At 35.9% G+C, this 71,580-nt stretch overlaps 6 protein-coding genes and 1 long non-coding RNA gene across 8 annotated transcripts; 4 read left to right on the forward strand and 3 right to left on the reverse strand.

Moving 5' to 3' along the window:
* Positions 1-23,953: 23,953 nt before the first annotated feature.
* Positions 23,954-28,925, reverse strand: LOC116159779 (uncharacterized protein C1orf112 homolog). 2 transcript variants are annotated; one of them, XM_031472859.1, is made up of 13 exons: positions 28,671-28,925; positions 28,408-28,555; positions 28,281-28,361; positions 28,093-28,235; positions 27,902-28,044; positions 27,668-27,861; positions 27,491-27,621; positions 27,319-27,445; positions 27,119-27,275; positions 26,862-27,069; positions 24,820-25,150; positions 24,571-24,774; positions 23,954-24,527 (listed from the first exon to the last, which is right to left on the reverse strand). In XM_031472859.1, the coding sequence occupies exons 1-13, from the start codon at positions 28,709-28,711 to the stop codon at positions 23,997-23,999; spliced, it is 2,439 nt and encodes an 812-aa protein (XP_031328719.1). In that variant the 5' UTR covers positions 28,712-28,925; the 3' UTR covers positions 23,954-23,996. The 2 variants fall into 2 exon arrangements, with proteins under 2 accessions (XP_031328719.1, XP_031328718.1); XM_031472858.1 differs by having other exon boundaries at positions 28,408-28,557; positions 28,617-28,924.
* Positions 28,926-35,799: 6,874 nt separating this feature from the next.
* Positions 35,800-37,633, forward strand: LOC116160240. The gene is made up of 4 exons (XM_031473392.1): positions 35,800-36,003; positions 36,054-36,488; positions 36,533-37,408; positions 37,461-37,633. The coding sequence occupies exons 1-4, from the start codon at positions 35,823-35,825 to the stop codon at positions 37,556-37,558; spliced, it is 1,590 nt and encodes a 529-aa protein (XP_031329252.1). The 5' UTR covers positions 35,800-35,822; the 3' UTR covers positions 37,559-37,633.
* An 8,653-nt stretch (positions 37,634-46,286) lies between these two features.
* On the forward strand, positions 46,287-50,175 carry LOC116160239 (leukotriene A-4 hydrolase). The gene is made up of 8 exons (XM_031473391.1): positions 46,287-46,838; positions 46,888-47,003; positions 47,050-47,189; positions 47,239-47,419; positions 48,286-48,648; positions 48,695-48,901; positions 49,323-49,467; positions 49,519-50,175. The coding sequence occupies exons 1-8, from the start codon at positions 46,793-46,795 to the stop codon at positions 50,130-50,132; spliced, it is 1,812 nt and encodes a 603-aa protein (XP_031329251.1). The 5' UTR covers positions 46,287-46,792; the 3' UTR covers positions 50,133-50,175.
* Positions 50,044-50,914, reverse strand: LOC116160245 (39S ribosomal protein L13, mitochondrial). Its single transcript, XM_031473397.1, has 4 exons — positions 50,815-50,914; positions 50,646-50,769; positions 50,443-50,597; positions 50,044-50,398 (listed from the first exon to the last, which is right to left on the reverse strand). Exons 1-4 carry the CDS (start codon positions 50,836-50,838, stop codon positions 50,165-50,167), a joined length of 537 nt encoding a protein of 178 aa, XP_031329257.1. The 5' UTR covers positions 50,839-50,914; the 3' UTR covers positions 50,044-50,164.
* A 2,340-nt stretch (positions 50,915-53,254) lies between these two features.
* Positions 53,255-54,304, forward strand: LOC116160242 (3-hydroxyisobutyrate dehydrogenase, mitochondrial-like). Its single transcript, XM_031473394.1, has 2 exons — positions 53,255-53,344; positions 53,390-54,304. The coding sequence occupies exons 1-2, from the start codon at positions 53,290-53,292 to the stop codon at positions 54,280-54,282; spliced, it is 948 nt and encodes a 315-aa protein (XP_031329254.1). The 5' UTR covers positions 53,255-53,289; the 3' UTR covers positions 54,283-54,304.
* Positions 54,305-59,184: 4,880 nt separating this feature from the next.
* LOC116160241 (probable 3-hydroxyisobutyrate dehydrogenase, mitochondrial) lies at positions 59,185-60,422 on the reverse strand. The gene is made up of 2 exons (XM_031473393.1): positions 60,282-60,422; positions 59,185-60,228 (listed from the first exon to the last, which is right to left on the reverse strand). The coding sequence occupies exons 1-2, from the start codon at positions 60,334-60,336 to the stop codon at positions 59,321-59,323; spliced, it is 963 nt and encodes a 320-aa protein (XP_031329253.1). The 5' UTR covers positions 60,337-60,422; the 3' UTR covers positions 59,185-59,320.
* LOC116160246 lies at positions 60,224-60,648 on the forward strand. Its single transcript, XR_004143168.1, has 2 exons — positions 60,224-60,415; positions 60,467-60,648. It is a non-coding gene; the product is annotated as an uncharacterized LOC116160246 (long non-coding RNA).
* Positions 60,649-71,580: the final 10,932 nt, after the last annotated feature.

Below are 71,580 nucleotides of genomic sequence, written 5' to 3' on the forward strand. Positions count from 1 at the left end.
ATGGGATACCCTCCACAAAAGAAAGCATCAATGTTCTATTTCTTAGAACTGTCATAATATTTTGTAGGGCATGGATTAAGTAATTTCCACGACGGAATTTCCACAACTTCAACCCTTATATTTTTAAAGATAGGATTTTTTGCAAAAAATTTCAAATTCCAAATTTTTACATCTTTAAATTTAATATTTAAACAGCGAAAAAATCAATACGCCAGACCATTTTGTGGGGCCCTACACTTTGCCAGGCGCCTTCAAAGTTTGCAAAAATGTATACTGGCCGCCATAAACACATACTTTGTAGTTGTAGTTACAGTATACCTACAATATTTGTAGACAAATATTTTTGTTTAAAATTTAAAAAATAATAAAAATAAATTTTCATATTTTTTAATGTATGCTTATTCATATAAATTTACGACATTTTTTTTATAGTTAATAAAATCAATGAGCGTAGAGACACCTACGTGTTTCCTTGTCTTTCGCAAATTGGAAAAGTGCATGGACTAGCTTGACGGTTTTCTAAGATTTTTCTAAGATTATCAACAATATTGCAAAAATCTGTACTTGGGTTGGTATGTTAAACAATAGCGAAATGTTATAAAAGTCAACTAACGATCAGGGGTTTGTGTTCATGCATTTCATTCACACTTTCGTACCACTGTTGAATGATATGGAGGTCCACTCAACAGTGAATGCTATTTGCTTTACAAATAGACTGTTAATCAATTTCAAGTACCTAAGTCATTACCTTACTTACGGCCCCCCTAACTACATACAAGGTATTACATTGCTACAAAGTAGGTACCATAATTTTTTTAACCTGAGGAGATAAAAAGCAAATGAATGTGAAACTTGATCACATAAAAATATACATTACTTCAAGAATGCATAAATATTGAATGTTTATCTGAGACGTGCGTGTTTAATTAGTGAGAGGATATTATATTAATACATATTCGCTGACGCATCAGTCACAGGTTTATTTGTACTGTTAATGAAACATCAGAATGACGTCCGCAAATTTGGATAAGTACCTACAATAATAAGTGATTTTAATTATATGCTAATTAATTTAATTTAATAATTAATATTGTGTTTATTTTACGATTCCAAAACAAATAGGTAAAAGCTTAGTGTAATTCTATTCTTACACTATGTTAAAAGTATGTCTCTATTTAAGAAACAATATTTGCTTCGGTTTTCCAACCCCCCCCCCCCCCTAAATTAATTATGCACTCCCTGCCTATACAGATTTTATTTGTTTAAGTACCTTCTAACATAGTATTATTCTTACACACTGATAAGAGGGAACGGCGTTGGTAGTTGGCAGATAACAATCCCTTTGGTTGAGACCTTTAATTAGACTACCATGAAAGATAAACCCAATCCCCCCCACATTACCCTCTGATCACGAAAAGAATCGCGGAAGACAGTTATTGTTTGTAGAAACCCCTTCCTTCCCATGAGATCCTTCATTAGAATACCATGAAGGGTAGAATGTATGCTCCCCCACCCCTCATTTTCAGAAGTTTTAGTATAGAGGCATCCGGATGCAAAATCTGAGACAAATTGGTTGCCCATGTACGTAAGTTTTACTTTCAGAAACAACAGCATCTCGGAAAATTATTTTTATTCGGAGCCCCCCCCCCCCCCCCAAAAGTAGTTCAAAATCGCAGAAGTTTTTTTTAAATTCTTAAAACATAGGCTAAAAACACGAACCACGATCGTCCAGCAATATTAAAGAATATGGCGTTGTTACCATACAACCTGTACAGCGTTAGGGAGTTAGAGGAATGTTTGGTCCAAGGCCAAATGCTTTTGAAACCTATCGCCTTATGCTAATATGCCAATGACATTTGTAACATATATACGTCATACGGACGTTTTTATTGGAATGACCACCTATAATAAATATGGGTCACCCTGTATGATGCGAATTTCAATTTTTCTAGGTTAAATGTGGTCGCTAATTTAGATTGAACACAATGCCCGATCATATTATTTGTATTTGAAGTCAATGTTGTTGTTTGTACAATCGCCTTGTTCATTTTGATTTGTAATTGTAAAGTTGAATTAGGTGCTAAAAAATTAGGGACATCTGAATATAATTAAATTGTGCTATTATAAACGTTTATCTCCGGTCAGTGCGATAAGGAGTCCGTTATCGCTGCGTAAAGCTAATTAGTTTGTAGATAAGTAAGTAAACAGGTGCTAGTGTATGTATAAATGTGTCCCTGTGCGACCTTAAGAGTTTGACTTAAAAATCAGCCGTCTGAGTCTTTTTTTGCAACACTTTATTCAAATCCTTTGATGCCTCCCCATGCGATTAAAGTATAGACGTGATTACAAAATTCAAGAGAATATTGTAAGATTCCAATACGCTTCTGAAGTCTGAGAAAACTCCACAAGATGCTTGGGAAATTCTAAGATTGTGGTGGTTGTGAAGGTTCTACTGATTCTAAAAATGTAAAAAAAAGGGGTTCTGGTAAGTTAGTACTAAGAGGATTGTACGACTACAGTTCAAAGAAGATTTCGCTAAGATATTGAGAAAACTGTAAGAACATTCTGTAGGAAAGAACTTCCGTGTCTGAAGTAGTTTACTACTCAAAGAATTTTAATTTAATTAGGTTAGTATGCGTTTTTCCTGCACAATGACGAACATCAAAGGCAAAGAAACCGATTGTCAGCGCGGAAAGATCGATGATACTACGGGGCGTCTAGGGAGCTTTAAATGTTAAGGTTGAAAATTTTTAAGGTCATTAATTCATTGTCGTCGTGGAAAACATGATTATTTTAAGCAGTTGCTTTTAATGGAGTTCAAGGTTGTTTGACGAAATGAAACTGATAAACACGCACCCACTTAATATGAAATATTGATTTGTTCATCTTACCACCTTTCTGTTTTCACGCTGTTGTGGCTACTTGGGCGAGCGAGGTCTGAGGTTGGTACCGAGCCATTCCCAAGTTTTCAAAGCCCAGGTTCTGCAGATAAAATTAGTTTCGCGAAGAAAATGAAAATTAACCCTTTCAGAAACTAATATTTAAGTAGGTATAGACTTTTTGCTCAAAAAATTAATTGATTTTCCACAACCTCCGAAATAATACTGTTGGCTACTATAGCAAAGAGAGAGTGTTGAATCCATAGCCACTGACCCAACAAATGTCACCTATGAGACCTTCTAATATAAAATTTATGAACCTTTGGAAAGTTGCTGGTGCATTACAAAGACCAAAAGGCATTGCATTGAATTTTTTATTTTGCCTTTATTTCTGAGTGGGTGGAGTTTCAGCCAAAGCAAATTATAAAATTTAATTGTACCGTGTGTCCTATTTTGGTTTTTTTTCTGATATACAGGGTGGAAACGAACGAAGTTTGACTTTTTGGAATGTTATCATACCTTACTACCCATGTAAGGTAGAGAAAAGATAAAAACTGGCTATTTTAAATATTGTTATGCAGAATTCAGCGGCGTAGTAAAAAAAACTTTTGGATCGCCGTTCCTGAGATTTGATCCAAAGTTGTTATTTTTTATACGCCCTGTATATCTTAACGTAAATTGATTTTCATACCTTTTCCTGATTACATTGATGTACCACAATCTATATTTTTTTAAACTTATCGATGAAAATTAATAAAAACCTTACTTTTTACTTTTTGAAATAGTAGGCCATGGATTCATGGAGATTTTGTTCTGTGTATTGTATCCATGGTCAGGGACGGACTGGGTACTTAAGGGCCAGGTGGAATTGCATAGGTTACGGGCCATTAAAGTATTAGTGTAGTAATGTGGAGGGATCATGGAAAGTATGGTACGGTGGGTAGGTAATTGCATAGGTTGGAAGTATTAGTGTAGTAATGAAGGTGGAGGGGGGGGGGGTGAGTGCACCACAAAAACAGTACTCCTTTCTCGAAAATCAATTACCATACAGTTTTTTTCTAAATTGCAGCTGATAATTAAAAGTAACAAAATACACAATCCACACGAGGTGTGTTGCGTATCATTGTTTTTCAGCACTTTCATGCTACGACAAAAAATGATAAATTCATTGTAAAACACTTCAATTAAAACAGAATTTTTTAACAACCTAATATCAACCCCAATTAGAGAAACGTGTTAATAATTTATTAATAGTGCAAGAAACTAAATGCAGCACATACTGATAAATTTCCAACGGGCCATTATGATCTACAGGCCAGGTGGCAATCGCCACCCAATCAGGCCAGGTGGCAATCCCCCCCCCCCCCCCCGGGCCAGTCCGCCCCTGTCCATGGTAACTAAGGCAGCCGATGTCAATCAATAAAAATGGCGGGCGAAAAATATGATATTTAATTTAAAAAAATATAGGATGATTCATCAATCTAGTAACGAAAAAGAAATTCAAAAAATTGACGTTGTAATACTTGGTGTTGCATTAAAAAAATATCAAGTTTGGGTCCAATCTCAGAAAAGGTGATTCAATTTTTTTTTACCTACGCTACTGGATTTTTCGTAAAAATATCTAAAATAGGCAGTTTTTACGTTTTTTTCTATCGTACATCGGTAGAAAGGTATGATTGATAACATCCCAAAAAGTCAACCTTTTCGTTTTTACCTTGTCTAATAAGAAACAACCGCACTTGGATTGATTCTGTTTGTGATATTAAGTTTAATAAAAAAATGGCACAGCGTCATAAATCCTTTGTCTTTCTTCATAGGATTCTATTTTATCTTCACCTGAACTTACCTAATTCTCCATATTTTTCAATAATTATTTTCGTATCTACCTTTTGCAAGTTTCTTTAACTTTATTATACTTGTTTATGCCCTTAATATTTTGTTTATATTTGTAATTATTATCCTTATTATTGTCTCCGTCTTTATTTATTTCTTGGTTTAATATCGCGTATCTCAAAATTCCGTTTAGCTTTGCGTTTATCGTCTTTATCTTTAAAATATTTTAATTGTTCCCTTAAATTTTCTAAGTTAATTATTTTCGGTTTATTAATAAACTCCGATTTTATTCGCTCGTATTATTTCCGGTTCCTCTTTGTTATTATAATCGCCTACTTTCATCAAGTTTGTCTCAAGGGGATGAAGAAATTTATCAATCCCACAAAAAATGTATAAGGGTTGGTTACTTATGTAAACTATTTCATTCTTTAAATCTAAAATTAATTGACAATGTCGTTTGAACAAATTAAAAATGAAAATTTAGAAAGACCTCCTTCTACTATTATACTTAAAAATAAAGGGGTCCAAAGCTATGTGAGCTATGATTTTCTTTACTAAAAGCATCTATAGCTAAAATGTCAAAGAAATGTCTCCATAAATAAGGAAGTTTGCGTATGCGCACATCTAAGTTTATATAATATGCGATATGTTTGCCTTTACTATAAGCATCTGTGGTAAACATTTCCGCAAAAGACATTAATAACAAAATTGATATTTTTATTTTATTAATAATATCGGAGTGATATTTGTAATACACTATTAGAGAGAGAGACTACAAATTAGGTCCCGAATGTAAATGACCGTTGGACTAATAATCAGTATCGAAGTTTTTAAATAAAACGTTGGTTGTTTAGGAGAAACCTACATTTCTAACGCTCTTTCAGATACAGCAGCTGCTGTTAGGTGCCCAATCAGAATTAACCCTTTACGAACATCTGCTATCACTTCTTCGAAAATCACTGCGTGGTAGTTTCATTGTAAACTCTAATGCAAATGTATAAGGAACTATAGAAAAATAGCGGAAGTCGTGATTCCCTATGGGATGCATTTCAGTACATTATAACTGTAAGATTTACTCAACAAATTTATCTGCACGATTCTCCATTTTACGTTATAATTAAAGCTGTGAATATGCAAAATGAATATCGTTTAATTTTGGTTGTACTCGTATGAAATGTTATGCATTTATTTTTTTTTGCATATCTTGCATATTTTGATAATCTTTGCATATTTTAAAATATATTCAAATTGTTAGGTAATTTTACAATTTTTTGTTAGTTTTTAAAACATTTTTTTTACGGATTCTCATAATGGACGCGATCATGAAATATATACAGGGTGTTTTTTTGGGAGCTTTAGTTAAACGTTTCTGGGAAAGTAAAATACGTAGGTTTTTGAAAATTTGTACTTAGGAGTTACTCTGAAGGCCGAATCTATGTAAAATATTTTCAAAATGTCCGCACTTCCGGAAACACCGGAAGTAGATAGTAACTTCGTTATTTTAAATTGCAACCCCTATTTTTTTATTGCATTTTTGGATTCTACGTGAAATTTCAGTTCTTTTGATACCCATATGTCATATCGGCCATTTATGGTTTTTAAGTTATTTTGACTTTAAGAAAAAAAATGGCGGATGCAGATGGTACCTTGATAATTGATTACTTGAAAACGGTTGCAGTCATGGCAACCCATTTTTATCAGTGCATAGAGAATGAATACTATGAATAGGGCTTTCTTTTAGTGTAGTTAAAAAAAGTTAAGTTGCGTACAACCGCACCTATGGAGATCCAAATTTAAGAAACTTCAAAGTCTATAAACTCAGTTTTTTTAAATGGAATGACCATGTTCTTACTATTGCATGAGATAGAGATTCGAAATTGGCATATTTTGATATTACATGTTCCTATAGCTATCTTTAATAGTTTCTGATTTAGTCCCATTTCATTGAATTGATCTCGGAATGGATGCCATTTTTTTCGCATTTTCTTTTTAGTAGTTGGCCATGATTTTATAACAATCGAATTTTAAACAAATCAAGGAATTGATTCTTTAATATCATTGATTCTAGTCTAAATAATTCATTAATAAATAACTCATTTATTAAGGATATAGGACGGAAAATTTTTGAAAAATCTAAACAGAGTCGTTCAACTGAATTTCTTAAACAACGTATAAGTCTGGAAATTAAGAGAGGTAATGCGATATCTGTTCTAGCAACAATTCCATACCAAAAATGTTCAACGAAGTTTTTTATATTTTGCATTGAATTTATTTTGTTAATCAGGTATTTGCAATTCAATTCATTTTCTTAAATATTCTCTTGTAGAGCTTTGTATCACTTGTGCTTCAACGGTTTGTAGTGCATTAGGGGTACAAAATTTCCAAAATTCATACAATTTCGTTCTAGTTTTCGAATGAATGTACGGAAAGCACGCGCCGCGATTCTGCCCATTTCACCATAAATAACAATTAAATTCCAAAAAAGGTGAAACCACTACGAGTCATTTTTCGATTTTTGAAAAACTATGTTAACCTATAACAGTAGATGACGGATTAGTGTCACTAGATTTGTTTAAAATTCAATTGTTATACAATCATGGCCGACTACTAAAAAGAAAATCCGAAAAAAATAGTGTCAATTCAATAAAATGGGAATAAGTCAGAAACTGTTAAAGATAGCTATAGGAACATGTATTGTCAAAATATGCCCATTTCGATTCTCTATCTCATGGAATAGTAAGAACATGGTCATTCCATTTAAAAAAAACTGAGTTTTTAGTCTTTGAAGTTTCATAAATTTGGATATCCATAGGAGCGGTCGTACGCAACTTAACTTTTTTTTAAGTGCACTAAAAGAAAGCCCTATTCATTCTCTATGCACTGATAAAAATAGGTTGCCATGACTACAACCGTTTTCAAGTAATCAATTATCAAGGTACCATCTGCATCCGCCATTTTTTTTCTTAAGGTCAAAATAACTTAAAAACCATAAATGGCAGATATGACATATGGGTATCAAAAGAACTGAAATTTCACGTAGAATCCAAAAATGCAATAAAAAATGGGGGTTGCCATTTAAAATAACGAAGTTACTATCTACTTCCGGTGTTTCCGAAAGTGCAACCATTTTGAAAATATTTTAAATCCATTCGGCCTTCAGAGTAACTCCTAAGTACAAATTTTCAAAAACCTACCTATTTTACTTTCCCAGAAACTTTTAACTAAAGCTCCCAAAAAAACACGCTGTATATTGCAATAGGCGAAAGGAAGATTTGTACTTACACTTGGTATCTATACCCTTTAACTTTACAAAAGGATCAGATACAGTGCAAGAGAACAGGATATGAGTCATCCATAGAATCTTAATGTCGATCATCAACAATTTCTCCATATATTAAAATATAAAATTAGGGTTTTCCTGTAAGCTATTGATGAATGGATTTATTAATACAAATAAAATTGGTCATTCATTAGTATAATTGTTAGTCTGTTCATAATTCATTGATTCAACCAGGTAGTTAGTTAATTGTATATTAAGGTATTTGTTTTAATTAAATTGATATTTTGTTCTTTTTTCTTGCAAATTATGCAGGATATAATTTTGCATATGTTTGCATATACATCAAAACTGTTTCTGCACATATGCACATATTTTAACAATTTTTTCGTGCATATAATTCGAGTTATTTAATTAAATTATAAATTAATTGTAATGTAAAGTTCCGGAGATCCCCTATGAAGTTCTATAGTTCTTGATCGATCTTTTCGGGTTCTGATAATGAACTCATAAAAATCAACTTTGAAAATATGGAAGGCCAACACATTGGATAGAAAGTGAGTTCTGAAAAGACAGTTCTAAATAATTTTGATGCAATAGACCTTGTCAAATGAAATATGGATTTCCAATATTCACCACAGTTTACTAAAAATACATTTAACAGCAAAATCTTATAATGAATACTTGCAAAGCAACAATATTCAAATTAATTAATATATGACAGTGACAGCCAGATCTTCATTTGTTTTAAAAAGTTATTTTGGATGCATAGCATTAGGCGCCCTTCAGAAGCGGTTTTGTCTTTTAAAAGCAGACATAGGAAAATACAATACACATAAATCCCTATGTCTACTTCTTAATAAATATTATTATATATTACAAAGCTTCGGCAGTCCCACACAAAATCAACTCTCGAAATCCCACACCTCGGTTGACGAGAGCCTAACCTAGGCCAACATCCCCCGATTGTCGAAATAACTCGGGGCGATTGCTTGACTGTAACTATATACCTGAATGTTTATCAAAAAATGGCCACATGTGCCTACCTATGCCCAATGGGTGCTTTTCAATGACCATGTCATGTCAAATTGCTATTTGTACATCAATTGGTCTCTTTGGACTTAAAATAGGAAAAGTTTTCTGCATTTTGCTAATTGTTCTGCTCTGAGGCGCATTTCTATTCAATTGCAAAATAATACCAACCCAATTCATAGACACCCATAAACTAAGAAAGGTTTCCATATGCTTGAAATGATAAAAAATTTCTAATGAGGGTACAAGCATCGTTAAATATCTATTTGGGACACAGCTCGTATGTGGCATTTTCGTCGATACAATCGTTATTACTCACATTAACAATTAGAATATGGATACTGATCGAATTTGAGATAGGTGCCCAAACACGAAAATGTATTCCAATCGATAAATACATTTGGTAATGTAAACCCTCTAATAATTAAGGCTAATTTGGGAAGATATGTCGCCAAAACTAACAAATGAGGCGCATACTTTCAGAAAGTGATAATTATACATTAGAGTACCTATAAACATTGAATAAAAACACTAATTTAATGCTCTGTGTCAAAGGCTACCAATTTGCAACGAAGTAAATGCAACTGCGACATGCCTTTTACTTTGGAAGAAAATAAGCTTCTTTTGCAGTCCTATTTCCGTAATGGAAGTAAAGACAGAAACGGAGTTTGGACGTACTCGACTCGCCTGTGCATGGAGAAATTTCGAGAGGCATACGAGAACTGACGCCGCCACATTCTTTGTGTAGTTAAGCGATTTGACAGTACAGGAAGTGTTCCTTGAGGAAAATCCCCTGCTCGCCCAACAGTTGCTAACGTGGCGGTAGTAGAAGATTTTTTGCGAATGGTTTAATGAAACTCTACGAGACGACAACTTATTGGACAAATGTTATTTCTCAGATGAGGCTTGATTTCACCATAGTCGATACGTTCTTTCTCAAAATTAGAGAACGTGGAGTGCTGAACCCGCATATTTATCAGGAAGCTGAACACTGCGTTTTCGCTTTTTGTGGTAAGGGGGACCATTCATACACCCACAAGATCGATTTTTGTTTCGTTGGGGAATTCAAGTGATATACTCAGGAGTGATAATTTTGATACCTGTGTTTATCAAAGCCAGATTTTTGTAGAAACCATTCTACCTAAGTACCTACTCAACCCACTGTAGATGTCTCTAAATCCAACGCCAAAATGAGGCTGCATTACATTTAGCGTTTTGCCCATGGGTAATACCAAAATATCCAACTAATAAATAAACAAAACGTTCAGTGTAATTGATCTTGACAAATCCAAAATGATTATTTATGCACCAAAGTTGTTGAAAAAAACCAAACTCAATTGAACAAGAGCTATGTAATTATTGTAAATTTAATTGGTCGATTTTTTCGAGCAGATCATTTGAGTTTAGGTATCGAGTATCGACCTTTTAGTTAATTTACAGTGTCGGAGCGATGAATTTATAATACGCTTCGTAGCAAGGAGAGATGATATCGACTTGCATTCAGCATGATAATAAATAATTAGTAAAGCGAGGTCAGGGTGCATTGATTTTCATTTTGTTCTATTAGAGCGACATATTTTAATAAGCGGACGAGAAAGAAGGTTTTATGCGGCTTTATTGAACAACACGCAAACGTAGAAATAATTTATAATTACTCAGTTTTGAACGTATCTCAAATAAATGTCAGCTTGTCTTAATTAATACCATCTTCACTTTGAAATGTCTAAGTACTTCCTTTCTCTAAAGTGCTTGGAATACGTTGTATCGATCCTCATTGGGCAGAATTATGTAGAACATAGAGGGATCATGAAATACTGACCGTTGCATTCTGGGACTATTTTCATCTGTTCAATTTCGAAAATACTACTACTAATAGGTACCATTTTGCCCTTTTTTAGAGTACGCGACAGTTTAGAGAATTTAAAACAGCCAGAAATCAACTTTTAGTTTAATCAAAGTTTCTCAATGGAATTTCATTGAAGAAATAATGAATCTAAAGTCGCCACAAATTGAGGAAGATGTTAAAGTGTAAGTGGAACAGAATCAAGGATATATATAAGTTGGATATAAGGAATAAGGTCAAAAAAGCTTTAGATAAATCAGGAAGATCGAAGAGAGAAGAAGGTACAAAAACATCAATTGTGTAGGAGGAGGAAGACAATATCGGAGGCTAAAGACGGGGTTAAGAAAAGAAACTGACGAAGTTAGGAGAATGTAGTAGGAAAAAATTTCAAAATGGCGGTTTTCGAGATACTGACATCAACTTCCTTATTCTAAATGTTGGATTTTTACGTTACTCGCTTGAGAAAAAAATTACAAAACCAATGATAACTAAACACTTGGTATGTCATTTGGGAATCAACCTTACATTTTTGCCTCGAAGTTTACAATGTATTTCTTATGGCAATAATTCCATGGCCTTGTCGATGGTGAATTTGGTGTCAATCACAATCAGTCATGGAGTTATTGCCATAAGAAATACATTGTAAACTTCCAGGCAAAAATCCAAGGTTGATTCCCACATGAAATACCAAGTGTTTAGTATCACTGGTTTTATGGCGTCCTTCTCTGGGTGCGAATACGGTCTCCTCGTTATCGGGTAAGGGGAAGAAATCGGCATACGAAACATGGCGTGGACAAATTGAAGAGGCCTTACCATCGATTGAAAAGTATGTGGTAGCCATACGATAGAACAAGTACTGCCGTGGGCTGAATGAATGCCGAAGGGCATTATTTACCCAAGAAAATCCAACTACTTGAGTCGATTCTACCCACATCAGACGCCTTGAAACAGCACTGCCCCCGTGGACATGTATGGGGACAAGGTCTCGTGGCGCAGCAGCAACTTCCGAATCCACGTGATTGGGGTTGGAGAAACTCGAGTGAAGATCAAGAATGTGAGCCTGTCTGGACTTAAAGCCTCCAGTTCAAGAAGCTCTTGTAATCTTAGTGAAATGAGGATGTAAGAAAGGTTGCACACAAAGAGGCAACTGTGTCAAGTTCCTACCTATAGGGCGATGCGTGAAAATCAAGCGGGCGGCCGAAGCAAAAGGCGGCTAGAAGTTATAAGAGAACCAGCGCTCCTCAAAGGCTTTATTATTATACATTGATTATACCATTGTATATTATACAATGATTATACGGAGTGGCTAATAAAGATGGAACCAAAGCGCTGGTGTGACAACGGTTGGAGATATCGGTTTGAAAGTTTTAGGACTTAAATATGATGATTAATATTCTAGCGTGGAAAGGAAATTTTTGTCCCGCATGGTTTTATGACAGGGCCGCCATTTTGATTTTTTTTAATGACAACATAGGTCTTGCATCGTTGGAAAGCTTCTTATTTTACCTTCATTATGAATATGCAATAGGAAAAATACGGCTACGCAAAAATTATTAAATGTAGTGGAACTCAAAAAAAGATAAAAATTATTGTTGTATAATTCACAATTTCGCTCTAATAAATTAGTTAGTTTTGGGTAACCGTATTTTTCCTATTGCATATTCGTAATGAAGGTAAAATAAGTTTTCCAACGATGTGTTGCAAGACCTATGTTGCCATTAAAAAAAAACAAAATGGCGGCCGTGTCAAAAAACCATACCTACGGGACAAACATTTTTTTTCATGCTAGAATATGCACAAACACATCTTATTTAAGGCATAAAACTTTCAAACCGACATCTCCAACCATTTTCACACTAGCGCTTTGGTTCCATCTTTATTAGCCACTCTGTATATGATTAAGTTTAGTTTTGTGCTTTTTCTGTTTTTGCATATTACCCATACTTAATATCTACCCTTTTTGTGAATGAAATGTTTATTTATTGTTAGTGCATTTTTTTTTTAAATTATAGCATAAAATAAAGCATTATTAGTTAACTTGATTATTCTATAAAGTTGAAAAAAAGGCGGCAATATCATTTTGTCACGCAGGCGGCCAAGTGTCTAGGAACGGACCTGCCTGCACTGAATTGTACCTGTGTGAACTTGGCCCCCCCAACTTTAGAAAGCAATAATTTTCATGATTGAAATCGATTGCGCTTCGTTTGCGCACAATTGCATTTTGTTTGCGCGTTGCCGGTTTCAAAATTACGAAGGAATCAAATTTGGGGAGGGGGGCAACTTCACGACTGCCCCACATCTTTACAAATTTGACATTTTTAGCGCATTTTCCAACCAAGTTGGGTGTGCTATTGCAGTCACTTTCTCTGTTCGTCCGTCTGTCCGAGGCCTTAATTGTATTGGTATTGGTAGCGCAAACATGCGCAAACGAAGCGCAAACGATCACAAGAAAAAAAAGTGAAATTTGTAAACCTGGGGGGCAGTCGTGAGGTTGGCCCCCCCGAATTTGATTCCATCGTAATTTTGAAACCGACAGCGCGCAAACAAAATGCAATTGTGCGCAAACGATCAAATGGAAAAAAAATGGCAAATTTGAAAAATGGGGGGCCAGTATGGAATTTTATATTTGGAATAACTCAAAAACGACGGGGGCGCAAACGAAGGTATTGGTAGCGCAAACGAAGCACAAACGATCACAAGAAAAAAAATATCAAATTTGTAAACTTGGGGGGCAGTTGTGAAGTTGGCCCCCCCCAAATTTGATTCCTTCGTAATTTTGAAACGGGCAGCGCGCAAACGTGCGCAAACGAAGGGCAATCGATTTCAATTACGAAAATTATTGCTTTCTAAAGTTGGGGGGTCAAGTTCACACAGGTCTGAATTGTGCTACTGCGGGGGCGAGGGTTCTCAAGATAGGGTTGAATAATTTTAGTGCCATATTCAGCAAATGTTGTCAATGAATTTAGAGTATAGTTAACAGTATAGGCAGCCAAAATAAGTCTCCGTCACGATTTTACTGCCCTCGCTGTTTAAAACCTTAAAAGTAGGCAAACTGCGTTAAATTACCCTAAAATAAATTCTCCCTGTGTATTTGAAGATTCCCTTCAACCTTCCTAGATGTAAGGAAGTACAAAACCAAACCCTGACATACATTTTTGACCCATTTTATGACCGACGTGAGAAAGGCTGCCTTGCGCTTAAGCAACTCGTGCCGTCCGGAGGTTGCGGGGTTTGGCGACATAGCTGATATTGAACCATAGGTGTGTCTAGAACATCCCCTGAAAGTTTTATAAATTATCACACTTAACTCACGCACTAGTAGTAGTTTTTAGCGCATTTTTTTAAGAATTCAAAAAATTTTGCTATTGTTTGCGTTTGTCCGTCCGTCCGTTTTGAACTACTTCTAGGAAAATGGTCCATAAAATTTCGCTGTCTAAAAGGCCCCCCCCCCCTCCCTCGAATTATCTTGAGATTGCTGTTTTTTAAAATACGAGTAAAACGTGCATAGCTTTTACATACGACAACCAATTTGTCTCAGGGTTTGCATACGCATGCGGGGGGGGGGGGGGGGGTTTAAAAATTAATTTTATCTCTCATTGTATTCTAATTAAAGGTCTCAACGAAAGGAACCGTTTTCTACCAACTACTGCCCTTCTTTCTGTCCTCTTATCAAAGTACGGGCTAGAGGGGGGGGGGGGGGGGAACTAGTTTTATCCTTCATGGTACTCTAATGAAAGGTCTCAACGAAAGGAATTAATTTTAATTTTCATGTGAAATAAATTTTAATAATTATTTTTATTTAATGAATTAGTAAAGTTTAATTTAAACTAGGATTAGATACCCTATTATTAAAACTTTAATTTATACAATAAAAATACTCTCGCGTTCATCCAACAAATTGGCATTGCAAACCATCTGTGATATTTTTAAATTTTTGTCTTTATGTATATTTGTGTAGTAAATAAGTAAATGTAATCACGCCTGTCTTGTGTTGTGTGTTCAGAAACTGTGATATTATAGTACCTTAGTGTAAGTATAAAGGCTAATGGCCATAGATGCCGAAGCCTCAGGTGGGGTTTTAGTGGGTATACCCAGATAATGGGAGAGTCCCACACTACTCCGGACTTCTATCCGGAGTGTGCGTAATGCATTTCCCCCTGTCCAAAAAAAAAAAAAGTAATAGTTATGTTCTTGAAAATTAAAAAATTTGGCGGTATTTTAGTCAATTCAGAGGAACCTGTCCTATAATTGATAGTCCATGATAAAATTAACTTATTTTTTTTTTAATATAAGTTAATTTGTATATCGTTGTTTAGAATTACTTTTTTGAGATAATTTTCAATTGTTTTAAATAAAATAAATTTTAGATCAAGGTGCAGTTTATAAATAAGAATTGATGGGTTACAATAAAATTATATTAGGTTATTTAGTTTAAATTCTGAATATAAATTGGATTTGATTGTAATTAAAAAAATTTTTTTTTAATGATCATTGTTCTGAAATATGTACATATTGCCCGTCGCTCTCATAGAATTTGAGATAAGTCGTAACAAAGTAGATGTACTGGAAAGTGTATCTAGAAATATCAAATTAAAGCTTTATAGGAAGCTTTTTAGTTACATTAAAATGATTATTGTGCAATTCAGTATAATTTGATATACAGGGTGGTGACTTGCGTAACGCATCATAGGGATTTCAATGTAAAATTCATAACATGCGATTATTGGCTCTCCAAATTATTTTCGAGCAAAAATGTATTAAGGTTTTCATAGACAAAAATTTTTTACGTCAATCAACCGTATTAGTTTTAAATTTTTTGCATAATAAAGACGGAAATTGGAAAAATAAAACCCCCATCTTGTTAAATAATCTGTGATGCCATGGAATTTTATAATACAAAAACCTCGCCAATATCCGCCATGCCATGGAATGTCTGCTACAAAACAAATCAAATTCTATCAAAAAGTATTATACCTATTTAGAACAGCGAATTCAACATAAGGAAAGACCAAATTACTAAAAACGTTTCCTAATATAACAATTTACAATAACTGTTCGAATAAATCACCATTAACTGCAAGACGGTAACCAAGTCGATCATAAAATCCATTTCGAACTGCTGCTAATTGATAACTGGATATCTTTTGTTTTAGAAAATTCCATGGCATGGCAGATTATTGAAAATGATGCGGGTTTTATTTTTCCAATTTTCCGTCTTTATATGAAAAAAAATTGAAAGCTAATACGGTTGATTGGCGTAAAAAAATTTTTTCTACAAAAAACCTTAATAAATTTTTGCTCTAAAATAATTTGGGGAGCCAATAATCGCATGTTATGAGTTTTACATTGAAATCCCTATGATGCGTTACGCAAATCACCACCCTGTATAAGAAATTATTTAAAATAATTTATAGAAAAAACTTTTGTTTATTATTTTAATAGAAAAATTAAAAAATAATCAAAAAAAGTATCAAAGTATGGGCTAAAGAGTGGGGGGGGGGGGGGATGGAACTAGTTTTATCCTTCATGGTACTCTAAATACTCTAATGAAAGGTCTCAACGAAAGGAATTAATTTCTACCAACCATAGCACTCCTCCTCGACCTCTTATAGTGATCGGGTATATTCCCGTATACCTCAAGAACGGATTGTCGAAAGAGGGTACTCACAAAGAGCGATTGAGACGTCTGCAAGAAATATATCCATTGGTGATGTCAAAACAAAAGCTATTTCGGTTAAAGAAATGCGCTTTATCTGCACAAGACCTGTGCACAATTTATACTTCTACTATGATGATGCAGTGTAAGAACATTTTGTTCATTTTACTTTTGTTGTAATTATTGTGGAACAATTATCTCCATTCTGGTCTCACAAACGTGCCTTTTTCTTTAATTACAACACTTTTATCAATACACAGTACCTACATATCCTATATAATTTTAAATTAGCACACGAATGGCAAGCCTTTTAGTAGAATTCGTAGTGAAAGTGTACTATAGATTGGCGTGCTGTTTGCAAACTATCCCCTAATTAAAAAAAAACGAACCATTGGTCGAGGTACCGTGAGCAACAGCATTGGAACGTCTATTACAATGATAAATTATACTGTAGCCTACAGGTGCATTGATCGGGAGAATGAACCGCAAAGCGTTTTTTTTTATTAAATCTCTCCTTTCAAATTTGGATCTAGCCTCGGAATTATCGATCACCTACATCATTTCACTAATGCGAATGGCATTTCACGAAAAAATATGCCTACCTACGTTGTTAATAGCCCTTATCAACAAGTGGGTCGTTTTACTGCTTGATTTTGCAACTTGTGACACGGAACATGATACCAAAGCGGGAAGGGAAATTGGGATTTGTACATTTTCGTCATGGGACTTTTATAATCTCCATTAGGTCAATGTTAATAACCTGTTGGTGATACAAAAACGCCCACTAAACGCAATATTATAATGGGACGGACGTGACATTCTTTCGAAAAGACGGAGGGGAAGTTTCCAACCGGCGACGTAGGTAATTAATTCCGTATCAAAGTTTAAGAACAGCGCAGAGGTAACGCGAATGAGTCATATTTGTGGCAGCTTAAAAAATCAACGACAACGGACATTCTCGAGTGAAGTGCTGTAGGTACCGGTTCGGTTTGTTTAACGTTTATTGGCTTCGCGCGGCAGTTGACCAGGTGCCAGGAATTTGTACTCGTTCGCCGACCCGCACGTCGAAAAAAAAAAAATAATTTCAAAATGAAATTCGCGCAATTGGGAATTATCGCCGCGGTGTTACTTCTTCAGGCCACGGCCCAAGGTGATGGTAACGATGCACCAGAATCGTCGCCCCAAGAGTCCGCCACGCGTTCCAACAAATTGGCAGATTCCGAAACCACATTTCCGCCGGTGGTGCGTTCCGGTGAAATAGACGAGAAAAATCATGAGGGGGCGACCGCCCCGGCACCGGCGGCCGCTGAAAACGCGACAAAAGCTGATGGTGGCGGCGGAGGATCCGGCAATTTATATCAAAACGTGGCGTTAGTTTTCGGTGTCGCCAGTTTTCTTTATCTGGTATAATAAAGCAAAATGCGACAAAAAGAAGTAAAAAATGTGATGTGTACTTAAGCTTTCTTTCTCTGTGTGAATTGTGCGAACTTTTATTTCATAATGTGTTTTTAATTCCTTTTGAAATGCTGACGTTGCACTGCTGTTGCGTTGGGGTGGGTGTCCTTTATTTTACATGCTCTTTGTTATGAGAAATCCTCAAGTTACCTTAGATTTTCTTTGTGAAGTATTATTATAATATGGAATATTTTCTTTACTTATCATTATATAAATTCCTATATCGTTATTTCCAATAATGAAGAATAATGTGTTAAATTATGTGATTATATTATATAAGTAGGTAGTTATATAATTCAGAAACGAATTAATTTACTTTAAATAGAACAATTGCCTTTTTATTTGCATAATGGTCCAAATTGTACAAAATGTGCGTGTATGTTTTCGCTTGGAATTTTAAATGTTACTTGCGAAATGTATTGTAAAATGATAACTTTGGAATAAATTTTTAAGACCGTTTTATTGTTACTTATCTTTCAAAAAATTCCAAAAGCGGTATGAATCACGCTTTCACCTGTGATAATTACGACCTCGCTTATAAATAAATTGTTTTGTTGTTCCTCAACAATATAATGTAACTGAAACTCAATGACAGTTACGGTAATTGTTTAAAAAATACCCTCGAGGCCTAACAATAATAATGTCGAATTTTTTAATTAGGAACCTTACATAATGATAATGAGCTATTTTTCTACTAATTAATAAAATAGTGAAGGAAATCCCTGGAGATTTATTTGAATCACGCGCGGGGAAAATTCCCGCCCTTATATATTACACCACTCCGCCTGATGGTTATGCAACATATTGATCAATTGAAAAATGTTTGCGGAATTTTAGCTAAAAGAACAATTTGGAGAATAATATTTACGAAAATATCGTCGGCAAACTCTGTATGCGCATTACCATTTTTTTGTAACAGTAATAGCGAAACAAAATTTGCCTGGAACTCAAAATACAGTTTGAAACTCCGCAAAAGGTCCCAACGAGATGGGTTTTTTTGATGACCCATTTGAACTCTGGGATTTCGCAAACTACTGAAATTACCCACGTGAAGTTACATCGAGCAATTTGCTTATTTAATGAGAAGTTTGTGAACTATTAATGCAAAAATATGGCAATCTATCTTCTTCTATATAAATAAAAGTGAGTAATGCATGAACCCTTCACCGGCTTCACCCGATTGTCTTGAAACTTTGGGGAACGGTTGACAGTATAGTCGCGAAGGTTTCTGATTTAGTAAAATTGCGCGCGAGAATTTGCAGAATATTAGTTAGGTAAGTACATAAAATATTCTATCAGAGTGCAAAAAATGCACAATGTTGATATAAGAAAAATGCTCGGAAAAATGTATGATTAAATAATGAATAAATGTCTACATATTTCTATGAGCACTCGCATACATGATACAGGGTCCTGCAAAAGTACTCATACCTGGTAAAAAATATTTAAAAAAACTTTTGTGCAAATGTCAACTGTTGTACATCTACAGGAATTATTTTTGGATGTGCATGATGTTCCATTTTTTTACGGTGTCAATAAATAACTGATTTTATTAATAGAAAATCCTGTATATTTTTACTTGTTTCGATGTCATTTGTTAACCTCTACATGGAAACCTATTCACTTTTTCGTTTTTTGTCGACTTTTCCATCTTATTGGTTTTTTTCCCGCATTAGCAACTTTAATAAATCGTAGCTACCTTGATTTTGAGGTTGAGAAATTTTTGATCAATAATGTTAATTATTAATGTTTTAGCACTGGAAATCGTTAAACGAATGAAACATAGGGCCCTCCTTTAGTTATTTCCCGAGAAGCTTTTTCTGACAGTAAAACGTGCATACTTTAGCATGACACAACCAATTTATCTATAACGTTAATGTGCTAGTCTTTTTCGAGATCGGGGGTGAAGGGGAGTGGAGGGGGCAGAGCCGTCCTTACCAAATGCGAGGCCTGGAGCGAAATATTTTTGCGGGGCCTTTTTTAATAATGATTTCCGAGGGGAAGGGGGAGGGGGTTACGGAATACCCCCGGGGGAGTGGGTCCTACTCCGGAAATGTTTGCAAAATTATACATGCAAAGTCGTAATTTTAAGTACTTTGAATGACTGTCACGCGGCGAAAGGGAGAGGAGGAGATCATGCAAGAATGACTCACTCACCGGCGAGCGCCAGGGTTTGTTCGCGACTGATGACTATCAGGGCGTCGATTCCCGAAGATGTGCTTTGTTCACATCGACTGACCTTGATGTGAACGTGAATGTCACTGCATTCTCGAACCTACCACATCGAGCGAAAAGTTGATCGAACGCAACGACTGGTCTAGACCACTCGTTGCGTGAAAGTCATGCGCAGTTCCAGCTACAGGACGGATCTTGCAGCTGTTTTGCTATAGAGGTTATTCAGTGCCCTAACCTATAAATTCACATATTTTCTGTGAAATAAAACATGGAATTGTTCGAGGATTTTCTGGTTATTAATAACAGTATCCTTAATGCAAAAACGAAACAAAATACAAAACTGACAAATGACAGTTCAATTCTTGTCTGTGATTGGTTAGCGCATACAGTTTGTTCGCGATTCGGGAATGCAGCTAAACTTGAACTTATCCCTATCGTATACGATGATGACGTCATGGCAGCCGGTCACATCACATGCACATCACGGAGCATATCGACTAACTTCGGGAATCGATACCCAGATATGAATGAGAATTTCGTTCGTAGGTATTGCGCGGGTAATCAGACAGAATTTTATAATATACTATATTATACAGGGTGCCCATTATGTATGGAATGTAGTATATATCTCGGGAAATATCGAATATATATGAAATTATTCCCATAAATGCCAGCATTCCGTTTTTATTTCAGAAAACAAATGAGTAAGTAACGAAAAACAATTGAATTTTTTAAATGGCTAGGCACCTTTTCATCAGGACCATTTGATAGATTTTTTTCCCTTTTCGATGATATAACATGTTAGTACTCTTATTCAAGAAAATTTTTCAAAAAATGTATCATAATTAGATAAATAACATTAATCCAGATATCCTACATAAAAATAAAACAAATGAACGTGTACGTTTCTTATTAAACGTTGAAGACAAAACGAAATTAGCAGTAAAATGGTTTTCATCGCAATGAATGTTCAACATTACCTGCAAGGCAGTGGCATAACCTATCCCAAACAAGTTGTAAATCAACATATGCATGATTAAAGCGCATTTTTGGTAATACAGATCAGTATTTTATTAGCGAAGTAAAATTATCGATTTCACGAGTACTTTTGGCTGCGTTAAATAATTAATTTTATTTAATTTCAATTGAGGGTACGTCTTTATTTTGTAAAAGTAAATAATTAAGTTTTTATACTGGTAGCGCTATCTAACGGTAAAATTATAGCACCTCCAAAAACCATATCAAAATTATTTTCTTAATTATCGATCACTAGTAATCTAACTCAAAATAGACTAGAGCCTGCACATCTTACATCTACACTATAGCAGAAAGCTTTTAGTGAAAATTTGAAGTCTCTAGCTATTGCAGTTGCTAAGATCTCAGCCGGACAGCCAGCCAGCCAGCCATAACGAATATAATAGCGTATTTTTTCAAAAATGCACTAAAAACTTGAAATAAAAATTAATTTGTTCTACACGGGTGCTAACGTGTTATGTCTTTGAAAAGAGAAAAAAAATTTCTATCAAATGAGCCTAATGAAAATGTGCGTTGCTATTTAAAAAAATTCAATTATTTTTGTTATTCATTTGTTTTCTGGAATAAAAGCAATGAAATGTTGCCTTATTATGGGAAATAAAATGTTAAACAACTTTCATATAAAAAATTGTTGTATACATTCGATCTTTGCCGAAATATATACTATATTCCATACATAATGGGCACCCGGTATATTTATATATTAAAATATTATATTATTTTCATTGAATCAAAACATATTTATTTTTTAGCGCGAGGCCTGGAGCGGCCGCTCCACTCGCCCCACCCTAAGGACGGCTCTGGGAGGGGGAAGGGTACCTTCTAGCTCCTTATCAAAAGAGGAGAGAGCGAAACTGGTTCTATCCTTCATGGTACTCTAATGAAAGGTCTTGACGAAAGGAATACCAACCATAACCTTCCCATCTAGACCCAGACAAGTCTCTGTCCTCTATCGTGATCGGTTACAATTCCTTATATCTCAAGACTATCGGGTAAGGGTACTCACAAACGGTGATTGGCACTTCCGGAAGAAATATATACATAGATGATGTCATAACTTTCAGAGCGAAACGAAACGAAAACGGTTTGTCGGAGAAGAGTCCTCGCAAAGGCAAAATGAATAATCGGAACGAGACATTTGTTGGTGAAGTCGAAGTGAATATCTTGAAAACGAAATGTTGGAAGAGGGTACCCATAGGGGCACGTGGACCGTGTAGATGAGACACACCTACACTGGTGATTTCAAAACTTTCAGTAGTACCTAGATAGTTTAAGGCAAATTGGTCCTTGGTTTTATACTCGGATACAGTGATATTTATTAAGAAGTAGACATAGGGATTTACGTGTATTGTTTATTCCTATGTCTACTTTTAAATGACAAAATCTCTTCTGATGGGCGCCTCATTTTATGCATCCAAAATAACTCCTATGTCTACTTCTTAATAAATACCACTGTAAATTGTAGAAACCTATCCAGACATCTGTCACGACCTGCTTGGTACGAGTTTCATTTTAAACTCGAGCGGAAATTCGAATAGGTAAGTTCCTGAAGGACACTCCCCCTCCCCGCCCCCCATCGTCGCGCAATTTGAATATGAAGTCATTTTGGTGTGGTTGTACCTAAGGCGTGGATGTTTTGTAACAAATTGAGGCGCAATGTATTTGTTTAAAAATCAAAATGTGATGTTGTATGCACGTTATTCGTCTTCCAGGTCTAGATCTGCGGTATTGAATTATTTTAACTCAATTGTCCTGAAATCCTATAATAGATAGCTCCTCCTGAAGGTTTAGTTTGTTACAGATGCGGCCGGTGAAGTGACAAGCGCCACAAAACGTAGTCCGTTCTGCCTCTATCATGGAAACAAAAATTTCCTGACAGAAAGCAGGCAGGAAAATGAAGGTTTCAGGACGATTTTGGGTAAACAGATATTATCATCCTGTAAAGAAAGCCAGAAAATTCCGATTATTTCCGAAGATATGCCAGAAAAACCGAAATTTGCCGATTTTGTTTTTATTTTTTTCTGTTAGTTGAGCAGACAGAAAAATAAAAAACACTTTTTCATTGCCACTTTTTGAGTTCTCCAAGACGCCTTTGAGAAATTTTCAATACAACGTTTCGTTTCGGAGAAATCATCATCAGCTTTATTTTTTTATATGAGCCGAAAACAACATTTTTTATTACGAATACAACGATGTGTACGACACAAAAAAAAACAAACTTTGGAAATTGTTAGTTTCAACATATTGGTGCACCCGCACACAACTTTCTAATCGAACAAATTTCCTGGAAAATGAAAAATATGTTCAATAGGTGTTCTGGCACGATTGAGGCGTTGTACGTGGTTGCACCGTCCTGTTGAAACAATCAGTTTTTTTTATGTATGTGGCATACATCATTGCATTCGTAATAAAAAATGGCACTCAATACAATATGTAGGTTTTTTATGGCCCATATAAAAAATAAAGTTGATGATTTCTCCAAAACAAAACGCAGTATTGAAAATCTCCCAACGCTATCTTGTAGAGCTCAAATAGTGGCAAGGAGAAAGTATTTTAGCATTGGAAATGCTTGTGTTTTGTGTATGATTAAGTTACCAGTTTCGTCAAGCGGAAAAGAAGACAGTGGTGTCGCGTCAAGTGTTGATTGTATCGTACTCGGCTGCAATCGGTAGATTAAAGAAAAGTCGCGTATACTCTCGATACGATATAGTACGCAATTGTTTTGCTAATTGAATGATTCGACTATCCTGTACAATGAAAAAGCACCAACACAAAAAAAAATATAATAATTTTTTTTTAACACAACAAACATTAAGCATTTAAAATTGTCATAATCTTGGCTAGATTCTCGTCTGCCTCGCCCGTTCGATTCGTTAACTTGTGAAACAGCTCCACGTTCATCTTAATTCTTTTGACTACAGTCTCTAATTCTCTGCCAGCCTCTGACTCGGAAGGAGCGGTTGAAGCATTACAGCTGTGGACATATTGGTACTTGTTTTGCATTTTGAAATACTCCCTTGTATTTAAGGGTCCCAATTCTATTTGGTTATTAATAAAGTTTGAAATTCTTTTTTCTACGGCGCCACCTTTAATCGCCCCGTGCAGCATGGCATTGCGTTGACAATTATCGCTGAACTGTAGAAAAACCTCCAACGCGTTTTGATTAATAATCGGATTTTTGTGCGTGAGCAATTTGTGGAATGCTTTGGAAACCGTGGTCAAAACTTGCTTTCGATCGAGTGACGAATTTAACGATCCCTTCGTTAGGGTGCTTAGCAGTGATGTGGTTGAAATTTGAACGTTTACATTTGCGGTTAAAAGATCATTTACGGCATTTAGTATCTGCAACAGATGTGTACAACATGAACAAATCAGTATTACCTACCGCAAGCAATTTGTCAATGCTAAAGTGGGGGAGGAAGTTGCTGGTTGCCGAAATCAACTTTTGAAGGAAGTATTTAAATAACTGCACTTCATTCAGCTGATTATTGACTACCCACTTCCACAAGTTAAAGAGAGCCAATATCAGGTGTGAAGTGTCAATTTCCGAATGCTCCCGAATGTACGAAACAGTATCAAGCCCAGTACACTACAAAATCCTGTTCAACATACCCCAATTTGTAAAGAAGCTTACCAGAATTTGAAATTCTTCCGAATTACAGTTACCAGCGATCAAACTGTTGGTCTTATGCACGACGTTGATTATTTCCGCAGCGATACCCACAAGTTCCGTTTTCGGGAGATGCTCAAACCTGAACACCTTCCACACGTGCAGGTTACTATGGAGGGGATATTTATCAAGTAGCATCGCTCTATAGTTCGGTGATAAATTGTCGAATGCTCTTTGTAGGAAATTTTTTAGAAAAATCAGTTGAGGCTGATTCAAGTGTTCGTTTGCTAAAAGACACTTTGTCTGGTCGATAACATTACAGATCGTTTCGTAACTCAATTGAAGATTTTCTTTCCTTAAAAATAAATGTGGTTTATAAAGCGGTGGATATTACACCAATTATAAGATGGCACAGTAAAAAGCTGGTACATGCTTCGGTGTCCCCCCCCCCCCCCTTTTGTGGTGCATTATAAATAAAACCACTTCAAATATAGACACTTCTGACGTCCCGTTCACTAGCAATTCGCATTTTGGTGGATTTCGCTAAAAACCCTCCACAAAATTAATAGTATTCAATTTTTGGAGTATTTCTCATAGCTCGAGACACAAGAAAGTCGACTACCCCCCCCCCCCCCAAGACGCACGTCTTGCAAAAAATCACCACTTTGGTAAACTCACGCTCGGCGATGGCGCCCAGATGTCACCGACCCCACCCCCAGGTAGGTACATGTACAGGGTGGCCAAATAAGAATGCGAGCTGTCCATCGTAGGGGCTTGCGGTAAAAAAAAAATATTTCTAAAACGGCCACGAGCAAAATCTGGAAAATATTTTTAAGTTTCTGAAATGGCCGCTAGGAGGCGTAACTGCAATCTGGAATTTAAAAAAGTGATGTTTCTGTGAATTCCGCTATGTTAACCTAACAAAAAAATGTCCGGTCTTTGAAGTTGACGATAATCTGAACAATTTTTCCTGTATCTCTAAAAATGAAGTGGTGGGGGGTATTCAAAGGTTTCCGTAAAGAACACCCTGTATCTTCGAAATGGCTGAGCCGATTTAAACAAACTCGGGTTAGTTCAAAAGAGCTATTCTTCAGCTACAAATATTATACTATTTGAAGTTTTGTTAGTTTGTTTGTCGTAGTCCATTTTAAAAGTTTGCTTTGCTTGAAATTTTGAAAATTGACGGAGTGATTTCTTGTAACACAAAAAAAGTTTACCTTTAGTCGTTCGGCGTATGTTAGTACATTTCATGATTGGTACCACTGCAAAATCACGGCCTTCTAAGCTTTATGATAACTGCGATATTCAATTTTTACTGGACATCTACATTTTGAAAAAATTGCGGCTAAACGACTCATTTTAGATATCATGTGTAATACATAAAGTCACACTAAAATTGACTAAGGAATCCAAATATGTAATAATATACAGAGGGATCCATAAAAAAAATGCAACTTTGATATAAATCACCCTGTATAACAATTGCAATTTCGTTGAAAATATTTTTAGGTTGTAGCCTGAAGGGTCCTTCAACATTCCCCCACAATGAATTATAAGTATGCGCGTTAATAAACTCACAATCTTCCACCCACACACTAATGGCCCACCCTGTATAGGTCTGAACGGATTTGGATAGAGATCCAGTGAGGGAGAAAGGGAATCTTTTTATCAAATATCTCTAAAAAACAGTTCCAAAGTAAAATTTCAGTTTTTTGCTCAAATGTTGCTATATTATATGAACAAAGCACGACTTGCACGGGTAATTTCTGGACCAGCTTTTTATTGTTGGCTAATACCATTGAATAAAAACACTATAAGAAGCCTAACGCTTATGGAAGAAAGCGCGACATATCCCCTTGTACCCGCATTGGTTTGGACCCCGAACTCTCTTTAAGGTAAATAGGGGGAAAGCAAATTTTCATTCTTCTCAGTTCAAGAATCGACACTATCGACAGTGTTCCCATTATATTCTCAGTTCAATCTCTGTCGCGCTTTATTTCCACGGGGTTATGCTTCTTATAGTGTTTTTATTCAATGCTAATACCTACCTCAAAACAATTACCTACCTTAAGACCATGTTCCATATGTCAACAGCTAATAAAGAGCACCAGGGACACTCCACAAAAATAGCCTGAAAAAGGATTTGCTCCACTCGATTGAACTCTTCCTCATTTAACACACAAATAATATCAGCCAAATTCACTACAGAATCATCATACAAACTGTTCTTGTTATCAGCCGTAGCAATAATAACATCCCAAAATTCGGAATGCCCTACAATACGGAGAACCATTACATTATACTTCGCTCATTTAAACTGCACCTCTTTCGAGCATAGCGAAGAACGCACCAATCATTGCAGAAACCCTCCCAAATGTAATAATTTCAGGATGTGAGGATAACAAGGACGACATCACTTTAAAAGTGATAGCATAAAATACCAGCGTATTTTGAGCAACCGGTTGCACTTTTTCTAGTATCTAAAAAAGGAGCTGCAACACGTGTACCTAGGTCTTTAATCACCTGATAAAAGCAGGGTTGCAAACACAAGTCTCTCAGCAAATCGGCGACTTGTGAGAATATCAAGGAATCAACTACACAAATGACATCCTCTTGATACTCCTCTAACACAAGTAATGGAGGATAATACCTAAAATAGATTTACTAAAACGAATCCCCTCCAATCCGTTACTACCTGTAACATGTGTGCAATAAGTCGTAAATTATCGGGCAGTGTTCTTGTGTGTTCGTCCCAAAGAGCTCGCAGAGCTTTGAAATAACTTTGAAATTGAAATTGCAGAGCCTAATGCGATTCTGGGCATTATCCTATAAAGTGCGCTTAGTTACGTCAGTAAGAGCTTTCACTACATACCTTTTTCATCAGCTTGAGATTATTTAAAATTTCGTTTACCAGCGTTAGTAACGGTTGCCTAATAGAAAATGACTCCTTATTTAATATGTGAGAAAATTTCTGCGCAATCGACATGTAGCACTTCCAGTTGAAAGCGTTCACCTTTACATTGATACACGCAAGTATCTCGCCCATTTCGACCAAAAATTTTAGAACTACCCCTACATATTAAAAACACACAAAGCGAGCGTTTACCTTCTTGCAGCAGTACCCCCTCGTCGGACGCATCTGCAACGATCTCAAATAATGCAAACAATTTTTTGTGAACGTTATCGGCAAGTTTAAAAATGGTTAAAAGTTCCGTAAGTTTATGACTGTAGCCTCCATACAATGTGTTACTAAAAGAATTCTTATAAATGCACTTTATTGCGCTTACTTGCAGTTACCTATCTTTGCAATGGCGAAATGTGACCAGCAACATTTCAATGGTATTCAGAGGCACGCTTCTCACATCGCACAACGCAAATTGCTTAGTTTTCAGTAGGCAATCGAGAATGTCGCCCAACATTTTAAGAACTGTGATACACATCTAAAATGGAAATTCAACACAGTCTATACAAGTGTAGATTTTTACCTGCAAAGAATTTTGCAGAACGTGTAGTTTATCTGAAATGATTTCATTGCTAACTGCGACTGCTTGTACGTCTTTCACTAGCTACAACTTAACGTTAAAAAGACGAGGTTATCAGGTTTTCTCTTACGTTAGCGTAAATATCTTTCAGAACTGGAATTAAATGTTTCAACAGTTGTTCGTCCACAATAATTATAGAAATTGATGGTAAATGTTGATGAATCAAAGTTTGTGCGATTTTAAGCCGTTCCTCGACGTTTGTGTGGGTTGTGAAAGAGCTGTATAGGCATGTTAAGAAAATTTCCTATAGTCTCAAAGTAGTGATACCAAAAAGGATATAATTAATGCAGTAAGAGAGTTTTGGTTGTCTTCAGAGTTGTGCATTTCGAATACGTGGTCATTAAAGAGATCTGAAAGTTCCTCACAAAATACATCCTGGTTTTGTCTATCCATTTCTAACGTTTTAGCATTTCAAAAATCAACGACCACAAAGAAATTTAAAATTTTTAGGTTATGTACAGTCCACTAGGCTGTGGTTATGTGCCCGGTAACGTTGGCCTAACGAAGGTTTACAACTTGTACAGGGTGGTTCAAAGTCGTGGTTCACAATTGTGATGTCCGTCAAGGTGGGTTCATTGCTCTCTATTCATCCGTTTCGTTGATCCGTCAAACAGATAGTACATTTTTTTGTACGTTTGTACGTTTACAACGTATAAGCATAACCTAAATTTTATTTTGTATTGTACCCACCGTGATTTTCAGTACGAAGATTATCATCGTGAAGAACTATTAATGTAACAAACATAACCTCACTCTTATTAAAAACGGACGACGTACGATTTAAACATTTACTGTCTTTTTGGCATACTGGCATACTATACCCTTTTCATTGAGCTAGTCGGTATAATTCACATTTTGATACCTACATACATAACAGATTTACGTGTATCTTTGCCTTCATGTTAATAATAATCATCTCAAAACATTTGTAATTAACCCTCTTCTTTTGTGGGGTCTTCCAACACTTTTACAATTTCTATTATACCAATATAATTTCCAAAAATCACCCATGCATAAAGAGAAAAGTACTTACCAAAAGTAGGCGACCATCCTTCTCCTAAAACAAAATAGAAATTTGAATTAGTAACACTAACAATCATGAAATTAAATTATTGATAAGTGTATGCAGTCATAATAGTAGTAGGTATCAAGTTTTTAGGCAGCTAGACTAGGTTAAAAGCTGGTAGGTACAGGTCCCAAAATTATCCGAACGAGTGATTGCCGTATCGTATATGGTGAAAATGTTCCATCGGATTATCAAGTAGGTATTGGTCGAAACAATTTCCGTCGAAAACTCTTATAACACGATGCAAAATGGGGTAGGTCTCTTGAGGTAAGAACGCAGGGGAAAATAAAGAGAATTGAAAAAATAGTGTTAACAGATCGAAAAATAAAAGTTAATGGGAGGTGGGATTATCAGACAGTTTTGAAAATCTTACACGAAGATTTGAGGATGAACAAAGTGTCCGCGAGAAATTTGATTCAAAAATCAGTTAGAATTGAGGGATAGGTAAATGTTACGGGACTTTTTACAAAGTTACCCAAAAATGAAAATCGAAAGTAGTAAAAAAGTGTACCTTTAAGTAGGTACCTATTTATGTAATGTTTAGGGTTACCTGCACAAACTTTAAAGGGCTCATCACCATTGGACCTATTGGAGAACGCACTCTGAGTAAACAACCGCACTGATAGACGGCGAATGACTGGATTGAAAATCGATTTTATGTTCGATTCCCTGAGAATTATATTATTATATTAAATTGAATCATCACTGACCCGTTTAACCTTACAAATATAAATGAGTACCTAATGACTACACCTTACCTTGTCTATTTGTGAACTGTGCAAAATGACGATTTGAAATAGGTATGTTTCAAAAATGGTTGAACAAGTAAGAATAGAGTAAATAAATAAAGCAAGTACTGTTTTTGAGACCACAAAAATTGATGTCTTGGTTATAACTTAAGTATCATCAAAAGGGGGAAGATTAATATGCAGCAATCCCATTTATTTTTATTATTCAGTATTTATTATTTTTTGTACTCCGTTTTCCACCTCGATCTTACTTACAAAATTAAAGGGAAAGTACAAAGACATTTTTGCTTCCCGATCCAGAGGCCCCGAAAGATTAAAAACAGTCCTTAGGAGGACAAAAAAAACGGCAATTCTGCTTGTACTAAGATTAAAGGTGAATAGAACAGTGCACTCAACTTTAAAGGAATGGAATCTACCCCAAAACCGGTAATAAAAGAAAAAACAAAACTAAGACTTCCCCTAAGACCTATCGCAAAAAAAATTCCAGGACTCTAGGACAATTCCCGTAGAAGTAGTTGAAAAGAAGTGGGTCCTAACGTACGAACGAAGGACATAAAAAGAATACATATCGTTTAAAAATACAAATAATGATCCCCCCTCCCTGTAAGGTTTCTGATTTTAAATAAAAACAAATTTTAAAAAAATCAACAAGCTGGTTCTTGAGGACTTCAGAAGATTGCCGGTTTCATGTGTTCATTGGCGCGACTAATAACGGAATTGAATGAAAGCAAATCAATTTACATTATACTAGTGATCGTTGTAACGAAGCACCCGTTTTGCGCCCCGAAGTTATGACCGCACTGTACATTTCTGAAGACGTCCAGCTTTGGTGACCACCCGGTATCGAGCTTGGCGTTTCGTTACGAAGGAGTTCCTGTATTAAATTATTTGCTCGAGAAGTGAGTTGTCTGTCTCTACATATTTGTGTAATTGTTTATTGGTCCGCCTCTAAGTACGCAATATCTTGTGTCATAGAAGAAGATAGGTAGTTAATTAATATTTTGATATTTCAGCGCCGTTAATTAATTAATAAACATTTTAGATTCCCAAATCCAGGACAGAAACGAATTCAAAATCGAGTTGTTCTTGCAGAATGTCGAGGTGTAGATAACGACAACAGTTTCTGCGCCGGAAAAATCCAATTATGACTACGTGTTCATTAGATGAATGAGTTTGAAGTTTGAATGCGCATGGATAATGAATGACGTTTTAATGAGTGGTAGAAAAAACCGGCAGACGGCGTTCAAAGTTATCTCAAAATTAGCGCTTATAAAATGGGAAATCCGATGTTCATCTTATATTTTTTCGATAAGTACAGGCCGAGTAATTAATTAGAAACCGAATTAATTGGTACCGCTTTACCAATACTTGAGAAACTCCGTTATGAACTCTGCTTATTTTATATTGACGGAAATGGTCCATATTTTGAATTTCTAAATATAACACCCTGTATATGTTTACATTTTTGGATTTCTGAGACAATTCTGAATCCGAATGTGACCGTTTCAAAAGTTTTTACGCCTACTTGATTTTATAAAGTCACTTTTAATATTGCATCTAGGTGGCCATGATCGGATCCAAACTAATCTAAGGAGCTCAGGACAATCCCAAAGTTTTAATGGATAATATGAGAGACAGAAACAAAACAATTTGGCAAAATTACATTTTCGCGTCTATTAATTTCAAATGGCAACCCTTTTTTGACAAGTACTTTCCGAAAAAAGAATATTTTAACGAATCTAAGAGAATCTTTAGACTCAGAAATCCAAAAATGAAAACCGGAAATGTGCGGAAAGAGAAAAATATGCGAAAACTCTCCTCATTTACCTGCACCAAATCTCATTTTGATACACCTAATACTCTAGAAATTATGGCTTGTCTAATAGATTCGTTAACACCCAGTATGTGTCTCTTTTCCACCAAGGTCTTTTAGATTCACAATGTGCCCCTCCCTGAAGACTTTCTCTGGATCCGCCACTGATATTTACATAGGTTAGAACTAATGTGTAAACCAGCGACGTCGGAAGTGAATAACGTTTGGGGGGGGGGGGGCAAAAATCAGCGACCAGTCTGAAAGGTCCCTCCCACGCAAAATTGTGTACGAATTAATGCAAAGCAGTGGGTTTTGTAAGTGACCCTGAAACCTGTTTACTTAATCAATCCAATAATGAATTTTTGAAAGGAAAGTTTTGAAAAAAATTTAAAAAAGAAATTAATTCCTTTCGTTGAGACCTTTCATTTGAGTGCCATGAAGGATAAAACTAGTTCCCCTCCCCCCTCCGCCCCATAGTTTGATAAGAGCAGTAGTTGGTAGAAAACGGTTCCTTTCGTTGAGACCTTTAATTAGATTACAATGAGAGATCAAATTAATTTTTAACCCCCCCCCCCCCCTCAAGCTCCGTCGCTCACTGATCTCCAAAAAGAGTCGCACGGGAAAGTTATAGTCCAATTGTTTCGATGAGACCTTTCATTAGAATACTGTAGAACATGTATTTACACCCCCCACCTCCCCCCCCCCCCCCATTTCATAAAAGTTTAACTTGGCACTACTAAAGGCATGTTGTCTGGCACACTTTCAAGGTATAGGCTACCTACTGCAAAAAAATCCAGGACTCTAGGACCATTCCCCTAGAAGTAGTTCGAAACGGCAGAAGTGGGTCCGGACGGACGGACGGACAAAACGCAAACAATAGCACATTTTTTTTAATTCTTAAAAAATTCGCTAAAAATTAAATACCTATATCCAAAAATTTTCCGCCTTTCCGCGGTTTTGCTGGAAAATTCTTTCAATATATCCTCTACTTGTACACTTTTTGTTATTAAGGATCCTCAGATCCTTTATAGTTTTGTATTGTCGTCCGTCCGTCCGTCCGTCCGTCCGTCCGTCCGTCCGTGTGCGCTCTAACTCTTTTTAAAAGTGGCCGATTGTGTTGAAATTTGGTATACGGGTACGTTGGACATTAAGAACGGACGCTATTGATTTTCAGGAAGCTGGTTCAACAGGAACAAAAGTTATACGACTTCGAGTGAATCGGGAACAGGAAAAACTGCGAACTCAATATAATAAAAATTAACATATTTCATTCCCTAGGTCATGTATCGAGTTCGGACTTTCGCTAGATTATTCCCTATGACTCTTAGATGTGTAACAATTCAATATAACTCTTCTCTGTGGTCTCGGTCAAAAGTTTTAGAGCAAAATGTACCCAAAATTATTCTTTACACATGAATTTAGAGTTGTAAAAGCTTTCAAGCGCATTATCTTGATGCTGAAAGAGTTGATAACGTGCACGTTTGATAACCGCATGTGTGTGATTCAAAAATGTTAAATTATTTTTCTGAGGCCACATGGATTTTGATCAAAATATGTCAAAATCGTTAATTATGCACCAAGATCGTTGGGAAAAAGACTACGCGCATTATCTCAATGCCCAAGACATGAATTTGATGCATTTTTGGCGACCACGTGGATTTTGATCAAAACATGTCAAAATCGTTATTTATGCACCAAGATCGTTGGGAAAAGACTAGGCGCATTATCTCAATGCCCAAGACATGAATTTGATGCATTTTTGGCGACCACGTGGATTTTGATCAAAACATGTCAAAATCGTTATTTATGCACCAAGAGCGTTGGGAAAAAGACTAAGCGCATTATCTCAATGCCCAAGACATGAATTTGATGAATTTTTGGCGAAAACGTGGATTTTGATCAAAACATGTCAAAATCGTTATTTATGCACCAAGATCGTTGGGAAAAAAACCAAGAGCATTATCTCAAAGCCCAAGACATGAATTTGATGCATTTTTGTTAACTATAAAATGTATTTTGTAAGATTAAAATAAATTGTCGTTAAAAGTGATTGTAATACTGAGGATCCTTCGATATTTCGTTGTATCGGTTTATTTGATGTGTTAGTCCCTTTTGAGTGATTTATCTACTCATTCTTAGAGGGGGCGCGGACCCCCTTGTGTAAAAACTGAGAGGGCGACGCCCCCTCTGACCTATACTTCCGACGTCGCTGGTGTAAACGTAATGTCGCTGTTGAGCGGCTAGTTCTCTTTTTATGTAATTTTTAGCGCATTTTTTAACAATTAAAAAAAAATGTGCTATTGTTTGCGTTGTGTCCGTCCGTCCGTCCGGACCTACTTCTACCGTTTTGAACTACTTCTAGGGGAATGGTCCTAGAGTCCTGGAATTTTTTGCAGTAAATACTACCTCGAAGGTGTGCCAGACGGCCATCAAATTTCGCTGTCTAAAAGGCCCCCCCCCCCCCCCCCACGAATTATTTCCTCAGATGCTGTTTTTGAAAGTAAAACGTGCATAACTTTTACATACGACAACCAATTGGTCTCAGACTTTGCATACGCATGCATTTAGTGGCCAAGTTAAACTTAAGAAAATGGGGGGGGGGTAAATATGTTCTACCCTTCATGGTATTCTAATGAAAGGTCTCATCGAAATAAATTGGTTTGTACAAAGTATAACATTCTCGCGCGACTCTTTTTCGAGATCAGTGAGCGACAAGGCCTGAGGGGGGAGGGGGGGGGTGTTAAAATTAATTTCTCATATGTATTCTAATTAAAGGTCTCAACTAAAGGAACCGTTTTCCACCAACTATTGCCCTTCTTTCTGTCCTCTTATCAAAGTATGGGGTGGAGGGGAGGGACCGGGGGGGGAACTAGTTTTATCCTTCATGGTACTCTAATGAAAGGTCTCAACGAAAGGAATTAATTTCAACCATAGCCCTTTATCTGCACAAGAGTTGTGCACAATTTATACTTGTTTAAATTTTGACAGCACAACAAACAAAAGTTTATCAAAAAAACATCTGCCAACAATTTAAAAATAATATTGGAGAGAAAAAATTATAAGGCGCTAGCACATTGACATACGTTTTTCGTTGTCTATTCCCTTGGTAGCATATGTTATGTAATTTTTCAAAAATTGGTAAAAAAATTTGGATTGGAAAAGGCTACTGTCAATATGAAATATCAAATGTATTAATGATAACAATTGTTTCGCATTTCTACTGTGAATCAGTCTATAAATAATGTAAGGTTTGATACATATTATAATTTTAATTAACGGTTATATTTTCGATTAAAAAATATTTATGTAATGGCGTAATTAAAGTTTCCGTACACTCGTTTACATTAAAGTTAGTATACAAGTGGGTACCTAGCGCGTACCTTCACCTAATGCTGAAGTTGACTAATCAATTCGTAAAATAAATTTACAATATGAATCACCCCTTTTGAGTTTCATTTTGACTGGTTAGAATTAATTTTGGAGAAATTTCTGTTCAGATTCAAAAATATCTACTCCCATCGTATCGTTTATCATCAGCCATCAAGACTCTAGTTTCCATGCTAGCATGACACTTAAGATATAAGTAACACATCTAAGCAAAGTTTGTCACCAGGTGGGCTAGGAGACGAACAGAAGAACGGAACAGGCATATTATTTTAATTAGGGCTGATTACGTGAGATGCATCGTGTAAATTTATGACTCATGGTACCTATGCAGTTCTCTGGTACGAAATGTTCGCACCAAACAGTACCTATTGTTTCAGTACCTGGTACATACAATATCATAAACTTTGCAAAACAAGAGGGAGAAATCTATAAAACGGTCGCTAATTAATAACGACTAATAAGTAGCTGCTATGAAATCCATCTGGTGCGTTATACTGTTGTATTTAATTACATACGCCAGCGTCACTGTCGCCCAAGATGATGACGATGATGACGACGACCATGATGACCACAATTTTGGCGACGATGATGACACTCACGGTCGAGCGGACGACGAAAATTCGGAAACAGACGTAAGACAAAAGCCCATAGGTAAGTTAATACTGTCCCTCCCACTAAAACACTCCATTCCTTGCCCATAGTACCAATTCAACTCTCGGACACCTCCGACAGCTTTATTCGCGGATCGCTAGAATACATAATGGTATCGACAAGATTAAAATTCAGTCAGGTTAAACTAATCTGCAAGGAAAATTACAATGGAGTCCTCGCGGTAGTCAATGATGAAAAGGTCGCCAACTTTTTGTCGGAAGCTCTGTCGGAGACTAACTTGGATCTGGATTCGTTATGGATTGGAGGGGAAAACAAAACGTTGGATGACGAATCCGCCTGGTACTGGACTTCGTATGAAAGTATGGAAGCAATCGAGCCGGCACTTTTCGACAAATTGGTCGCCTTAAATAGCGATATATCGGAAAACCGATTGTGTTTAGCGTTCGGTAGGTCCGACCATCAAATTCCGCAGTTCCGTCCGTTGCGGTGCTCGGCTTTGAGGTCCTTCATTTGCCAAAGAAAGAGTAAGTGCTACGGAGCAAAATTTGTAATCGATAGCAAATTGTAGGGGTTGGCGGACTCGGCGAAGGTAATTCTACCCATCCTGGTTGGATAAGGGCGGCCAGAAGACGGTACAAAATCTACTACGATACGGTCAGTTGGGAGAGGGCTTCGACCCGCTGTGCTAGGCACAATATCAACGCTGTGCTCGCCGTAGTGCCGAGTTACCTGGTCAGCGAGCTGTTGGGCCGATATCTTTTGATTGGCAGACCAAGTTTGGAAAACGCGTGGATTGGAGCTCGATACGACAACGAGATTAGCGCTTACCGATTTGAAAGCGAATCGGATCAGTCGTTGTCCAACATCACCGACGCAAACAAGTATCCTCCATGGAAATCAAACCAGATAACTCGAACGGACGCGTGCGTATTACTCGATCGGCATTTAACGAACAGAACCCTCTTCGTAGAGGCACGCTGCGAACGATTGCGCTCCTATATCTGTTCCATCGATTCTACCGATGTCGAGGACGTCAATCATTACATCGACCTCTTCTTCGACAACTACGGATATCGCTACTTCTTTGATATGCGTTCGTGGGAGGAGGCGTTCGAGACTTGCGAGACGTACAGCAACTACAACGGAAAACTTGCAGAAATAACGCACCCCGAACAACTCGTCCATTTGCTATACGTTATGGGCGAAAACCGAACGGACACCAAGCACCTGTGGGTCGGTGGGAAATACGACGGAAAGGAATGGGTATGGGCCACTTCCGGGGAGAAGATCGACAAAGATCAACTTAACTTCGTCGCTAATTTAACGTACACCGAAGACGTCGAATCCATGAACAATTGCTTGAACATGGACAGAGAAAATCACATTGTCGGTTTACATTATGGCACGGACTGCTCCTGGAGGCAACACTTCGCTTGTGATTTCCGTAAGTACTAACCGCCCGGCGTAAGTTTGGAGGTCAGTTAAACTTGTTTCAGCCGCCGATGATTTGAGGAAATTGGGCGTCGAGGAGAAGGACCACCAGAATGACGAAAGACTACAAGAGGCACAGAATCTGAAATATTTAGCGTACTAAGCAGTTGCCAAATTACGTTTGCATACATATGTACTTGTTCTCGGGGTTCATATAAAGGTTTTATGTGCATCGAAAGGTTTGCTTATTCTGTGTATGACCCTCCCACACCACTCAAAAAGTTCTCAGGATTGGAGGAAGCATCTTCTAGCACCACCAACCACCGTACCTAACCCCTCTATACCTAAATGAAATATATTTAATATTCACGTTCCATTGGAACTTTCCTTTTTATCTCCTTCATGCCGGCTTCTTGTCGAGCCTGATCCAAATATCCGCGTGGAGAGTCGAGAGCATCGATTCAGGCGAAGCTGTGGAAGTTGGGAGATATGATGCTGAACCCACTGTGAGCGATGCTCAAAAACTACCAATGAGCTGGATTGACAATTAAATTAAAAGCTATTCAGCATGTTGACTGAATACGGAAGAATGCTTTTCTGCATTTGCTTGGTATTTATCGTTGATGTTCCAATGAAATTTAGGGATATTGCAAAGCTGCTCAATGGATGAGGGCGGGTAATGATGAAATGAACTCTTTGAAACTGAATGAAACTTGGTCTAGTGTCGAATGACCAACCACCCGTGCTGTGATCCATCAAATGCAAATGGGAAAAGTGTGTTGTTAATACGAGGGTTGTTCAGAAAGTAGCAGACGTTTTGAAATAAAAAATTTTGAACTTATAAAGCAAATTAATGTAGGTATACATTTGGGGGCTACACTCTTGGGCTATTTATCAACACAAGCGCCATTCAAATTGAGGCACTTATCATAGTGTGGCACAAGTGTTTTGATTCCAACTTTTATAAATTCGCCACTTGAGACTTTAACACTTTAACGGCATCACTGTCCATGTGCTGTGTTGCAAGCGAGGTCTTCATCGCTGGGAAGAGGTGAAAGTCGCTTGGCGCTAGATCCGGGCTGTATGGAGGGTGATCATTTCTCCCATCCAAAGCATCCAAGAGCTGTCCAGTACGGTTGACTGTGTACGAGCGGGCGTTGTCGTCGAACTTCATGTCAGCGTTACCCAGTGCAGGTTAAAATCTCACGCGGCGGATTTATAAAGGTTGGAATCAAAGACTTGCGCTACGCTATGATAAGTGCCTCAATTTGAATGGCGCTTGTGTTGATAAATAGCCCAACAGTGTAGCCCCCAAATGTATACAATAATAGATTTTCTTTGCAAGTCTAATAGTATATTAAGAGACAAGTGTATAATCAAGTCTTTAAAGTACGCGCAAGGAGTTTAAGGGCACGACGCAAAGCGGAGTGCCTTTAACGTTGCAAGTGCTTTAAAGACCAATTATACACGTGCATCTTATAGTATTTTTTATTATACCTGCAGTATAATTTAAAAATAGGAAATTCAATGAAATCATATTGACGTTATACTCGAATACATGTCTAAAGTAATTAAGTGGGCTGGGTGTTCGTAATTTCACGATTGCCATGGAAATGTCACTTGACGTTTGCTTATAAAAATCATCGCCTTGGTGAATTAAACGATTTCCATTGAAAAAGATAATACACTGTCCATTAAATCGGTTGTTGTAAAATCTAAACAAACGTTGGTAGGTGTAAAATCCAACTCCAGTAAAGCCTATTATAAAGAATATGAAAAGTTGTTTCCATGGATGAATAGGAAGTTACTTACGAATACAGTCTTAAATGCATCCATAATGCTGGCATATATGAAGGAAATGTCAAAGGTATTTAAATCTTCTATATTTTGGTGCATTCATTCAAAACTTCAAAGCAATGCTGCGATTAAAAAGTGGGACAGATTTGGAAGCATACCCTAAATTACGCGCGTTTGTGAAAGCTTCAAACAAAGGATAGGTACAAAAGCCAAAGAAATGTTCTGCATTTACAGAAAGCGACCTAAGAGGATTTTTTATTTCATCCAGATGACAGTTTCAAAAGTCATACTTGAAGTATCGTTACTTAGCAACTTTAAAGCACGTGTGTTTTAAAGGCCCTTTTTCGCACGCATTTGAGTGTTTAAAACGGAGATTGTGATTCAGGTATAATAAAAAATTCTTTATTTCAAAACGTCTGCTACTTTCTGGACAACCCTTGTAATTGTACTCGTTTATTACTAGCAACCACTCAATTCATATCCATATTTACAGTTTGTTTGAGGCACAATAAAAATGATTGTTGTTTTTTTATATATCCCTAATTGTACTAATAAAACGTTTATTAAAGTCGCGTTCATAATAGGTGTAACGCCACCACCGGTAAGTTGGCTACTCACGCAACATATGTCATACATGTATTGTGTGTTGCCTACTTTCTAATTTGATTTTTCGATGCAACATGGCGGCTGGGCTCCTATTGTCGCCACTGTCACTGTAAAAAACGTCTTCAATTGAGCAGCAATATAAACCTCGTTCTGCAAAATTGTGCTTATGGATTTATGCATTAGATGTCGCTGCAAAAAATTAAAATTACAGTGACTATTCGAGACAGAGGCGACAATAGAGTGTGTGATAATCCACCCTGATGGTTAGGCAACACAGTTTACATCCGAAACAAAAAATAATATGCTCTGTATATAACCAACGACCGTTTTGCGCAGATGCCGAATACTAGGGGATTTTGGTAACGAAGCTAGGGGAAGGAGAAGATGGCGACGAGGTCGACGGAAGGCACACGCTTTCCCGGTTTTTTTAATTATTCTTGATTATTTTTGGTGATGGTGTTTTGAAGGTGTATTTACAGGTAGTAACCATTTTATTCTTTCTTGTACTAGCTATTTAATCATTGAATTTCTTGCCACAATTTGATATTCACATTTTGCTGATTTTGCATAAACTACGATATCTGAATCATGGCGTACTCCATGCCTTTGTTTGAGTAAGTACCGTTAGATGAATCGTGTTTGTAATACTGTACAGATGATTTTGCCATTATTTTGTTTAATTAAGTATTTACTTCTGTTATTCATGAGGAGTCGATTATCGGTGTGATGTTGCTCTGTTCGATTGACCCGTAACTATTCCGTGAGGGAAGTACCTAATACAGTTTGATGGTTCGCTGTATCTGTTACTTTCTGTTTCGTGGCTCGCTGCAGTTCTTGCGCGTTAGCTATACGAAGGGGAGCTCTTTTATTTGATGTTTCGATGTTTGTATGTGCGAGTGGGTCATTCTGTCTCCGTGGAGTAGGTACCTAATGCAGTTAGATCTTTCGCTGTATCTGTTGCCTACACGTCTCGTGCGGATTGTAGTTCTTAACATCTTAGCAATACGAGTGGGGGCCCTCTCATTTACATTTCCTCTATTTAAAATATGTTCTGCTTGAGCGATAATCGATTTTCACATGAATATTTGCTATTTGGCCAATGGCATTCTCACATGTACTTTTCGTGGTAAATTAAATTATGTTAACTGAAGGATGGAGTAGAGCCACACCATTTACATGTTTCCTATGTACATGCAATTTGTTTACTTGACGAGTTGTGTTATTTCTATTGATCGTACAGGTATTTTGATGTGTTTTTGTATTGAATTGGTTTATCATGTTTTCCACTGCATTTATGATGTCTTATGTATTTTGTTTTTATGAACTTGTTTAATTGCATTTGATTTGATTATCTGATTTTTATCATACCATTTGAGATGTTTTATTTATGTGTATTTTCTCTTGCATTTTATTGCTGTAGGCAGAGCTGTCACTTTTAATAAGATTTAAATCTTTTTTATGATTTAAATACTTTTTTCGATTTAAATCATTTGATCTTAAATCTTTTTACGGAAAATGATTTTTGATTTAAGATTTAAATCTTCATGAAAACTATCTTTGATTTTGAACTTAAAAAATGATTTAAATCTTTTAAAAAGATTTAAATACTTTCGAAAAGATTTAAATCGTTTCCGAGTGATTTAAATCTTTTAGAGACGATTTAATTAATACATACTAACAAATTCTCTTGATTTATTTCAACCTGACTAAGCTAATTAACCCGGGTTTTATTTCGGTAGACGTTTATATGTATTTATTACAAAATCGAGTATACCTACTGAGATTGACGATGTCTTGGTTTTTTAAAAGTTCTTTCGCAAAAAAATAGGTACATATTTTAATTTAATAAATAATAACAATAAAATACGGTAGAAATGGTAAGTATATTGATGAATGGGTTTCGAGCAAGATCATCAGACCAATCAGTTTTATTGAATTTAAATCCTTTACAAACCTTTTGTCACAAAACGATTAAATCATCGGAAAAGATTTAAATCATTACATCATTACATTATTTAAATCTTTATACGTGATTTAAATTAACAAAATTAGATTTAAACCTTTTTGAATGAATTAAATACATTGAAAGTATCTTAAATACTTTCTAAAAAGATTTAAATCACAAAAAATATTTAAATCTCAAAATGATTTATTATCTAAATACTTTCTTATTGACAAAAGTATCTTTGATTTAAATCATTTGTTAAAATGAAATGCATCTTTGATCTTTGATTTAAATCGTTTTTTAAACGATTTGTGACAGCTCTGGCTGTAGGTGATTTATTTCATGTACTTGTGTGGCCTGTGCCAGGGTTTTAGTCCCGGAGAAGGTTTCCCTGGCATGGTCTTGTGTGTGCGTTAATATATTTATTTGATCTTGTCATTTCTTACGCACAAAAGTTCTGTCTTTTATTTAATTCCCGTCCCGATTATGTCTCACGGCCCAACACATAAAAGAACCGATTACACAACGTAGGAGTCCATTCCTGCCATCGATATCGAACCGACTGTCATCCAAATTCAAAAGTGCCGCGAAACTATCATCGTTTCGACTTGAAAGGTAGGTGGCTCTGCTTGTAGTTTTTGTCAGAGTTGCCAACCGTAAGTATAGGGTAAGTCAACGTTTTCCGTGTCGGCTTGATAGACCCCCCTAGGAACATTACAAGTGTATAATTTTTTATTGGTTGTTGAGATCGGCGGCCATGTTGCATCGAATTTCTGCTACATGTAACATGTACAGGGAATTTTTCTTAAATGTGTACATATGGGCTATTTATAAAAAAATTTGCTGTGGCTAGCACAGATACCGCCCTCACACCTGGGCATGCGCGATTCTGCCCTTTTATGTCTATGAATATGTGTACCAAATTTGGTTCCAATCGGTGCAACCGTTTAGGCGGAAATGAGAGTTTGGCACACTTGCACATGCGCGATTCTGCCCAAAAGCTTTTCAGCTGTTACTTTTATATACAGGGTGTTACATGATCGCATGTAAAAAAATTGGGTGATAGAGGGAATCAAGACAAGTACTTTTTCCAAATAAACCGAGGGTCCAGCGTGTTTCGTTTGGGAGCCACTCTCAAAGAAGTGGTGAAATTTGGATTTCTTGTTTAATTTTTTCTAAGCAAGCAAAAAAATTATCAAGATGGGGGGGGGGGGGCACAATAGGTTTTCGGGTATGCCCTACCCGATTTTGAACGTTTTTTTTTTTCAAAATTCCTACCACGAAAGGGCGCACCCCTACTTGGGGGTATGAAAAAAAATTCTGATTACGACGAAATTTGGTATCTGGGGGTTTTTGAACATGAAAACTACGAGTAAAGCGACACCCTTCAAGCATTCATTGTTCAGTTCATTCCATTCCGAACTCTGAGGCTCACTTCTCTGGATGACATCTAATTTACATTAAGATAAGCGTTGTTTTACCTACTTGTATTTGGCCTATACGCGCGCATTTGTATTCAGAACATCAATGTCTTTGTGGAAATTTGTTCAAGTAATCAATTTAATAGATCATTCTTGATTGGAGTTTTCACTTTCATGCTACGCCAAAAAATGATAAATTCATTGTAAAACACTTCAATTAAAACAGAATTTTTTAACAACCTAACATCAACCCCAATTAGAGAAACGTGTTAATAATTTATTAATAGTGCAAGAAACTAAATACAGCACATACTTATAAATTTCCAACGGGCCATTATGACGTACAGGCCAGGTGGCAATCGCCACCCGCCCCCCCGGGCCAGTCCGCCCCTGGTTAAATGGCGGCAAAGTTGCGAATTTCCGTGCTGAATAACAATCTGAAAAGAAATTTAAACTACCATCAATAGTTTTGAAAATATCGAAAACGCAAAAATACGAAATTTTCCTTTTCAATTTTTTCATGGTAAAATAATCCTACTATAGACATTTCTAATTAACACATTATTCAGACACTTTTTAATGGAGATTTCGAATATGACATCCCCTTTTTAATAACTTTTAAGGTGATGGAGAAACACGTGGAAACTTTAGTTTTTCTTATGGGAGCCCTTTTGAATTTTGACATTTTGAGATTACGTCTTTTTTTGTCTTTACAACGATATATCACACATGGTGGATCAGTATCACAGTTTTCCTAAAAATACAATTTTTAGTTTTTTGGGAAGGGTGCTTTGGAAAAACAAAACGTTCATTTATTGTGAACAAAGGTTTGAGAGTTTGATCCATTTGTCTGGTTGCAGTGCTGACAGGGAACTAGTTGTGTTGAGAAAATTCGATTTTCATCTGAACAGAATTGAACCATCGTTTTGCAAGACAATTATAATTCAAATTAGAACAAAATACGTAAGAATAAATACTATTTTCGCAATAAAACTAACACAAACGTTAATGACACTATAACTCTCGCCAGGAAAGACTGCCGGTCACAGAACACTTGATCCCGATCTACAATCTCTGTTTTTCGTAAGGTGCTATAGCGACTTCCGGGATAGTATCGTGTCAATCTTGAACAAAAAGACTTTTCGTTCAACATTGGCACGATCTTTTTCCGGAAGTCGCTCGCAGCTTAAGAAAAACAGAGATTGTAAATCGACACAAGGTGTGCTGTGACCGGCAATCTTTCCTGGCGAGAGTTATACTTGAAATCAGTCAACCTTTTGTTCACAACAAGAGAACGTTTTGTTTTTGCAAAGCACTCTTGGCAGAAAATGAAAATTGTATTTTTAGGAAAAATGTGATGGGTACTGAACCACCATGTGTGATATATCGTTGTAAAGAGAAAAAAATGTAATCTCAAAATGTCAAAATTCAAAATGACTCCCATAAGAAAAACTAAAGTTGCCACGTGTTTCTCCATCACCTTAAAAGTTATTAAAAACGGAATTACTATTCGAAATTTCCATTAAAAAGTCTCTGAATAATGTGTTATTTAGAAATGTCTAGTACGTTTACGATGAAAAAATTAAAAACTAAAATCAGAAATTTTCTTTTTTTTGTGATATTTTCAAAACTATTGATGGTGGTTTAAATTCCTTTTCAGATTATTATTCAGCACGAAAATGTGCAACTTTGCCCTAATTTAATTAAATTTCTATCTCTTAAGATAAGCGAGATCCCCATAGTGGCACTCGAAAAATGGACACCGTGTATAAGTATGTTCTAGAGCATAATACTCACCGCCTTCGATTTAATAACTTTGGATCCTTATATTAACAATGATTTATTAAAGGCCAGGAAGTGTTCTTATTATAAAAAAAAAACCGAATTTAGTCTTTGACATTTTAAAGCTAAAAACTTCCCCCTCGCCTCAAATTCCAAACTAAACCGAACGTCGGTTCCTATACATTAAGTCATCCCTCTAGTACCTTTTCCGTTGTGACATTATAACTATCGTCATTCCTTGTAATTAAAATGATTAATACAAAAATTTGTCGCGCAAATTCATTGCGATTTATATTTATTGTAACATTAATCTTCGAATGAAGATCCAAATCAATCGATCGAGGTATCGAGCATATTTGATATTGTATTGTAGTAAAGGCAACACGTACGTTATACGTGTATTGTGTGTTGCCTACTTCTAATTTGAAGTTTCGATGCAACATGGCGGCTGGGCTCCTATTGTCGCCACTGTTGCTATAAAATCTGTAATCTACTACGGCCCTACCATCGATTTCAGGCGATCGGCAAAAAATGGACTGTGAACCGTATCAATAAGGTATGCCCACGAAGGTTTTAGATGTAGTAAAACCTTAGACCATATAGTACATGGACTGCTATTAGCCCTATGCTTTCAATACAAAATGGCTGGGTCACGGATAGAGGGCACTGTAGTCGTGGGTATGTGAATCTCAGGGTAAACTAAAGTCGTGTAAACACCACTTGGATCGCGTAAAGAGTAGCTTTTATAGCAACCGCGTAGAACGGGAAGCTTTAAATACGCTTAATTATCTTCTATACGTCCACAAATAAGAATAGGTTTGCTTTTTTGGCATATATCTGGACGATTAATTAATTGACGTTTGTTAATTTATAGGTTGACAGTCTCAAATCGTAACTAATCGGACAACTTCGGACAGACTCGTTTACCCTGAAACTCACATACCCAGACGATGTCCTTGACCATATTTTCGTTACAATTAGCAGTCCATGTACTATATGGTCTAAGAGTAAAACACTTATCGAAATTCCCACGGGAACGGCAACAGGAAAACACAGGATTTAATGTTTTACAGTTGAAAAGAGGCTTGACATTTAGAACGTAGGTTTCTTTGAAGACGTTACGGGGACGGGGTATGAAGTTCGCCGGGACTGCTGGTCTGGAAAAAAAGGTATCCGATATTAAGGGTTTTAAAAAGCGTCCCCTATTTTATAAATGTATATTTCTTTCTTAGTTTAATTTAAATAAAACACTTCGCAATTAGGTGCTTTTGGTTTGTTAAAACTCCTGTCCCGTTAACATTTCATTATTTTACAAGTAACATCCCTGTCCATAGATGTATGAAATCATCCGGAAGTGGTTCCTATCCGTTATGGATGTTGTACCTGGACGATAGAAATTAGACCACCACAAGACGTCCTCGCCTGTCTCACCTCAAAAACAAGCAAAAGGAAACCTGTAACCTGTCCTAGTTTTTGACCCTGCACTCAGCACTGTAAATAAAGTCTCACATTTCGACTTTTAATGCAGTTCTGTTGCCCTATTCTTCATTAAAGCCCACTTGTAAACGTGTGAGTGAACAAAAATATTGACAAGATTTTTACAGAACAAAGATTTTTCGAAAATAACCGTATAATAAATGTAAAACGGGCTTTAAAATTACAATTCGATTTTGTTTTTTGTGTCCTGTGAGAAAATATAAAGAAATGATTTCATAGCAACATACTTTCCAAAATAATTGATTTACCTACTTATACCGTATCTTTAAAACCTCTGATTAGATAATTTTGCCAATTACGGCAGGTAAATTTATTTGTGAGCAGAACAAATTTCCGCCCAATCATCATCATGCATGGTTTAAGTGTGAACGATCCCAGCTCCTTTTCTAGGCCAGGTGAATATACCTACTTTAAAAAAACTGAATGGCTAACGCATATTTTCAGATTCTGTAGTTGTAACAGACTTATCGCTCAATTTGTCTGTAAGCTTCGAACAGAAGATCTTTAAAGGTTATGTTGATTTGGTGGTGCAGAAAGTCGATTCGGCAGCTACTGAACTTGTAAGGTGACCGACTTTGTTTCGGAGTTACTCACCGCTTTTCGTAGATTTTAGATACACAAGATCTAGACATTTTTGAAATTTACGACACGGACTCGAATGCGAAATTAAATTACATTATTAATTCACCCGTGGCGGAGTTTGGATCTAAACTTTCAATCACTTTACCTAATAAATCGGCTCAAAGGTTCTCTATACCGGACTTTAAGAACTGTTTAATTCAATTGCAATTTTAGTTTAAACATACGAATCCAATATGCGACTACTGCCAAAGCAAGCGGTTTGCAATGGCTCGAGCCAGAGCAGACAGCCGGAAAGGTGCACCCATTCGTCTTTAGCCAATTTCAACCTATTCATGCACGTTCCGTGCTACCATGTCAAGATACACCGGCCGTGAAAGCCACTTACAGAGCTTCGGTGAGTTGCCCGTTTGGTAAATGTAGGGTGGGTCATTTTTGACACTTATGATTATCTCTGTTAGTGCTATCAAAAAATCAGATCTACCTCCTTTTTTTTAATGAAACCTCCTGTAGATTTTAATCTAAAAAAATCTCTTTTGAGGTTCATCCATGGTGTGCTATATACAGTGTGTAAAGCGATGGGGTATACACGAGGGAATTTTTTTTAAAATATTGATTTATTAAAAAAATTTATTCTTCATGATATTTTTTGCTTGCTTTGAAAGTACCAATAACGTTTCGATTGTTTGTGGTTTGATAGCAATACGCTATCTTGATTATAATGTAATGTATAATGTAATTAATTTTATTATTTTTCCAGATTTCTATAAATAAATTTTAGATTATCGAAACGTTATTGGTACTTTCAAAGCAAGAAAAAAATATCATGAGGAATAAATTTTTTTCATAAATTAATATTTAAAAAAAATTCCCTCTTGTATACCCCATCGCTTTACACACTGTATTTCTGCAAAAGGAATTTAAAAGCTTTTATTTTTAGATTAAAATATACAGGGTGTTTCATTAAAAAAATGTTAAGTCTGATAACTGTTTTACCTGACTGTATACTTATTCTAAAAAAAGGCAGATTATTCAACAGATAAAGAAACTATTGTATAAAACATTTTTATCTCATTTAACTAAAATATAGGACCAATTTTGATATTACCATTTTTAGTCTCACCCAAAAAGAGCACATGGCACCTATATCATTTTTTGGATACCACTAATTAAAATCAAAAATTGGACAACCTGTATAACTCTGAGAAAGTCGAGTGTGATAAACTGATAGGCAACTTCAAGATCAATTGATTTTGTTTGCAGATAACAGCCCCATCACACTTAACAGTACTGATGTCGGCAGTTAGGCAGGATAAAGTTGTAAACGGCGACATTGCGACGAGCACCTTCGTACAGAAGGTGCCAATATGCGCCTACTTAATTGCGATAGCGATCGGCGCAATCGAGGGGAAAAAGATAGGGCCGCGTTCCACCGTTTGGGCCGAAGAGAAACTGATCGATCAGGCCGTGTACGAGTTTGGCGAGACCGAGATGCAGCTACGCACCGCCGAGGATATTTGCGGACCGTATGTTTGGGGAATTTACGACCTACTGGTGTTACCGCCGAGTTTTCCATTCGGAGGCATGGAGAACCCTTGCCTTACATTCGTAACGCCCACCCTCTTGGTGAGTTTTGACATTTCTGAGGAGCCAGGTTTGATCTTTGATTTAGGCGGGCGATCGATCGCTGGCAAATGTTGTTGCTCACGAAATTGCGCACAGTTGGACTGGAAATTTGGTCACGAACGTGAATTGGGAGCACTTCTGGTTGAATGAGGGCTTTACAGTTTTTATTGAAAGAAAAATTGTGGGTCGTTTAACCAATGCTGAAGAGCAAGACTTTGATGCCCACTGTGGTACGGTTTCGTTGAAGGAGACTGTAAGTTTTTACATTATACAGGGTGTCCAAAAAATTTTAAATTACAAAGTGTACAGTAAAGAATCTCGTTCACGTTTGTTTCCACTTTTGTCTTTAATGGTATTAGTGAATATCAACTGTTAAATTTGGCATCTAATTCCCTACAACTCTTCCCATTACATATAGGGTGGCACTTCCTGTTATGACGGAAGTCGATGCAAACATGCATATTGTAAATGGAACACCCTACACATTAGTTCATTTTTTGTTTAGTCTAAGCATTAAAATTAAGTATAGTTGGTGTCATATTCTTAAAATATTCAGAACCCGCATTCGTTATGGGACACCCTGTGTATCTAATATTAGTACCCTACCAATACTACTATTTGTTAAAATACCAAAAGAATAATGTGCCCTGTATTTCAACAATGAATGTTTACAGGTGTCTGTATTGGGCACCGATAATCCGCTAACATGCCTGGTGGTCAATTTGGAAAAAACTCACCCCGATGACGCATTCTCACGAGTGCCATACGAAAAAGGTCACACTTTTCTTCGTTACCTTGAGAATGTAGTGGGCGGCCCAAGTAAGTAAAACAAACTTTGCCAATTTATCCACAATTTATCGTACTTTTCAGGCGAATTTGAACCTTTTCTACGAAAGTACTTTGATCATTTCAAATTTAAAACTTTGAACTCCAACGATTTTAAGGCGTATTTCGAAAACTTCTTCGCCAAAAACGACAGCATCAAAAAGATCGACTGGAATGCGTGGTTTTATTCGCCAGGAATGCCTCCAGTCGTACCGGCATACAATACAAAAGTATTGGAGCTGTGCAACGAGTATAAAACGAAATTGTTAAGTAATTCGTTGTACAAGAAGGAAGATTTTAAACACTTGGACATGAAAGTATTAATTCACGTACTTCAAGAAATATTTGAAGGGGATCCACAGCCTGTCGAAAAACTGAAGGCCATAGACGACTTGCTTGGACTCAGTGCAATGCAGAATTCCGAAGTAAAATTTATGTGGTTGCGTATTGCATTGAAAGCGCGCTGGGAGGAGAAAATCCAAGAAACCCTCGATTGGATCAACGTCGTTGGCAGAATGAAGTATGTAAGGCCGTTGCATCGGGATTTGTACAATTGGGAAAAAGCGAGGCAACAAGCGATTACGAATTATTATTCAAACTGTCACACTATGATGCATGTCGTTTCGTATACTGCACGCAAAGACTTGCATCTTGTATAAATGTACATAATGCCAACTGTTAAATAAATGCCTTATCTAAGAATGTAATCTTTCGGTAAATCTATAATTTTAGGGAATTCTTTGACTTCCTTCTCAGTGTACTCGTCAAGTCGTTTCGGCATTGGACGTATTTGTCTGATTTGGTTTGAAACATTTTTCATTAAAGCACCTGGGACTTTAGAGTCGGGGAAAATGTGTAGCCTCTCCATTGTATAACGTCTTTGTAAATTCCCATCCATGCTGTTATAAACTGCCTTTTTTAACACCTAAAGAGAAAAGTTGAAAACTTGACTAATTTTAGAAGCAATACCAAAGTGGGGTCTTTTTTATGTAAATCCCAAGCTAAAGTCCAACTGGCACCTCCAGGGTAACCCGTATGATGAAAATACACTCTCTTAACCCACTCATCACCTGGCAATGCTATATCTGCACTGTTAATCACAATTACGTGGTCACCGCACTCGTCTAAAAGCATAAGCAATGTGTATCTAGCTACATGGGTTTGAAACATACTCATCGGATGGTAAATGGGTTTGTAAAGCCCCATTAAATATTTCTTAAGAACCTGCGCCGATTCGAAGGGGTTTTGCCAGGAAGCATCGAATATATGCCAAACCCTTGCAAATGTAGCCCATTGCTGTGAATGGAATCCATTATTTAAGAAAAGGTAGAGAAATACAACCTGGACCCTTTTTAATGCTGCCATTACACTAAAATATACCAAAATATTACACAATTTGAAAAATGAGGTTAGGGAGCGTTAGAGGTTGGTTGTGGCTCATATGACGCTACGGGACCTTAGCAACCTCACTGAACGATATACAGTGCGATTTACACTAAACGTACCGAAACGTTTAAAACCAAGATTAGGATAACCGATATTTATTAATTAAATAAATCAACAATGTTTTTATATGCCCCAGCCTTTTCTTCTAAGAAAATAGAAGAATAAGAAAATTCCAATTACGTGACACTGGGGCTCTGAACATACATTTAGGCTTAAGATCTAATTTGTTAAGTATAGAAATTCGCGTTATTTTTCTGTGTCACGATTTAGGCCCCAGTACTGTTAAACAACTGTTAAAAAAGGTAGTGTTAAACATTTTAAAAACTCTCAGATGGAATATCCCTTGATGTCTCAAAAACATTTGACATATTCTACTTTTACGTATTGTTTGATGCGCAGTTGTTTCTTTATTTCTTCCTAAACTGAATGCTGAATTCTGAGCATTGCTTAAAATATAAAAGAATCGCCTTAATCGTGTGTTTGGTAATAGAACGTTTTATTTGGATTAGAATATTTTCATTTTTCCCGCGGAAATGCGTACAGCAGACATTTTTTTAATCTGTAAAAAATGTCGTTTCTAAAACATTATCCCAGACAAATATTGCTCATGTTAGTTTTTAAGTTGTAATTTTTGGGATTTGGACTCAAGGAATGTACATCTGTGTTGGCCTATAATTCGATATCAATGGGTCTTGGTCTTTTAACGATCGGCGGCCTCAAATTGTTGCTGTAAATTTAAATTTTCCTTATTTAGTTACAATTGCCAGTCAGCATTAGATCATCGCTGTTCCAATGCAAACTTAGAAATTTCGGAATTAACCCACAGCCCTGAAACCCGCTCGGGATTGGTTGTAGAGAAGCCACTAACCAATAAAAATTTGGTATCGACATCTTATACATATTCCGCGATTTTTTGGGCGTTCGAAATTACTGAGAAACTATAAGAGAAGTGACTATTTTTTGCATGAGATTAATTGTTGATTATAGAGTTGCGAACGTAAAGAATAAAGACTTCATTGGACCACTGAAATAAATTTTTGAAACAATCAAATTCCTCATTTCGCGCTCAAGCTTAGTCTCATTGTAGGAGACGTTTTGAAATCAAATTTTTTACGTATGTGCTTATTGGAAATTTTTCTCAAATAAACAGTAACAAAGGTCATTAAACTGTATGTACGTAAAGCATCATGTTCGAAGTAATTTCCATTTACCGGCAAGAAACCGACATCGAAAGCAGGCCCTTAGTATGCAAGGAAAAATTCACATTCAAAAAAATAAAAGAAAAGAAAAAAAATCTGAGACTTAAAATTTGAATTAACCGATCGTAAAGGATTCAATCAATCGTTAAATTTTTGAAATTTTAATGTATTTTACAATTAAAAGAATCTGTTGAATTTGGTATCATTTTTAATTTTATTATTATTATGGTAGGTGTATCTTGTGAGAACTCAGGTCTAGCCTGGTTAACTAATCGCACGGATTAAAATCAAGTAACGATTAGTATCTGTGTCTGTGTCTGGTGCAAAAAAAAAAACCACGTGCATTGGCAATCTAGGGATAGTATGTAATTCATACTTACCAACATAGGTATAATTATTATTATTATTATTATCCCTCTCTTGTTTTGGGCCCTCAACAGGCATGCGCCCAATTACAGAGTCAATTTAAATTTGATTCCGTAATTTTAATATTGAATTTACCCAAATACAGTGGTTTTATTTATTACCTACCTAATATGTTTAGAAGGCTCAGGAATTCTTAAAAAATGCCTTCTCTTTTACAATTTATAGTCCTGCAATGTATTAAAAATAATCATAAAAGTTTCTCTAAGATTCTACATATTTAAAGAATTTATTAAGAATCTCCATAAGTGGTTTCCATAAAAACAATTCTTAAAAGATTGTGTAGGGGCCCCTTCAACAATCTCATTAAGGAGCTTTCTAAGAATCTATTTCTTAATTTCTTTACAAATCTCTATAAAGTCTAAACGTTTCATTAAGAGTTTTTTAGGAATTTTTGTAAAAGTTCTCTTAGACTATAAGTCCAAAAATCTACTTAGAAATCGCCTCAGCTTAGAAATCATGGAATACAGAAAAAACTCAAAATGTTCTTGCAGCGTCGCATAACGGAAGAGATGCGGCCAATCCCACCAAAAGTTTTCCAAAATGCTGTTCCTTTTCTTTATTTTAATAGTACCATATAAAAAAAGAAAGTCTGAATGAGAGAATTTCCCAAACAACAATTAATAAAAATGTTTGTTGAGAAGATTGATAACATCTGTTATGTCAGTAAAAAACTGATAGAATATAAATTATCAAACCTTTTTAAACTTTAACCAGTATCTCCGACCTCCGAAAAGGTTAAATAAAAATGTTCCAAAATCGATTACTCGCGTCCGTGAAAACTATACAGAAATTTTATTCGCGTAAGTGACTGTTCAAATTTGCAAAAATCCACAAAACTGTTTTAGAACGTAACAAGAGCGATGTGGGCTTTATTGGCGTTGGAAATATGGGGCAGCGCATGGCGACAAATCTTATCAAGAAAGGGAGACGTGTAAAAGTTTATGATGTATCAAAAGCTGCGATGGAAAGTGTTACCGGTGCTCTACCATGTGAAAGTCCACAAGAGGCAGCTGCCGATGTAGATTTTGTGATAACTATGCTACCGGATGGCGATGTAGTAAAGCAAGTGTTAACGGCGGAAAATGGAGTTTTGAAAGGAATTAGCAAAAGGGCTTTACTAGTCGATAGTTCGACCATCAACCCCTTAACAGCAAGAGAATTGCACAAGACTGCCGAAGACGCTGGCATTAAATTTTTAGACGCGCCTGTTGCGGGTGGCACTGCTGGCGCGTCTGCAGGTACGTTGACCTTTATGGTTGGAGGTAATCAAGACGCCGTAAAAGCAGCCCAGGCGATTTTACTACAGATGGGCGGAAACGTTATGCACTGTGGCGGACCGGGCGCCGGCCAAATTTCGAAACTTTGCAATAACATGATAGTGGCGGTGAGTATGATCGGAGTCGCCGAGGCGATGAATTTGGGCGCGAAGATGGGCTTAGATGTGAACACGTTGGTGCAAGTGGTGAATACGTCTACGGGTAGATGTTGGATTTCCGAAAAGTACAATCCGGTACCTGGGGTCATGAAAAACGTTCCTTCCGCTAACGACTATAACGGCGGTTTCCGGTCCCAGTTAATGGCAAAAGACTTGGCACTTGCGTCCAGTATTGCAATCAGTTGTGGAGCGCCGATTCTGCTAGGATCTGCTGCGCATGAAATTTACAGAACTATGGCGGCTTATGGATATGGAAACAAAGACTACAGCTCCATTTATAAATTTTTACAGGGCCAACATTAAACGATTACCTGAGTACAATGTATATAGAAGTTTTTTTATTTTTAGCGCATTTCCACAAAAATAAAAAAAATGCGCTATTGTGGCCACTTTGTCCGTCCGTCCGGCTGTCCGTCCGTCCGTCCGCTCGTTTTGCGACGCTACTAGTTCTTTATCTTAATAGCTATTGTTCTACTTTTTTCGCTATTTGGTTCGTTATAGTGTCGAGTCTTGTACCAAGGAAGGAATTTTTTCTGTACCGCTTACAAAAAAAGTTATTGTAAAAAAAACAAAAAACCGTTTTTTACATGTTCCATAATTTTACACTTTTGCCGTTTATTAACGATCCTAGAGATCGTTTATAATTTTGCATTGCTATCTGTCGTCTGCCTGTTGGTCTGTCCGTCTGTTCCTTTGTCTGTCTGTCCATCTATCTGTCCGTGTGAACGATAACTTTGTTTAGAAATGTTCGATCGCTTTTACATCTCCGTTAGTTATGAACTGAATTGCATGAAATTCAATATGGGCATAGCTTTAGCCATATAATACGCAATGCCAAAAGTTGAATCGAATCGATTCAAAATTCACAGTGCCCTTTTCGCATCTCGACCATTTATAAACCGAATTGCAAACTTTTTTACTTATAAAAGTATTTGAATGAAATTTGATACATAGGCACTTGGAATAAAGGAAAATCAAACGCCAGTTTCAAAATTTGGCTTTGCGCATGCGCAGTGCCAACTTTTTTATTTATGGAAGAATTTAAATGAAATTTGATACATAGGCGCTTGGAACAAAGGAAAATCTAACATAAGTTTTAAAATTTAGGTTTGCGCATGCGCAGTTCCAACTTTCTTATTTAGAAAAGCATTGAAATGAAATTCTTCTCATAAACTGAAATTGAAGTAGCACGTCAACAATGGATTGCCCATGTGCAACGCTATCTTTCATATTTGTGGCCGGATTTTTACGATTTTAACAGAAGTTGCATCTTACAAATGGGAAATGAATGCAAGTGGAAATGCGCTTTATGTAAATCGTTTACGATTACTTTTTAACTTGTTATTTATGGAAGAATATAAACGAAATTTGATACATAGGCACATGGAATAAAAGAAAATCAAACGCCAGTTTCAAAATTTGGTTTTGCGCATGCGCAGTGCCAACATTTTTATTTATGAAAGAATTTAAATGAAATGTGATACATAGGCACTTTGAATAAAGGAAAATCTACTTTGAAAGAAATTGTAGGAACTAGTTTGTTGTTTTTAAAGGAAGTTAATTACACTTTGAATTTACAAATATGGACAAAGAAAACCTACTATTATTATAATTTAATCTAGTTACACTTGCAATTTGTAATTAAGTATATGTCTTAATCTAAGACTCGTCTCGTGTCGTGCGTAAAGATACCGCCGGCTGTTTGTGACAGGTGACAGTAAAACGTGCATAAATTCAAAATTCAAATTTTGCATGCGCACGCCTCAGTGGTTTCAAGAAAAACTTCTGTCAATGGGGTAGTAGTGGTTTGTGGAGGCGGTGGGGGGTGGGGGGGGGGAGGTTACCCTTCATGGTATTCGTATGGAAGGTCCAATGGAAAGGAATTGGTTTCTAAAAATAAGATTTCGTTCGCGACTGCTTTCGTTTAATCTTTAATGACACTCGATCTAATTAAAATTATCGACGAAGGAACTCTTTTTTCTACAAACCGCCTTTCTTCCTCGCGATACTTATCCAAATGGAGAGTTGCCGGAAGGAGGGGCTGGTCTTTCATGGGACATGGCAGAAATATATCTATGGCTGAGGTCAAAACAATAATTAAGTGACCATAGCTGTTACTTTCGTGAAGTAATTAGTTCTCGAAGAGACATGCAATTTTCACGGCTGCGTTTTAGAAAAAAAATAGTTCGTTAGTGCCCGTTTCAGCACAATCAAATTGTTGAACCAAAACGACGGGGACCGAAATGAGCGCCGGGACCGAATCGGCCTGACCCGAAACAGTTTCCTGTCCATTTGGTTCATTGAGTTTAAAAAAAATTGTCATTTTTTAGCAACACCATTGAATAATTTTTATTCAATCGCAACACTCATCTTATATGAATTAACCGCACATCTTTATAATCATAATATACACGGTGTCCATTTTTCGAGTGCCACTATGGAGATCTCGCTTATCTTAAGAGATAGAAACTTGGTTAAATTAGGGAAAAGTTACGAATTTTCGTGCCGAATAATAATCTAAAAATAAATTTATAATATCTTCAATAGTTTTGAAAATATGCCAAAAAATCGAAAATTTCTGATTTTCATTTTTAACTTTTTCATGGTAAACTAATTGTACTAGACATCCCGTTTTTAATAACTTTCAAGATTTCGGAGAAACACGTGGCAACTTCAGTTTTTTTGATGGGCGCCGTTTTGGATTTTGACATTTTGAGATTAGGTCTTTTTTTCTTTTTACAACGATATATCACACATGGTGGTTCAGTATCACATTTTTTCTAAAAATACAATTTTCATTTTCTGCGAAGAGTGCTATGCAAAAACAAAACATTCTTTTGTTGTGAACAAAATGTTGACTTATTTCAAGCAGTGTCATTTACGTTTGTGCTAGTTTTATTGCTAAAATATTATTTATTCTTATGTATTTTGTTCTAATTTGAATTATAATTTTCTTGCAAAACGAAGGTTCAATTCTGTTCATATGAAAATCGAATTTTCTCAACACATCTAGTTCCCTGATGCCAACTCTGCAACCGGACATATGCATCAAACTGTCAAACTTTTGTTCACAATAAAAGAACGTTTTGTTTTTCCAAAGCACTCTTCCCAAAAAATTAAAAATTGTATTTTAGGAAAAATGTGATACTGAACCACCATGTGTGATATATCGTCGTAAAGAGAAAAAAAATCTCAAAACTAAAAATGGCGCCCATAAAAAAACTAGAGTTGCCACGTGTTTTTCTGTCATCTTAAAAGTTATTTAAAACGAGATGTCACATTCGAAATCTCCATTGAAAAGAGTTCCAATAATGTGTTAATTAGACATGTCTGGTACGACTAGTTTATCATGAAAAAATTAAAAACGAAAATCAGGAAGTTCCGTTTTTTTGCGATATTTTCAGAACTATTGATGATATTTTAAATTTTTTTTTCAGATGGTTATTCAGCAGGGAAATTCGCAACTTTGTCCCCATTTAACCAACTTTCTATCTCTTAAGGTAAGCGAGATCCCCATAGGCCATAGTGGCACTCGAAAAATGGACACCTTGTAAATGTATTATACTGTGGTATAATTATTCGTCATAGATCATAGATAAAACCACCTTTTATTTATGATTACCTGTTGAATGTATTAATCACAACCCAATATAATTTTATGATGAAGAAAAGGAAATAAACTAAACCAATATAGACAACGAGCGACAAGGTCTCTTCCGGTTAACCAGTATTAACCAAAAATTAATCACTTATTCGTTTGACTACTGTCCAGTGGCGTATTTACGAAATAGCTACAGGGAGGGCGTAAAGAAAGAAAACCAATGTTTTACAAAAAATTTGGAGTGTATGTGCATATGCATTGTGCATGTATAAATATAGTGGGTATAATAAACACAGAAGGTCCATTTTCAAAATAACCATAGTCAATGTCATTACATTAGAATGCCGACATCGCGCGCGATGGGCACACGCCCCCTATGCCCCTGTAAATACGCCACTGCTACTGTCTACCTATTACTGAAAACAGAATTGGAAAATTCGAAATCGATCGGAAGTTATCATGTAGGTACACAGACGGACAGAAATCATGAATTCGCTTAAGAGCTCTTTTAATTAATAATGAAGAACTCCCTATATATTTTATTGCCATAATGACCTTTAATAGAACGTAAACGTGTTATACCGTATAAGTATATTAAAATGAGTGGAAACGAAGAATTAAATGGAGTTGATATTTTAATCTATAAAAATAAATGTTAAATGATAACTGTAGCATGCACCTGGCGTGGTATTACAGTAAGCCAGTGTAATATAGATATTACCCTGTTGAAATTAAACACATTTCATATAGCTAACTGTACTGGGTTCAGCGACATCTACTAAAGGGAAGATTCAATTACAATTGGTAGCACCGAATGTTGCATCATGGGCGCACACCACTTTACAAATCATTGAATTTATAACTATAGTTATAAATTCAATGTACAAATATACGACTCGTGAGACATCTAGCAATCACAAATATGAACTAACCAAAATTCATACGCGTTGTTTTACTATTGTGTTATATTATGGTCATAGTTTGTTAGGATTGTATTAAACAAGATACGAAGAATCACATACGATTTTCAGTGGTGGAATTTTTTGCCACTCAAAACGCATTTGAGAACCAGACTTTTAATCCGGCTCATATTCAATACCACTGACCCTTGAACTCGTGGAAAACGATTGGCGAAGATTTGATATCGCTATCTCTTTTCGTTCTCGAGTTAGACGAGGAACAGACGGATAGACGGACGGACAAAACCATCACATAGGGGAATTTCTTTCGAAAAAAACGCCAAGTACAATTCTCACGGAATAAAATTACCAATTTCAAACCATTTATGGAGCATGCAATGGAAACAATTGATAGATGCGGACCTATCATTATTGTTGCTATACCCTACTGATTTAATCAGTTTTTGAAAAAACGTCGTTTGTAATTACTTTTGTTTTATTGCGCCTGCGTTTACAGAACTGCATCTTGTTCTTAAGTATGCAAATTGAGTGGCCGCCAAGCCATTGGTAATTAGATCTAGGACAACACTTCTTTTGTTATTGAAATGTACAGTATATCATGGAGATATGTTAGTTATTTGAGTCTCTAATAACACAAAAATACTAAGAATGTTTTTTGGATCAAAGGTTAATACAGCGCAGACGTAAATTAAACATTATATTTCAAGATAAATAGCCTGTTGATATTTCATAGAGCTGCAAAAAAATTTTATTATAAAAAATAGGGATGGAATGGATCACATTGTGTTTTGTATTATTCTTATGATGCCCCCCGTCAAGATCATTTAGGCAGACTGTCCAATTGTCCTTGTAAAAATTGGTAAACTATGCCAAAGTCTTTATTGCCTTTGCCATAAGCGGCCAGCGTTCTGTACATTTGATGGGCAGCAGATCCCAAGGGAATTGGGGCTCCACAACTGACGGCGACATTAGAAGCGAGCGCCATATCTTTAGCGATTAGCTGAACTTGAAAACCTCCATTGTAATTGTCGGCAGACGGTACGTTTTCCATTATTCCCGGAACTGGATTGTAGGTGTCAGACGACCAGCATCTCCCTGTCGAGGTGTTGACAACTTGGGATAGGGTCTTGACGTCCAAGCCCATTTTGGCGCCCAAATTCATTCCTTCGGCGACGCCGATCATGCAAATTCCCAGTATTAAATTGTTGCATAGTTTTGCTATTTGACCGGCGCCGGGACCGCCGCAGTGCATAATTCTACCGCCCATTTGTAGGAGGTATGGTTCAACTTTTTTGGCTATCTCTTGGCTACCGCCGAGCATGAAAGTTAGCGTGGCCGCGGAGGCGCCGGTGACTCCCCCTGAAACGGGCGCATCTAGAAACTGGATGCCTTCACCCGCTGTGATTTTGTGCAATTCTTGTGCTGTTATTGGGTTTATGGTCGAACTGTCGACATAGAGAGCGCTCTTTTTGATTCCTTTTAAAACCCCGTCTTCGGCTGTTAGAACTTTCTTTACTATATCGCCGTCTGGTAACATGGTAATTACGAAATCCACATCAGTTGCAGCCTCTTGCGGGGTAGCACATACTTTAGCACCGGCAACAGTCTGTGCAGCGGTCTTTGAGGCATCGTACACTTTCACAGTACGTCCTTTTTTGATGAGGTTCGTAGCCATGCGCTGTCCCATGTTGCCAATACCAATAAAACCCACATCGCTCTTGTTACGTTCTACAATTATTCATTAGCAACGTTTCACTACTAATTTAGGCGTGCCTACTTACGTTGAAAGTGCTTGTGAGTAGATCTAAATAAAACAATTAAACGTTTCTGCAACATTTTCAAGACAGTCGCTTCGGCGGGATCAAGAGCTCTTAAGTAACTGGTCGAATTTTTCGTTCATCACGATTATTATAACGTAAGATAGATACGAGCAAGGTTTCATTTGCTGCCAACAGGTTATTTTTAGAACTCGTATTGGCGTCACAGTTGAAAGTCTAAGCTTTAGAGATTGCCTAACTAGCAGGAGGATTAAGTAATGACTGGAAATTCTGTATTTTACAATCATTTTGTTCGAAATTCGCTGTTTAAAATTTGGACAGATTTTGGACCAACAAATAAAACACCCATAAATAAATAAAATTCGAGTCATAGAATAGTATTTATTCTCTATAGTAGGTAGTTAAAAGTAGCAAGAACATGAGACATTTACTGGAATTACTGACCAGTCTGTGGTTCTCTTGTGTACGTAGGTACACTTTATTTGTTACTCAGCTACAAATAATACTCGCCATAAAAATAATTTGTAAAACTTGCCATGTCTGCATTGTAGAAAACGTATTTTTACCACCAGCACGTTAGTAAGGGTGGTTATTGCATTGGGGTAAAAACTGACCCCTAACGTTTTTAACGGAAATACAGGTTTCGAGGCACCAGGAATCCGAATGAAACCAAGTCTCGATGATGTCGATCGGTCTGCCTGTCTGCACTGTAAACGGCTTGACCGGTTGAAACCAAATTTGTAACACACATTCTTAGACATAAAAGGGCAGAATCGCCGCAGCAAATTTTTTTATTCGGTAATTTGTGAAATGTAAATGGATGAAATTTACATTTTGGTTAAATTGACAAACGTCAATCAATTAAGATCCTAGAACTAACAAAAAACCAAACTTATTCTTATTTGTAGACGTATAGACGATAATGAACTCTTCATTTTCCCCCGAAATCGTTATGAAACCTTCATGTTCATGCCTACTCTTCGCTGTGATCTTGGTCGAAAGTTTTAGAGCAAACTGTACCCAAAATTATTCTTTAAACATGAATTTGGGTTGAAATAGCTTTCAAAAGAATTAGAATTAGTAAATCCATTTAGCTCGAAGGGCGATGATACAAATAATTGCAAAATACAGAGGATAACCAAAGCTTATATCAACGTAGCGAGGACACCAAAAATCCCGCAAATATAAAATGCAACTCCGTATCTAATCGTAAAGATACGAACGAAAGGATGAATATTCCAAAACAGAAAATTAAACCTCAAGCTGATAAACATGACGACAAGGTATAGCTTCTGCAGTTAATGATCTAAATAAGAAACAAGATACGAAGAATTCGCATACGATTTTCAGTAGGAGAATTTTTTGACACTCGGCTCGAAACAAGACTTTTAATCCGGCTCATATTCAATAGCACTGGCCCTTGAACTCGTAGAAATTGATTGGCAAAGGTATGATATCGCTGTTTCTGTTCGTTTTCGAGTCCTCGAGTTAGACGACGAACAGGCGAACAAACGGAAAAACCATCACATAAGGGGAATGTTTCTTCTTTCGAGAAATTCCCCTGAAAACCATTTTCTTTGTTTTTAGGGCATTTTTTAAGAATTAAAAAATGCAGTATTGTTTGCGTTTTGTCGTCAGTCCGTCCGTCCTTCCGTCCGCATCCACTTCTGCGACTTTGAACTACTTTTAGGAGAAATGTCCTAGAGGCGTGAAATAGGCAGCTTGTACCTTGAAGGTGTGCCAGACGGTTATCTTTCGTCATTCATTATTTCCCGAGATGCTGTTTTTGAAAGTAAAACGACAACAAATTGGTCTCAGGTTTTGCAGACGCACGCGTTTAGTGGTGCCATTCGGTTACATGTGTTCAATAAATATATTATTATTATTATTATATGTAAACTTGGAATTATCTGCGCGTGCGCGATTCCTTTTCGAGATCAGTGGGGTGGAGTGGGGGGGGGGGGGGAGTGAAAACCATCGGAAGGATAGGATATTATTAGATTATTATAAAAAAATGAATGTTTTTGGAGAAGATAAAGGACGACAGAAAAATATGCAGGATATTCCATTTAAAAAAGGTGTAACTTAATCTTACAACAAAAAAAAACTATAAATTTTGCTTTTAATTGTCTCATAGTATATGTAATATTTATTTGGTGGAATCATTCTGTAGTTTGGCTGTGAACAAATTGCAAAAGAATTGATTTAAGCGGTTTCTGAATTTAAAAAACCCGGAAATAAATGGTTTTTGGTTCATAAGTAAGTCAGAATTGCTTTTAGGAAAAAATTGTTCTATGCAAAATTAAAGAGCACAAGAATTTTTTATGTTTGAAGTCAAAAACCACCGTTTTCAGCACATTTTTTTTTAATTCAGAAACCGCTCATCGATCATATACATACAGGGTGTCCAGTGCCTATTCCTTGGTCAATTTTAAGTCGAAATTTGCTTACACACTTTGTCCAAAACTCAATAGTTACGAAGTTACAGGCAATATTAAATTTAACAATAAATCAATTTATTAATTAAATCGATTAAATTGAATGAACAATATCACCATATCACTATGACAAAACAATCACATGGCCTATTAGATTGATTTATTGTTAAATTTAATATTGCCCATAACTTCTTAACTATTGAGTTTTGGACAAAGTGAATAATCAAATTTCGACTTAAAATTGACCAATGAATATATAGTGTTAAGCTATGTCCATCGAGTCACGGAACTTTTGTAGGCGAATCCTTTATCAAATTTGTAGATCGGAGTTCGTGAATAAGTCAAAAAATAAGGAAGGTCTTCGTTAGTTATGAACCAAATTACATGAAATTTGGTATGTAGACACCTCGAATGAAAGTAAAACTAATACTGAATCAAAAAATTTGTTTTGCGCATGCGCAATCCGATTTTTTAATTGTTAAGATATTTAAATGAAATTTTGTGCGTAGACACATGGGTAAAACTAAAACTAATATTATCAATTTAAAAATTCGTTTCGCAAACTCTACTGTAAGAGATAGGTAGGTACTAGGTAGTTTAAATTTGGCAAAATTTTGCGAATCCTTTTTAATTTTTACTGAAGTTATTTAAAAATACATTTCGAAATAAATTGCACAATATTATGGGCATTTTTCCCCTATGCAATATGCTACTTTTACATTTTAAGTTTGACGTTTCGTCTCCAGTCAACCATTATCAGCTTTGTTTTTTCTTATGGAAGTCATTTTTACTTTTTGTGTCATTTGATAGAGAATTTTTTTCTGATTTCAAAAATGTAACCACACCCCGTACTTCCACTAACCAAGGCAAAGTTTTCTAGGCAAAAAAGAAGATATTTTAACAATATTAAACAAATTGTGGGGTTTACATTTTTGAAATCAGAAAAAAATTCCTTATCAAATGACACAAAACGTAAAAATGACTTCAATAAGAAAAAACAAAGTGGATGATGGTACCGGAGACGAAACGTCAGACTTTAAATTTAAAACTAGCATCTTGTAGAGGGAAAAAAGTGGCCATAATAATTTGTGAAAATATGTGAAATATCTTTTTAAAACTTCGATAAAAAATAAAAACGATTTTGGAGTGGAACTAGTTTTATCCTTCATGGTACTCTAACGAAAGGAATTAATTTCTACCAACCATAGCCCTCCTCCTCGACCTCTTATCGTGATCGGGTACTCACAAAGGGCGATTGGGACGTCTGCAAGAAATATATCCATTGGTGTTGTCAAAACAAAAGCTATTTCGGTTTAAAAAAATGCCCTTTATCTGCACAAGAGTTGTGCACAATTTATACTTGTTTTGTCTTGTTTCTTAATACGATGGTGCTTTGTTTGCTTATAAATAAAGATATGTGTGTATATGGGATGTGCGATAGATTAGAGTTACTCAGAAAATTGTGTATATACAGAGTGTCCCAGAAACGTATTTACAACAGTCAACCACGTGTTAAACCGAAATTAGTCGATTTAGGTAAACCTTCGTACAAAGTTGCTGAGTTTGGGCGATTTAAGACCCTGCGGGTTTTTTTGTATTAAATTTAAAACAGTCTATATACGACTTTACCAAAATTTGCGCGACAAAAAACATCCAAAAGTATGATTAATATCAAACCATGAGCGTAGATCGTGATTTTTTCAGCAACTGCATGTCTCCAATTTCTACGGCACTACAAAAAAAAAGGTTTGGGTTTAAATTTAGATGAATCAACTTATTTATTTAAAAAAGGTGCTCTTGGTAAGACTCGATTACGCTCAAGGTTTTTGAGAAATTTGCATCAAGATGTACCCTCATGGTTTGATATTAATCATAACTTTTTTGCCCCATAACGCTATTCCAATACACCAAACGTTAGCACAGCAGTATACTGTTTTAAATTTAATAAAAAAATAAGATTTTAAAGTTGTCACTTCAGGGCCCTATTTCGTCCAAACTAATCAACTATGAGTTTAATTTAACCCGCTAATTTCAGTCTAACGAACATGTAATGGGTTGTTGTAAAAATCTTTTAGGGACACCCTGTATAATATACACGTTATAATAGATACAAATATTAGTTACATATTTATAGTTTTTCCTTAGATATTATAGTAAATACCAGATTCAACAGCGAAATTTCTAAATTTATAACGTCCGCTCATACATTATACAGGGTGATTAAGTCATGGATAGTTAGATACGCCCCTGGTGTGGTGCTAGGTCTGTTACTTGGGTGCTATAGGAAGCGCTAGATATATGCTTGGCGGTGCTAAAATTTCAAGGTCCTACATACATACACCGGGAGGGGCAAGCGTAACAACAGCCCCTCTCTGGTTTACTTAGGTCATAGGTACAGGGTGAGTCAACGATTGCGCGGAGTAACTTAATGCCTTGAAGATAAGATTTTTCGATAAGAGTGCTTTTGTATTATCATATGGTTGAATATTCTCCACATTTTAAAAATATTTGGAATTATACAGGGTGCGCCCACAAAGTAGGGCGCCCAAATGGTATATTTTTTTAATAGAACCCCCTGTATTTGAATGAATTTTTGAATTTGTAATTGTACGTCTTTTTTATTATATGGTTAATGTCCGAAAAGCTAGTAGTTTTAAAGATAATTCGATTTTTAACAAAAATTGGGCATTAGCAAGCGTCAGTACATTGTCAAAATTATTACTTAAATTTTGATTCCAGTTTTATATCTTATCCTGGGTTAAGTAAAAGTCAAATAAATACATCTACTATGAAACATTAAAAATATAGCTTACAGGGTGTTTTTTTTGGTGGGTCCAAAGTTGCAAAACTTCATATTAAAAAATCTCACTTTATTTAAATGCAACACTCTGTATATTTTTCTGTCATCATTTAGCTCCTCCAAAAACCTTCAACTTTTGATAATAATGTCCTATACCTATCTCTGATATTTTTCGAAATATCTTGGTTTTCCTGGTTTTTATATTATAATCTTAAATAAGTTATATGTAATTTACATAATAGTGAGGTGGACATGCAAAAAAGGCAATTTATCTCGTCCAAAACGAAAATCATATCGATTAATTTATTTTTATTTTAAGTCCAAAAACTGGAGAATAAGTAAAAACATTACACTACAAAGCAAATTTAACTCCTAATGTCATCCAGTCATATTAGATTCATTTTTTTTTTCATATTCACCTCGTTATTATGTAAATCAGAACTTATTTGAGATTAAAATATAAAAAGTAGAAAAAGCAATATATTTGTTTATGTTTTTACTATTAAATTTATTCTCCAGTTTTTATAGGCTTAAATGAATTATTAGAAAAATAAATTAATAAATATGATTTTAGCTTTGAACGAGGGAGATAAAAATTGCCTTTTTTTTGCATGACCACCTCACTATTATGTAAATTACATATAACTTATTTAAGATTAGAATATAAAAACCAGGAAAACCAAGATGTTGCGAAAACTATCAGAGATAGGTATAGGACATTATTATCAAAAGTTGAAGGGTTTTGGAGGAGCTAAAAGAGGACAGAAAAATATACAGGGTGTTCCATTAAAAAAAAGTGAGACTTTTTAATATGAAGTTTTGTAACTTTGGATCTAGAAAAAAAACACCCTGTAAGCTATTTTTCTAATGTTTTATAGTAGATGTATTTATTTGACTTTTACATATTTATTTATTTTTTATTTATTTATGGATTCCACCAACCCAGGATAAAAGATATAAAACCTGGAAGCAAAATTTAAGTAATAATTTTGACAATATATACTAACGCTTGCAAATGCCCAATTTTTCTTAAAAATCGAATTATCTTTAAAACTAATAGCTTTTCGGATATTAACCATATAATAAAAAAGACGTACAATTATGTACACGTAAAATTCAAAAATGCATTCAAATACAGGGGGTTTTATTTAAAAAAAATGTACCATTTGGGCGCCCTACTTTGTGGGCGCATCCTGTATAATTCCAAATATTTTTAAAATGTGGAGAAAGTTCAACTATATAATAATACAAAAGCATCCTTTATAGTGGTAAAACCTTGGCGGGTTTGGCAAAACGGGGGGAGGGGAGCGGGGGGGGGGGGGGGGGGTTGCTTACGAACATGTTCGTTTTTATCCGGGGTCAATGCAAAATATGATGTGCCCTTTCGATCCCAATGAAACAACCCCTTGTTGGCCTCGTCTAACTGCACAATTTGGAAAATTAGATCTGTACCGTATCATTTCTCTCAAAAAAAACTGTTGTGTATTCCAAATTGTTTTAATTGCTTAGGTACCTACCATCTTCTTAGATGCTTGCTATTTGAAAACTGTGGTAGGTGGTACCAGCAGATAAATAACATTCATCAATTACGAAGCCCATGCGGTACGATTTCGTATTGGTAAATTAACACCGCTGGTAGGAACGAAAACAAAAGGCACGAAGGCGTGCAAGAGTCACCTTATCCGTCTTATTAAAATATTTAACATTGCGCAAACACGTCAGTTAAAAAAGTATTTTTCTTATAATTAGTATATGCAAATATAAGTTCGCGCTTAATTATTTTTATACATTTTAATGTCAAATAAAGTCTAAAGCCAATGAAAATGAAACATTCAGGTACGCTGGTCCCCCACTAAAGGTGTTAATGATAAGAAGTGACGTCATTGCTAGTACTTATGCTCAGCGGACGACGTGTCAGGTGTAAGTGCGACGCCCACACCGAATGTACTTCCGACTGTATACAAATTTCCAAAGGGCATCCGCATCTAGTAATTAGGGGTAAGTACCTCAGTGTTAATTATTGCTCGAGTGGTAACCGGTGTTTGAAAAAACGCGCGCGCGACGCCTTATTTTTAATGGATTGTAGGTAAACGTAATTGCGATATTTTTTGATAATTACTTCGAAAGTTTTTATTTTCGGCACGCATCGTTTCCCCGGTACCTTTTGCACATTTTTTTACGGTCAATGGAGATTAGGGCTTCGATGAAACAAATATAGGTCAAACTTTTATCAATTGTACTGCAAGTCTTCCATATAACCGTCATAAAAGTGGCTTCGGTATATGATTCAATTGAATTTAATTAATGTCGCTGATAAAACTCGTAATCTTTGTTATACGTTGCTATCAACTACTTTATTTACAGGTGACGATAACATTTATACTGCGTACTGTAACACCTATTGATTCCGTAACGTTTTATTTACAAAAAAAAACTGCAAGTATTTAATCAGATAAATTGGAAATGCTTGCGAGTATCACATCAGTTTTGCAAAATTACCCCCGCTTTGACTCATAGAGTCGGAAATCCAAGAGTCTCTGGTGCAAATTTGGATCATGAGATTACTCAATCCCAATTCCATGATTAGTACTTTAAGGGAATTATTATTGGACAATATTTCAGAAAATGAAAATTTCGTTGCATACATTTTTCATCATTTAGAATTTTCTGGTTTAATTATTTGCCACGAAGAAACTTTCCTTCCATTTTATTAGTGGAATATTAAAATTCTTCCACTGCATTTCCTTCAGGAACTAGCTGATATTTATTTCTCAATTTTCGCAATGACCATCATCTCCTGCGGTTAGATTGACCGCAGATGTCGTTCATTTCCGATTTTACTGCCAGATTTCTTTGTAAATCATTTCAAAATGTGCGTATCCTTCACTTTATTACGACCAAAGGCAGTTAAAATGCAACATTCCCACGTCCCATGATGATATGCTGTAATGCTGTCACAACTCTTGGGCAATAGCGAAATTTTGAGGCAACCGGTGAAAATTTTACGATGATGGAAACCTCTTTGCAAACGGATTGTTTTTCTCAAAGATAAGGAAATGAGACGGCACACTTTGCTATCAAAGAACAAACATGGACTTGTTTTTCCCAGAACCAAATTTCGAAAATGACGACTGATGTAGAATTCGTGATGAATTGGAAAATATCCACACCACCGCCTAATTACGACAATAAAGTATCAGTCACGTCAATAAACACTAAATATCACTACAAGGACGTAAAAATGCAAAAAAGTTTCATTGACTATACTCAATAGAGCACTAGAAAGCATTAAATAACCGCACTTACATAACTGTATAGGTAGGTATATGGAATATGTGACTAATATATTTACATACACAATTGTACACCTGCAAACAATTAGACATGAAGAAATTGTCATTATCTCGTTTACCATTTTAATCTAGTTTTTAAGACGATATTTTAAGCTCTAATTAGTTTATTACCTTGTTTGTCTCTTTAATATGCCCTAAATTATTATGAATAATTATATTTGATTAGGTAGGTAGATAAAGCCGGCGCTGTGTACATACGACCCACTTATGAAATTTTCCAATGGAAGTTTAGCATCGAGAAAAATTCAAAATTCTTGCGTCGGTGGACGTTGTTCGGTAAAGTTTAATTCATAGAGTAAATACGTTTAGAAACGAGAAAAAATTGTGATAATTATACCTACAGGTAAAACTGGTCCAAGTGTACATTACAAAATAAATACTGTTCATTTTTCACGTGTCTGTCTATTGAAGATGATCGTGTGATTTTCTTCTGTTTTAGGAACAATGAAGATGAATGGCGGAGACTTGGGGTGGCAGATACTTATAATTCGAAAATAAAGAGAGCTATCCGTCGACAGTATAGTTTTTACACACTGTCATGGAGTTGCTCTCTTTATGGACGAGTTAATTATCATCATTCATCAATTATCGACCTACTTCTGGAAATGGTCGCGTCTGTTAAAACTCAAAAAGATGTAAAAAATAAATCAAAATGACATAATTTAATGTAAGTGCTTCTGGAATGTCTATATGAAACATCCCTTATGGCTTAATGTCAAAGTCTGTTCACGAGATGTTCCAGTGGTATTTTATTATTTATGTAAATTATCTTCTAAATTAATTTCACATGAAGCTTTAATTAATAAGTTTTGCTGCATTTAGGCACAGGACTCAATTTTCCATGAAGCTACTGTAACTCCTGTTTGGCAGGTTTCTTCCGAGCACTGTTCCCCTTAGCCTTGGAAAAGCAAACCTCTGCATCTATGTATTAATTACTTAAAAAAATTTTAAATTTTGCCCCTTCTTAAATCCTAATTTACCAATTATAGGCTATCTAATTATAAACTGCTAAATAAATGTACGTATATTCAAGAAAAGTTGTGGTGTTAATAAGGCTCCTCTGTAGGAAAGTATAAGAGATATAAAAAAAGTTTTATATAAAAGTGACTGTCTTTGATACGTTTAATTTAGAATTGATGTCAAAAAAAATTCAAGATGGCTACTTTTGAGGAACATTTACCAACTTCCTAAAGTTAAATAGGCGCCATATGGGATTTTTAGATTACTTGATAGATTTTTTAATTCTCTTTTCAACGAGCCATCATAACATAAGATTGAAAATAAGATACCAGTTATATCAACGGTTTTTATATTTTAATTAAGTAGGCTGTGATGAATTAAAAAAACAAAACAAAATCTATTCGAGGCAACAAAACAATGAAAATAATTACATCAGATGTTTAAAAAAAATCAGGGACGCATTCATGAGAGGGGGGGTTTGTGCATTACAACTCCCTCCAAAATTTTATATAAGCATTAGGTCTAGAAAAATTTGATTTTTATAACATCACTTATTAACTTATTATCCATACTTACATACTTACAAATGGTGGTATAACTACAAACTATCCCCTCGAAAAAAGTCATGCCATTATCCAGTTAAAGACATTTCAAGACACTTCGCTTTATTTTACACAATGTATTACCATTGATGCAATGCATTGTCCCAGGTCACATTTTGTAGGCGGTTTATCCGCAAGAATATCGAAACTAACAGTTTTACCAGTCCGAGTATATGGACAGATGAATCTTATTTTCCTAACTGCTAAGTGTTCATATCGACATTATGAACACTACTCGGCACAGGAGAACCTACATGTTGTAGTTTCACGCCGAAATCAAGTAATATTTTTGTTAAATTAATGTATTTTATGGCATAATGGGAAGTCATGTAATTGCACCGGTAATCTTCGATGGATCTTTAACTGCTCACCATTATTTACAAATTCTCCAATAAACTTCCTTAAAGGATTTTTCTCGACAACGTATGTTTCGAAGGAAGGGTTAGTTTATGCTACCTAACAAACTGGCTGCTCAGGTCACAATTCACGAATTATGTACAGTACTTACATTAAATTATAAAAGTAAGTATTTAATTAAAAAATAAAAGTAAAGTGGAAGTAGCTACCACTACAATAATAATAATAATCATCAATGGCAACACGTTGCCTAAACTAAACTGTCTTGAAGTGTGTTTCACTAATAATGGCCAGTATTTTAAACATCTGGTGTAATTATTTTCATTGTTTTGTTGCCTCGAATAGATTTTGTTTTGTTTTTTTTATTCGTCACAGACTACTTGATTAAAATACAAAAACCGTTAATATAACTGGTATCTTATTTTCAATCTTATGTTATAATAGCTCGTTGAAAAGAGAATTTAAAAATCTATCAAGTAATCTAAAAATCCAATATGGCGCCCATTTAACTTTAGGAAGTTGGTAAATGTTCCTCAAAAGTGGCCATCTTGAATTTTTTTTTGACATCAATTCTAAATTAAGCGTATCAAAGACAGTCACTTTTATATAAAACTTTTTTTTATATCTCTTATACTTTCGATGATATAAGACATTCAAGGAAATGACCAATTTTAGTTTTTTTGAATTTACGTCGAATCTATGCGACATTTTGAATTTCCATAAGGAAATTTTAAATAAGCATCCAAAACTGCAAAACATTGCCCATTTAACCAATTCTCTATCTTTAATAAT

The sequence above is a fragment of the Photinus pyralis genome, unplaced genomic scaffold, assembly GCF_008802855.1.
Source record: "Photinus pyralis isolate 1611_PpyrPB1 unplaced genomic scaffold, Ppyr1.3 Ppyr1.4_LG1, whole genome shotgun sequence".
In the NCBI taxonomy this organism is placed as follows: Eukaryota; Metazoa; Arthropoda; class Insecta; order Coleoptera; family Lampyridae; genus Photinus; species Photinus pyralis.

Excerpts from the sequence above, each read along its gene's own strand:
- LOC116159779 (XM_031472858.1), bottom strand. The coding sequence starts at position 28,730 with ATGGATAGACAAAACCAGGATGTATTTTGTGAGGAACTTTCAGATCTC. Across the intron at positions 28,558-28,616 it reads ACTCTCTTACTGCATTAATT|AGCTCTTTCACAACCCACAC; the intron begins ATATCCTTTTTG and ends ACATGCCTATAC. Across the intron at positions 24,775-24,819 it reads CGGAAGAATTTCAAATTCTG|TGTACTGGGCTTGATACTGT; the intron begins GTAAGCTTCTTT and ends AGGATTTTGTAG.
- LOC116160240 (XM_031473392.1), top strand. The coding sequence starts at position 35,823 with ATGAAATCCATCTGGTGCGTTATACTGTTGTATTTAATTACATACGCC. Across the intron at positions 36,004-36,053 it reads CGTAAGACAAAAGCCCATAG|TACCAATTCAACTCTCGGAC; the intron begins GTAAGTTAATAC and ends CCTTGCCCATAG. Across the intron at positions 36,489-36,532 it reads CTTCATTTGCCAAAGAAAGA|GGGTTGGCGGACTCGGCGAA; the intron begins GTAAGTGCTACG and ends AGCAAATTGTAG.
- LOC116160239 (XM_031473391.1), top strand. The coding sequence starts at position 46,793 with ATGCATGGTTTAAGTGTGAACGATCCCAGCTCCTTTTCTAGGCCAG. Across the intron at positions 47,420-48,285 it reads AAGCCACTTACAGAGCTTCG|ATAACAGCCCCATCACACTT; the intron begins GTGAGTTGCCCG and ends TTTTGTTTGCAG. Across the intron at positions 48,902-49,322 it reads CGGTTTCGTTGAAGGAGACT|GTGTCTGTATTGGGCACCGA; the intron begins GTAAGTTTTTAC and ends GAATGTTTACAG.
- LOC116160245 (XM_031473397.1), bottom strand. The coding sequence starts at position 50,838 with ATGGCAGCATTAAAAAGGGTCCAG. Across the intron at positions 50,770-50,814 it reads CAGCATTAAAAAGGGTCCAG|CAATGGGCTACATTTGCAAG; the intron begins GTTGTATTTCTC and ends TTCCATTCACAG. Across the intron at positions 50,598-50,645 it reads ACCCATTTACCATCCGATGA|ACGAGTGCGGTGACCACGTA; the intron begins GTATGTTTCAAA and ends TTATGCTTTTAG.
- LOC116160242 (XM_031473394.1), top strand. The coding sequence starts at position 53,290 with ATGTTCCAAAATCGATTACTCGCGTCCGTGAAAACTATACAGAAATTT. Across the intron at positions 53,345-53,389 it reads TATACAGAAATTTTATTCGC|AACGTAACAAGAGCGATGTG; the intron begins GTAAGTGACTGT and ends AAACTGTTTTAG.
- LOC116160241 (XM_031473393.1), bottom strand. The coding sequence starts at position 60,336 with ATGTTGCAGAAACGTTTAATTGTTTTATTTAGATCTACTCACAAGCAC. Across the intron at positions 60,229-60,281 it reads TACTCACAAGCACTTTCAAC|AACGTAACAAGAGCGATGTG; the intron begins GTAAGTAGGCAC and ends GAATAATTGTAG.